At 34.3% G+C, this 72,089-nt stretch overlaps 1 protein-coding gene across 1 annotated transcript; it reads left to right on the top strand.

The window, feature by feature from the left end:
- Window positions 1-24,909: 24,909 nt before the first annotated feature.
- LOC150110244 (uncharacterized) lies at window positions 24,910-59,684 on the top strand. Its single transcript, XM_090392339.1, has 4 exons — window positions 24,910-26,111; window positions 48,847-48,935; window positions 52,835-53,027; window positions 57,544-59,684. Exons 1-4 carry the CDS (start codon window positions 25,103-25,105, stop codon window positions 57,819-57,821), a joined length of 1,569 nt encoding a protein of 522 aa, XP_090248465.1. The 5' UTR covers window positions 24,910-25,102; the 3' UTR covers window positions 57,822-59,684.
- The last annotated feature ends 12,405 nt before the right edge of the window (window positions 59,685-72,089 follow it).

Genomic DNA, 72,089 nt, shown 5'->3' with positions numbered 1-72,089 from the left:
AGTTGAATTATTAATCTGCGAAGTGTTTTTGAACGTGTGGTTGACAGAAGAGATTTCTCTTTAGATACATTTCCCTTCAACTGGCTTCGTTCAGATTATCTTGCTCTGTAACTGACCTTTTCGATTCGAAGTTAAAAACGTTATGTTTTATCTTTTCTCAATAACAGGAGCTAAAATTATGTTACAGGAAAAGAAATTGGAATGGGAATTGCTTGTGAGGAGTAATTAGGGCATTTCCATGTCATATTACTACCAATACTATTAATAATAATAATAAAGAAAATATTAAATATAATTGTACTCTAATAACCCCTTCGTTTATTGCAATTATATAGTTCTGAATATTTATAATATTTAATTTGAAGTCATTCAATTTTCTCATTGGAGTAGCAAAACGAAAACGATGATTTAATTTTTCTACGAGCAGATTGTTCCTTTACGTGTTATTCTTTATGCGATTTTTTATTGTTTACAATAGTAGATGAGAGACAGTTCATCGAAGAGTTACAACATTATTATTATTTTTTTTTTCTGGAAAGGGACACCATAGAAGCATATTCCTGCAATTATGCATGAATAAGTTTCTTTTCAAATAGTAAAAATTACTTCCTTAATTTAATACTTTTTTTAATGAAGAATTATTTTTATGTTCACTGCAATATTTTCAGATAAAACTATCCAATGCAGGCCAGTTAGCCAAACTGAAATTCAAAACGGCTTGTTTGCAATCATCAATTTTTTAAGTTTTCAAATAAGAAATATAAAATGGTGTGTTTTACTTTGAAATTGCTTTTCATTATTAAATTAAAAAAAGCCAAGAAAATGAAAATAAATATTTATTATAATATTTGTTTTAAAATAAACATTGGAAACTTCACTTTGAAATTTGTGGAACACAACTCAATGGAGTATTCCTTACGTTTCTAGTTGGGTAGTGTAGGAGAAACATTGCACACACACACACACACACACACACACACACACACACACACACACACACACACACACACACACACACACACACACACACACACACACACACACACACACACACATTCATCTTGATATAGAAGATTTATAAAAATTTAAAATTATAGAAATACAACACGTAAGATTAAAATTAAGATGAAAAATGTGTAAATGTTATTTGCATTTTAAAATCCATAAAACAATCAATTGGAAGAGAGAGAGAGAGAGAGATTGTATTCGAATATAAAACAGGCTGCTTTTAACAACTGAGACAAGGTTTTTGAAAACCATAATATATTGTTTAATGTATCCAGTTGCAAATACTATGATGGGAAATCAGTTGTACCATTTGAAGTTAAGGCTATACGTCTTTTGTATATAATGCATTGACAAACACGGAAGATAAACTTAAATCGAATGGACAATAATTATCAAACGAAATGAATCCATAAATATAAATCAAAAGGGGGGGAAAACAGAAGGAAGACTAAGCAATAGATGACGCAAGACAAGAGCAGGCCATCTGGCCTGAAGGTGGACTGGCAGGCTTTTAATGCTTTCTTGTTTTAAAATGTAACTAATCATTGCACAGACCTGTGTCTGTGCAATGATTAAGGGTAGTGATGGAGCTTGCTCCGAGTTGCCCTAGTGTTGCACCACCAAGGTGTTGACTTAAGCTTGGACTCGCCGATAGGTCTTCGGCATGAAACTCTTAGATTTCGATCTCCGAGTTTCGTATCCGGCTTTAAAATAATGAGGGCTTTATTATCCCCTTAACTTAATCATTGTACAGTTAATAAAAATGATGGCTATGATTAGATACTGATATGTGTGTATACGTATTTAACATCCATCCTTCTTAAATGAAAAAAAAATCAATCTATTAAACAGCTAACTGGGATGTCTTTAATAAAGTGAGACGATAATTTAAGAATATTTTGATGGGAATTGATGTAAATCTTCACCTGTAAAACTCACAGATGTCATTGGAGATTGGCTGTATATTTCAATGTTGAGGATTTAATCGGATTTCTGTAATAATTATTTACTACATAAGTATGGAATATCCGCTTCCTTTGGCAAGAAAAAGAAAGGCAGCCGACGATTTCGATGTATAAGCGTTCATTACCCTTGGTCTTTCTCTTGCTTGCATTTCTAAGTCATCAATTTAATAAATTCCATTTTAGTAAATGATTCCATATTTCTCCAGGAATATTTTTACGAAAACTTTGAATACTTTGATTCTAATAGTCAAATGTTGTGAGCTGCTGAAATTCCTATTAGCAAAGCCGATAAATAAAAGATAAAGTCATCGAGTCCATGATGAGTATTTGCGTACTTATGAACAATTCAACTAGATTTACCAAATACTACCAAGGGTTATAGGGATGGGGGTCTGTTGCAATATTTTGCCATTGTGGAACGCCCTTTACGATTATCGTTTAATGTTTTAAGAAGAGTTTGCAGCGATGGTGGTAATTGCCTACCAATATGGAGAACGTCATCGTGGGAAGGTGTGAGTCCCCGCGGGAAGTACTTTCAAGTTGATGCATCATTCTAACGGACATTCAATTAGCTGCGTGCTATTACCAAGACTGAGTGACACACGGTGTGCACAGCTCCTCCCATTCTTCGGCCTCCACCGTGGACATGGTGAGCTATCGATCGGTTGAGATGACCGTAACCAAGGTCACCTAGTGGAGTGCAGAAAGTCATTGGCTAGTCGGGTATACACAGTGGCCGTAAGGAAGGAAATAATCAACTTAACTATTCGGCTATCGAGGATGCATTTCACTGCTGTTTACAGCGAACTCAGCAGGGGTCATACATGAGACTCGATAGCCCTTGCGTCAGAAAGAGACAAAAATGAAACAAAAGTATTCATTGGCAGATGAAAGGGACGTTTGAAGGGCAAAATTCATTTCGAAGGTGTTGCTCATTATTGGGACGATTTCAAATAACTATTGACTACAGGAAGCAAGGGATGTGTTGCTAAGATTTGGTAATGCAGAGAAACAACAGGGAACTCCATTATCATTACTTTTGGAGATGATTATGTGATGTCTTCAAATGTGCTAGGAGATTTTATTCCAAGATGCCAATAAAAGATTTAATGCACTCGAGTCGTCTCATTTAATGCAGTCTCATCGAGGTCGAAATCCCAGTAATCAAAGATTCTTTGCTAAATGTAACTTTGTTTATTATTATTACTATTACTATTATTATTGTAAATTTACACATACGTAAAACAGAAGAAGGAAGCCGCCTTCCCTCTAGAAGAGTTGACTAGGAAATTTGAAAGTATCGATAAGAAAGATGTAACTTTAAGGATTTCACCATCATTGCCAAGTCTCCTCTGCTGGCATCGGGAAATTTGCAGGGAAGATTCAACTTGTACTACTTCTTTACTTTTAAAAATGTAAACCGAAAGATGCGCTGAAAAGCACTCATCGAAGGATAGTTTTTCATTCTTTCAATTAGTGCGATATCGAGGTACTTCATGGTAAAGGAAGAGCTAAGTCGGCGTTTTCAGAAACTTCACCAACTCTCTCATAAACTTTAGAGAAATTAATATTAATGTTTGAGGTAAGAAATTCAGTTTTCTAGCTCAAACATCAGTGTTCATTTCTTCTTTCCCCCCTAACAAATGGATTTCTTTTATTCCTCTTAATTAAACTCTTGTTAATCTACTAAAGATAATCTTTAGATAATTAAGTTAATTGAGGTAATAAAACTGATACGAGAACTTGCCGATTGAAGAGTTAAAAAATTAAAAATAATAAAAATATAAATAAAGAATTTTTTAAAAATTATTGACTTAAAGAACAAATTACGTCTTGGATATTACACTAAGTAAACAAATTACTTTGCCCGAAACTAACAAAATGAACCTCATTAACTAAGTGTCATCATCAGACCTAGTAAATTAGGTTTCCCATTTAGAGAACTAAAAAAAATTGTGAAGTCATCACAAAACACATGCTTACCAACATGATAAGCATCGAATTACTATTCTTGGAAATTTATCTCAACATACACTATCTGATCAAAAATATCCGAACACCCAACTTCAGAGTAGTGGATACATCACAAGCAAGGCTCGTACAAGTGTAAAAGTCCACAGTCTTGTCTTGCAATTACAGTCTTGCAATCTTCATAGACAAGCGGTAACAGTAAAATGTATCGTACTGAATTGCTCAGTGACTTTCAACGTGGTAATATCACAGAATTCCACCCTTGCAACAACTCAGTTTGGAAATTTTTTGTTCCTATGCAGCTTCCCGATGCACAATTGCAACCTGGCAAGCCACATAAAATCACAGAATGGGACCACGATGTGCTGAGGCGTGAAAAAACCCCTCGCTTGAAACATTCATTACCGAGTTCCGAAAAGACTCTGTAAGTAAAGCCATCACAATATTCAGGAGGTGAAGAACACCTCCTGATTAGTTGTGACCTTTTGAGCAGCAGCAGCACAGAAGCCTAACAGCTGCAAGGGCAATACGAAGAGTCGGATGAAGTGGCGTAAAGCTCATTGCCATTTAACTCCGGAACAATGGAAAAGCGATCTTTGGAGTGATGAATCATGCTTCACCTGGCAGTCCGTAGGACAAGTCTGGAAGTTGTCAGTCAATTTCTCCAATGAATATTGGAGAAATTGACTGACCTTCACAGATCCCTGATCTCAACCCATCAAACATGGGATTAAATTAGCACGCCGATTAAAAGGCTAAAAATAATTCATGGGTGGGATGAATTTCCCGACATCAGTGATCGACCTCACTAATACTCTTCTTGAAAAATGGAAGAGAATTACCACTGCAACATACCGAAATTTAGTGGAAAGCCTTCCCAGAAAACTGATGGCTGTTATAGCATCAAAGGGGAGGGGGGACGAAATTCATATTAATGCCTTTCAAAGGCGAGAGTGAGTTGGGGGTTAGCAGGTGTCCGGATATTTTTGATCAGATAGTGCATATCCACTTGGCACATTTTGTTATATAATTACGTCCTAGCCAAAAATGAATTAAAAACAAATGTAAATAATTATTAGATATTGCTTATTAACTAAACAACAATATATACTGTCCATCCAGAAGTCCTGCATTACCACTTCGATTAGAAAATAATACCTCACACGTATAATGCAGGTAAATTATGTATTTAACAAAACCATGAATTATAAATGAAGACATCGGCAAAATAACAGCAGCAGGATTGTATTTCAATATTTTTGTGATTATTTCTGACTGCAAGGTAACATATGTAAAGTATAGTGACTCGTGATAAGTGAAAAGTAAAATCCGGTTCAATGAGGTTCATTATTTTGCAACCCTCATTCTCCGTAAAAGTGAAAGAAAAGCATACTCGCTAAATGTAATACATAGAACTTTCACGTCGTTTTTACTAAAAGTTTCAATTTTATTACCTTATTTAATGTTATCGAACTGTATCGATAAAGGACCCTCCCTTTAACTAAACGTATTCCACAACAAACAGATGTTTGCTCTGTTAATAAGTGATATCGCTTATAGCAGTTTGAAATAAGATATTTGAATGTGAAAGCTGTAATTTTCTCATCCAGTGGAACAGCACCATCCAAAAGAAGTAATTGTAGACAAGATACAAGGCGGAAATAGACCTTAATAAGTCTGTCAAAATGAATCGTCAGTTATTCGAATAGGTAAGGAAGAGGATATCAAGTTTTCAAGGCAGAGAAAATTATGGATGCGATAGACTATCACTAAGATTTGGGTTGGATATGTCTGCTTTGAATTATGACCGAAATAACTAAGAGGCGTATTAAGTCTGTTAATTGCGTGTATTCTTATGACAGGTTTGCATGTTTTGCGACATGAAAAAAAAATTCGGAAAGTAAAATTGCCGTCAACCCCAATAACTCAACTTCATTTAAAAATTCTAATAAATTTAGGTTCTTCCTAGACGGAGCCTCCTTAGCTCCGTCTAGGAAGTCTTGACGATGCCCATCGGATGGAAAGACCAGGGTTCGAATCTCTTCTAGGACTCAAAGACCCTTTATTAGAGCTTTACAACTGAAGGTGAGTTAGCTGGTCTTATACGGAGATGTAATAAGGAATTATTCATCTCTCAAAATAGGTAAATAGTTCAGAGGAACATTCCTCCTTCACCTCTTACATTAGGCCTAGTGGCCTGTTACGTTCGCATTAGACATAGCCTATTACGATTTTGAACCTGCAAACGCTTCGAGGATAAGGTGGTTAACCCTATTCCTTAACGTGTTAACGTGTGTCCTATGTCTGTAGGTGTGTGTGTTGACGGGGCACATACGCAATTAATAAATATAATACGCAAGCCTCATAGTCTTAGTTGCTTTGGACGCAATCCCAAATAACACCATAACAACAATAACATCATCCTTGATTTAGGGCTTCATCGATACCAGCTGAGCTACGGAAGCTCTACTGTTATTAAGAAAAAATTATGCACAGAATCTGAAATTACAGAGAGAAATAATTAATATAAGGGGGGGGGGGGAACAAGATACATCTTTGGGAAAACTTCTGCATTATTAGGGAAGTCTGAAGAAAGGTAAACAATCCATTATGACGCGTGAATCACCAGAAGGAAATCGACCATCTATTTACATGCGATGGGAGACAGACCAAAGGTTGGTTTTATGTTGACTAGGCGTCTAAGGCAGATTTGACCGCCTTGGAAAGGTCAATGACTCTTGCACGAATTTCTTAGAGCGTTTACATTCCAGAGATGGTGAGATCACTCAGATGATTCAATGTAAAGCTTTGCCTCAACCTTGTTTATCTCTTTCTAGGGATTATTGCTTGGAGACTTTTAACCGTATCAGTTTTACCGTAACAGTTCTAAATCGGAATAAGCAGCAAAACACAAAATAAGGACGTCATCTGACTTTCATCTTTCTCTCCCCTAATCTCAAACACTGGTCTGTCCAAAGTTCTGACAAATTCTTTTCAATAACAGTCACATCGCATTTCATTGGTGCATCATACTCACGTTCATTCAATACTGCATTTCAGGGTAAACAAGGAGAGCCTACTTTGAAAAATAAATACATTTCCAAGGCAATTTTACATGCACTAAAAATATCCAAGGTTTTAAAAAACACTCAAGATAAATCTTTTGTTAATGAGATAATATTTATTTCAAGCTCTTATACGTTATATTTATAGAAGATTACAATGAACTACACCTCAGGCATTAGGATACGCTTGCCAATTGGCGATAACAGTATACGGTGACGTCACTCTATTACCACTTGCTAGAACCTTTTTTTGTTTGTTTTTATTTGTTGTAGTCTTCACTACATAAGAACAACTAACATTATGATTGGCATCTAATGACAAGTTGTGAATTCGAAATAAATTCTCTCTCACTATTTATCGAACAACTGCGTGTTTTATTGGCCTTCTTATTGTACATAGAAATAGCATTCTTTCCAAATAAGTACAATAAAACATATTGAAAATAGACGCTTATTTCAAATAATAACGTTTATTATTTGCAGTTTCAACAACAATGGTGCACGTGACAACAGATGCCAATAGCGATTGTTAGTCTGGTAGCATAGCCAACAGTCGTGACTACGAAATATGCCACAATTGTGGATTGCCGAAGCATGAACTATTTATTAAAGAGACTAAACCGCGCGTATAGTGAATTTCTGTCTGTCGTCTCCTAGCAACCAACGTCCAATGCATGTTAATGGCAAGTAGTTACTGTAGCGATGACTTTGGAACTTCAGATTCAAAATACTGAAAAATTAAATGGCGGGAAGTGTGCTCTGGCAACAGTTATGTTCGTTCAATTCTCTTTAATCCAATATATTTATTTGCAGTTTACCGCGTTTCCAGAGGTGCTGAGAAGTGATTCAAATGACAATTTTCATTAGTGGCATTTCACCATCAGTTTAAAGATGTGATTATCTCATTGAACATTCCTAACTGGTTCACTTGGTGATGCAATTTTTTTTTTGTTCTGTTAAATTCTTGGCTAAAATTAAGAATATTTTCATGGAATACTTTTGAGTCATGGAGATACAAACGAAGAAGAAACTAATGCAAAAGAATGAGACTTTATTAAAATTAAAAACGTAATAAGACTAACGGAAGTCTCATTGCTGAATAATAAAAATGTAATAAAGATAATAAAGGACCTTAAGTATTCTACCTGGAAAACACTTGATAACTTGAATAAAATTACGTGATAGATAATTAAAAAACAAATACACAAGAATTTATAGGGTTTTAAGAGAAATGAGTTTCCTTATTCTACAACATCCTCCAAAATTAAATACTTTACAGTTATAAGGGCTTAGTGAGAAACCTTATAAACGTCGACATGTAAATAATTACTAGTGAAGCCACACTTTCGATGAAAACAGAGACGTCTGCCTCTCTCAGAGACGAACGAACGAAGAATGAAGAAAATTATCTTACAGTCTCAGCATGTCGAATAGATCTTTAAATGCTATTCCCTTTTCCTGGAGAAAAGCTAAAGACGTTTGTTTAATAATACATTGAGATTCCTTACGTTAATCCACAGCTGAGAAAGATGCTTCCAAATGCTGGTAATGTCCGTCAGCGAGGAAATTATAATGGTTAGAACGAAAAAATCGCTAACACTCAAATGTTGTTTGGTTCCTATTATATACATATGATTGGGGGGAAATAAGTGATTTTTTTTATAAATATGGAAACCTTTTTTTATTTATATTTGAGACATAAATACGTTTCTCTTATAAGCACGTGTTCACATTATGTTTAAACAAAATTTATAATTTATTGATAAATTTGTAGAAAAAAAGGCACGTGGATTCGATTCTGCTCGCCAATTAGAAGAACGTTTTTTCTATCTTTATAATGTTGTTATTATTATTATTATTATTATTATTATTATTTCAGCTGATTCCAGAGTTCGTTGACTTTATGTGATACTCAACTTTAAACTCAGGAATGGATTGTCTTTGATTCGTTTTTATAATTTTCAAATTTTAAAATTAAACAAATATTAATGAAAAATTCTACCCTAAAGAAATATAACAGCGTGCTTTTTTTGTTTATTTGTGTGTGCGAGAGAGAGGGAGAGAAACCTTTATATTCTTTGCGTTCTAGACGAAATTCGAACTCAAGTGTTTTCAACCAAAGGGCATCGTCGACATCAACTGAGCCACCATGGGTCACTAACTTCTGACAGATATTCTCAAAATTTTGTGCCCCCTTTACATTGCAAGCCCTGTAGGGACTTTGGTTATGCCATGAAAGATGGATGCTAAACAGAGAAAGATAATGTCACGAAAACGAAAATACATTGATAAGATTGTGACAGTTTGAAAAACGCGTTCTTCAGCCTGCTATTAAACATTCAAAAAATCTCTAAAAACGTTCTACAAAATCTATAAATTAAGATTTAATATAAAAAAAAAACTTTACAAACATACAGTTAGTTCATGGACTGATCATTCTTACAATCTAAGACAGGCTTTACAAAATGCTGCCATTTCTTCTCAGAAATAAATAGCAAATATCAACCAGAATATTAACCAGCGGTACGAGAAGAGTGTGCTGTCACTGCCATGCAAAAATATTTTAAAGAGGTATTTTGCATACTTAGCTCCCAAAATATATAACAGCCTTGATTCTAAAATAAGAATGGAGCGTAAACCTCTCACTTGTTGAAGTACCGCTAAATGGTAACTAAATTTCACCAGGCTCCAACAACTATTTCTACAGCTGAGATAAAAGGCTTAACTTACATAGCAAATTTACATATCTGACGATCGTTATATTTATTCGTTATATTTTTATCAAATCCCATGTTTATGGCAGGATTTGTACTCACAGCCCGTTTTTTTTTTTTTTTTAACTGATTTCGTTCATCAGGTGAAATACGGTTTTTGTGTCAATAAGCTTCAAACAAAACAGTATCAGATCACATCTGGTAATGAAAATAATCTATCACCGAGGCAATATTTTATATATATATATATATATATATATATATATATATATATATATATGCTGTTTTAATTATATATTTTTCAATAGAACAGAATTATAGTATCACTTCGTTATTCTCCCATGGGAAACGTTGGATAAATAGTTAACTAACTAAAAAAAAAAATATATATATATATATATATATATATATATATATATATATATATATATATATATATATATATATATATATATATATATATATATATATATATATATATATATATATATATATAGGTGGAATTTTCATGAATGCTCGAACTGAGTACCGCAATGCAGTAATTTTTTTTTTAAATATGAAAGGGCAGGAAGAACATTTTATATAAGTTATCCGAGAACGAAAACAAGATTGTAGTAAAGAAAAAAAAAGCAGAAAAAATTTCAAGATTTTAGTAATTGGAACTACAGAGAGTTGAAGTACTCATATTGACTCGATATTGGCAGAATTACATCTTGTTATGTTATTAATGGAAAGATCGAGCAGTAGTTTCTTTGGAATTATGACAGCAACTACAACGAAAAAAGTTTTTATGTTGTTATTTCGAGTGGATAACTAACAAGCTAACAACACTTACGAAACTCAACTGACGAGCGTCTGCAAACTGTTGATAACAAAAAAGACTTTGTACTTAGGACAGTGGTTAACAAACACCACGAAGATAAGTCCTAAAAGAGCTCCAAATACCAGGAACTACTTATAGGGTCTTCAGCTAAGAAAGTTGGGCAATGACTTTCCATTTTTATTATTATTACTATCTTATTATATTTAATTTTTTTCACTCTAAAAAAAGAAAAATATAAAATAAAATCTTTATCCTACCCACTGCACTTATTATAGACTTACAACCTTTCGTGCATGAATTACTTAATAAAAAACCAATCCGGATCGTTTTTGCAGTTTTATATATATATATATATATATATATATATATATATATATATATATATATATATATATATATATATATATATATATATATATATATATATATATATATATATATATATATACTAAGTAAGCAGCTCTGTCAAACTGCATTCATTTTCGGGTAGTCTTTGCTCTCTTCACTACCATCTTAGAGAAGCCCTACAATAAAGCTAAATCATTACGTGGGCTCAAAAAAGAGACGTAGTCAGTCTTTTAGTGTTCCACATCTCACTTTGTTATTAAGAACTTAAAGACGAACAGAAAAATCCTCCCTCCCCCCGTCCCTTCAGAATCTCAAAGATCTGCTACGCAAGTCATTCTTGGTAGTAAATGATCCGCACTATCTTTCATTCGTAAACGACCAATTAAGCTTCTCCTCGTTACCACGACAACGGGATGATAGTAGCCAATATGGTGCCAGCATTTGGGAAACTTCTACCGGTGTCACATTTCTTTACAAAATGAAAATATGACCTTCAACCGAGTTATTTTGTAGGAATTATTGTAATTCCGTAAGATGGCGCTCGTGAAAGCTACGTTATTTAAATTGCAATACATTGTTATTCTTATTATTTTTAAACATGCATATTTCATAGTGTATATTACTGTAGCAGATGAGTTTGCTGAGAGTAATTATCATACCAATTACTACCTCTCTGATCAATTTGGAGATCATACAAGCGGGTGGTTTTACTTCCTGACACCGAACAAGCGGAAAGAGTTCTACTAATCACAAAGCAACGGCAGGAGAAGAGAAAAATTACAAAAGTGTGATATCGCTTCATTCTCTGATCAACGTAGTTATTATTTAATTACCAAGGCAACACGCGAAGTTTTCAAAATCGGAAGTAACTCTTGGTTGCTATGGTAACGATATTTGCTTAATGGCGATAGCTTGCGGTTTTTGTCTGTCATAAAGGAGTTCGATTTAACCAGTCGCACTATACGAACACTCTTTGAAGGTGGGGAAAATATGCCTCTCATGAGGAAGACTGAGTACAATTTATCTACCAAAGTTTCATAGCTTACCGAATGATTTTTGCTTGATATTAAACGGTTATAAATCTCAACTCCTCTACATAAATGGCTAACTTTGGGCTATTTATATCCGGGCGCTATTCCAATGTATCCCCCCCCTGTATAGATTGGCATGACTAAAAGATATTAGCAATGACTAATACCAGATATTAAAGAATAATAAGATCCGTAATGATAGCAGTTATTCATTCATTTTGACTGCTCGTAGAAACTCGAAACTAGGGCTTACTTGGGAAGTGTAAAACACATTTTAGTCTTTGTAATTACGAAAAAAATTCATGCTAGTATTCTTTGTAAACATCCCGAAACAAAAACATTTTAATGTTTCTTTGTAGTTATAAAGTTATTCGTAAATGTGTGTAATTTTGAAGATTGTTGTTCACATGTTCTTTGTAAATGCGAAGCCATTTTAGATGCCATTTGTGAGTTCCTCCGTTCTTTTTTTTAGTCGTAAAGATGACTTAGTTGTTATTTTTTTAATACTTAAAAGATTTCAGTTTGTTTTGTAACTTAAAGTGCTTCTGATTTTCTTCAGGTTTTTACGTGCTTTCTTAGTTTATTTCTATTTATGTATTTTTGTCAATAATGTGAATATTTAGTGGAGTAAGCATACTTTGAAGCCGTCAAGATCACTGGAAGATATTTGAGACATTAAATGAATATATTTGGCTGTTTCTACTTATTATTTTGCGGAAAATTACTGTACTACAGTAACAAAAATTCATTCTTTAAAAATGGTTGTGAGTGAGATGCAGTTGTATATATATTATAAATATTCATAAAAATGTTTTACGCAGGTAAACTGTAATGAAAAATAATGATATATTATTGGATTCCACATCAATGGAATCGAAGGCTTTTATTATTATTATTATTATTATTATTACTTATGTATACTTGTTACATTGTCATTCTTGACGTATAATTGTGTTCTGCTGTGCTGTTAAAATTGAAAATAAAATTTTGTATAGATCCGAAATTAGCGACCATTACTAAAATGAGAAACTTTTAGTTGATTCTCAATACTAGATTCTGTTAAAATATACGCATGCAGAGCGGAATTATTATGTGTAAAAACAAGAAAAGGAACCTAATAGATCCTACGAATTATCTGTGCAACGGATTTAATAAGACGCATTATGAAATCTACTCACTCATAAACTACACTGCTTGTAAAGAAATCAACGGATACCCGCCCACCCCATGGGCAAAGTGCATCGTACCGTGTAACGAGTCACGTGTTTGTAGCCGGTTTAAATTGGAGGAATATGGTGCTGCCAAGTTAGTGCAACTATGTTCGCGTGAAATGGCTGCGAGAATCAGGGTGCGTAACCTGGTCCTGTTTTTTCTTAGTTTGACCTTTGTTTGTGGTGCCACGAAAATTGAACTCCGAGAGGTATCTGAACATTCTGGACAATGCAATGCATCCTACTTTGTGCAGTTTCTATGGAACTGACCATCGTCTCTTTCGGCAAGACAACGCACCGTATCATAAGGCTACTGTTGTAGCTGTGTCGTTTGTGGACATGAACGTCACCATACTCGATTGGCTTCCACAAAGCCCTGATCTCAACCTAATTGAACATCTATGGGATGAAGTGGAACTTCGGGTGAGGTCAAGGAACGCCCACCCAACAACAATAACAACAGTCTAGGATCTCATTATGTTTTTGGAACGTATGCCCCATAGGAGTGCTGCAGTCAACGGAGCGAAAGGAGGTCCTACAGGTCCTACATCTTATTAAGATAGGCACGATGACTGTTTGTTCCTCACACTATGGTGTCTGTTGGCTTCTCTCCTATATATCATTTATATCTAATTTTAATAATAACTATTAGACTTCTACAGACAGATAAACATAATTATATAACGTAATTGTAATTATGGCCACTAAGCTCAACGGTAATCATATATATCGAAAATCGCATAGGTTTCAACTCAAATGTGTCAATAACATGCGCAGGGACAGTTGGTACCTCATTAATTAATTCGCACTATTGCAATCGCGATGTGATTGTAACAGATCGATGTTTTCATACGTGCAGAACGTAGTTTTAATTGTAAGCCCTTTTAATAGAGAACACTAACATACAGAACTAACGTACAGGCTCACTGGCAGAGTTCCTAATCGTAACGCAATACCAAGGCAACTCGCATGTCGAACGCAGACAGTAAAATCTCAGTCATTTTTGTAACATTATATAGTTTACAACTATAAAATAGTAATGATTATTTCTTATCATTTATTTTAATAGATTCTGTATTTAAGTAATTTATCCTTTTATTAAAAAAAAAACCAAAAAATACCTATGCCAAAAGAGAAGTATGAAAAAAAATAAATAAAAAAAAAGAGTCCGACAAGTAGCTCTAGTTGAAAGGGAGGATGAATTATATGTGTTTACATACATGAGTTACTGTGATGACAAGACATAATTAAAAGGAATGTCAAAGGTGTCTGAGAATCATGTGAGGAACGGGGATAGGTCATATAAAATTAAGGTCACTTTCTATTTATAGAGAAAGTCGAGGTTTGTTACGCACTGCTAAATTTCATCACCAGCTCATTATAAACTTCTTTGCATTTGGCAATGATATTTCTCTCTCTCTCTCTCTCTCTCTCTCTCTCTCTCTCTCTCTAGGTATGTTCGAAGGAAAATCCACTCAGTTGTGGGTGGGGAGTTTGGGTGGAGTCAAAGAGTTCGACGAACGAAAAAAAAAAAAAAAAGAGAAAAAAGGCCGAAAAGTGAGATGTGGATCTTGTCCTCATTCCTCACATTAATTCACGGAATGCATAAAGATATTTGTGGACGGAGTCTGGTCTGTTTGTAACCGGGTCGCCTGCATTAAATTTTTGGGGAAATGAGTACGATAGACTCCGTGATCCTTCCTAGAAGTGATGTTGACGTTATTTATTGACACAGAAACTGTTTCGGTAAATTTTAATAAAAGGAAAAAAAAAAAGAATTCTTTTTTTTTTTTGTAACCTGCACGCAGAGATTTGTTTTCGTGCGAAATTATACGAGTAGTTAATTTACTACACTTTCTAAAAAAAAGGAAGAAAATAAAAGAAAATATTATGAAAACAATTATACTAATTCAATGTATGTTCAAAGAATTACGAAGAAGTGACTTGCAGAAACAGTTCTCTCTAGTTTACACTAATTTGTACACGTGGCACAAATGCCCTATTGACCTTCACCCCTAAGGGATAACAAAATGACTCAGTGTCAGTCTATTTTTAATTTCCTGACATGCAAACCTTAGGAAGGAAAAAAAAAAATAGAAGCGCCGATCTGGAAGAAAACGAATGTAATATTTCAGCAACAGTTATCTTTGTCAACCCCATAACAGAATCTGCAGACCTTGACGGATAAGGAGGGGCCAGAGACGAGAATGACTGATCTACGCGGTGAGTTGTTAAATGGCTATTTTGGTACTGTGAAGCTGCAGAGGAAGATGGCAGTAAAATAGACAGGAATAAAGCAGATTTGGATAGCTGGCAAATGCATTGTTAAACCATCCTACAAATCGCTGTTTAGCATTGAAATTATCAGCGGCAAAACTATTTGTAATTATAAAGAACACTGGTATTGGTTGGCAACAGGAGTTAGGTTGGCACACTGACAATAGTGCGCTTGAGCCTAAATATTCCAAGAGCATTATTAACTATTTATATATTAGTTATTAATTATTTCGTATAAATAATGATTACAAGAACGTTTAAAGAAGAAGACAATGGGCATTTATACGATTTAACTAAAAATAGTAATATGATTTCGAAACTCACGGAACAGGTTCAGTCATTGAACTGAAGAAGGATTTTTGCAGTACAAGACCATATTTGAATAACACTAATACTAATAAGAAGAACCATGGCTATCAAAAATTAATACCTTTCATAAGAAAAAAAAACTGTCTTAACTACGTGTATTCAGCAATTTACCTACTTTGCAGAACGAGAAACACGAATTTCCTGGAGGGAAAAACCCTCAACATCGGTACCAGACCGGCTAACTCACCTTCAGATTTAAAAAAAAAAAAAAAAAAAAAAAAAAAAAAAAAAAAAAAAAACCATTCTGATGGTTCTTCGCTTCCTAAACAGAATTAAAGCCCAGTCTTTCAAATCCAAGGGCATCTTGGATTGAAAAAAAAAAAAGATTCTTTTTGGAATGAATTTTTCCCTCTTGAATCACTCAGTAATGATCCATTTGTAACGGAAACGTTTGTTGTTTAGAAACTTACGGTTGGTAGGGAATACTAGCTGGCCTAGTTGGTCGAGTGGTTAGTGTATCCATTCTGCAAACCACTGTAGGTATGGAAATTTATGAATGATTTTAGACGGGAGATGAATTTCATCGCAGTGTGTGACAACCGCCCATTTATTGGAGACTTGAAAAAAATTCCATGTTTGCTGTCTACAAGAGCAGAGTTGCTGCATTATTCAGTCCTTAATCCATATACCGTACTATTACTATAGTGCTATAGATTTTCAAGCTTACGTGGCTGGAATTTAACATAAAAAGAATTAAATATGTTATCAGACTTACACTTTTTTTTAAAAGAAAATTAAAGTTACACCAATTTCTTCAAAAATTATGTAACTGTATTCACTACCGAACGGCAAATACTAGGCATTGATTTAAAGAGTATGGTTTCAATAAGATTCTTGTGCAAGTCACCTCGCAGGCAACTGCATAAAGTTTTGAGTGGTTTCTAAATAAAGCGATCCCTTGAAGGGATATTTCATTTAATACCCAAACAGGAACCATAAAACGTACTGCAACAGATCTAATCACCTGGAAGAATCGAATACAAACATTTCATCTTGAGGAAATGTTTTTATGAAAATTTTGCAGTTTGATGTGGAAACGATTAACTAGGAGTTCAAAGAAAGTCCAGGTGCTTCAGTAAATAGTAGGAATAAGAACACTATGTAAGGAATACCACAATCGTCGCAGTTTATACTGAAAGAGGAAGCTGCATATAAGCCAAACATTGGAAATTCTCTGATATGAGCGAACCAGGATACACTATTTTTCGATCAAAAAGCGGAGTACAAGAGTGACAAATGTTTTTGTTTGCCTTAGTGTCTGATCTTTATCCCAATCTTAATCTTGCTGTCTAAATCTGACACTGTCAATTTACTATATAATACCCTCCTGATATTGGAAAGATTTTTGAATTTGTTATACAATCAGGATATTTCAGCTGGAAAAACAAGATCTATAGAGAAGTTGAAGGTACTGTCATGGGTAGCCCTCTGTCTCCATCTTTGACAAACTATTTTTTGAACCATCTAGAATATGTCTTATTCTCATCCATTCATCCCCAATCTTCTCATTGGTTTCGTTATGTTGATGATGTCTTTGCTATTTAACCTCATTCTGAAAAATGAATTACGACTTTCCTACAACAGATCAATAGCCTTCACACACGCATTCAGTTCCATGGATAAAGAAAAGGCTGGTAGTTTACCATTCTTGGACACCCGCCTAACAAGCACAGCCTCCGGTAAATTTATCAACTAGTGTTTATCGAAACCTACCTTCACTGACAGATACATCCATCAAAAGTCAGCTCATCACACCTCTCAAAAAATTGGTGTTATCAAGTCCTTAATTAATAGAGCACATAAGGTGTGCTGCTCTCCCTCAACCTTACAACAAGAACTTCACACATTAAAAAGTTAATGGAATTTAATGGTTACAATCCTAATCAAATCCAGCAGATAATTGACTCCTATGTTCCAACACCTGAGGATTCTTCAACAGACCTCAGGGTTCCAATCCCTTACATTTCAGACATCTCAGAACCTATATGCAGAATTTTGAAGAGGTATCATCTTATTCCCACATATTTTCCGATCAACAGAATTTCTCACCTGTTGCCATCTACAAAAGACAAACCAGCACTCTATCATTAACTGGCTTTTACCAGATACCGTGTGAATGTAATCTAACATACTTTGGACAAAGGCCGTTCTGTGGGAAAAAAGAATGAAGGGACACCAATATGATATCGAATACATGAAACCTCAAAAGGTTTCATGTATTACCATGGCACAGCATAGTATTGACACTGCACACAATATCCAGTGGGATAAAGCTCGTCTTCTCCATAGAAACAGGTTTAAATATGAATGCCTTTTCAAAGAAAGATGCGAAGCCCTTTTGCATCTGCCGAATCTGAATCGGAATGATTGTCTATCTCTCCCAAACGTTTTGGAGATTCTTATCTTAAGTAACCATCAAAAATAGTTCTTAAATAATATTTTAAATATTATTTGCTAATACTAATTTCTAGCACGCGGCAACAGTTTTTAATTGGTAAACCACCGACTGCTGCATGTACTTTGTAATCCGGTTCCTTTAAGTTACTTGTTTCTACACACATACACTGATGATGTACTGCTGTTTTCAGTACGAAATATCTGTACTTTCATTTCATGACAGTTAATTACTGTGGTTATCGTGTAACTTATTATTTATTTGCCTTGGTGTATCATCCCACCTGTGAAGTTCTGTGGAGAAGGGTAATACTGTTTCTTTTGGTGTGGAATCAGATCTTTGGTCGTAGATGCCTGTAAGCAGGATTGTCAACGGGTATTCAATGCTTCCGACATTGCGGCACTTTTAAGGAAAAGAGTCGTGTCTCTTTCCATAAAAATAGTGCATCGCAGTATCACCCAACTTGTGCCATTGCGATGTAATTTGAAAATTATGAAAAAAAGAACGAAAAAAAAATAAAGACTGGTTCATACCGAATCCCAAACCTCAACTTTTAGGAGAAACTGGAAACTCCGAAATGCTCGCTTAACTGGTAAAGACAATGCCTTAAAGGGTAAAGCGTGCGCGCGCGCGCGCGCGCGTGTGTGTGTGTGTGAGACGAAGGTTAAATGGCTGTCCGTGAACTGTTGAAGCGCGTGTAATTTGGTTTCACTGAAATACAGTGCTGTTCCAATACTTTTTTCAACAGGATATGTCTATAAACGATTTATTATAGTTTAAAATATTATAAAATTTTATTAAATTTGAGTCTAAAATATTTTTGTATTCTTAATATTATTTATTGTGCCTTAAATGTTTTAAATAATTTCAAATATATAAAAACATTTTTAATAACCACAAATTACCTTTATTAATTTATAATCAAAAATATATAAAAAGTTTAGCTATAACTGTAATTAAGCACAGCTGCAAAAATATTCTATAAAATATTGATAAATAGAATTAAAAATGAAGTAGAGAAGATATTGAGGCATGAACAAGTTGGTTTTAGAACAGGTGGAGGTACTGTGCGTAGAAGTTTTACTTGAAGGAACATAATTCAGCAAAGTATAGAATTTCGAAGCTCGTTACACCTAAATTTTTTAGATTTTGTCAAAGCATTTGACAATACTGACAGAGAAACATCATGTTTAATCACTGGAAGCTATGGAATTCCTGACAAATAAGTGAGAATCATCAAGAAATGTATATAATAAGTAAAAGTTGTGTTGTTGAACAGCAAACATCTGAATGGTTTGAAATAACAACTGGTGCGAGACACGATTGTTCAATGTCTGGTTTTCTGTTTAAGATAGTCATTGATTGGATTATGAAAAAATCCTAAGTCGCAATTAAAAGATCTAGATTATGCAGATGACATAGTCTTGATATCATCAAAATACACTGATATAAACAAGCAAAATTGGAAGACTTTTATAAAATAGCTGAAATGGTTGGTCTTAAAATAAACATGATTAAAACAAAAGTTTGTAAATTGAACACTAAATGCCATAAAGAAATTAAAATCAATCAGCATGCTGTAGAAGAAGTTAAGAATTTTACATACTTGGGAGAAAATGTAGATAGTGAAGATGAAACTGACACGCCTATAATGCAAAGATTGACAAAAGCTAATACTGCTTTCAGAAAATTAAATAATATATGGAACTCATTCAATTATCATAATTAAACTAGAATAAAAATCTTCAATAGCAATGTTAAGGCCGTATTTTTGTATGGATCAGAGACATGGAAATCTACACCAATAAATAGGAAGCAAAATTAAATATTTTTCAAACAAAATATCTGCGTAAAAAAATAAAAATATTCTGGCCTCGTCGTATAACAAACGATGACTTAACTGGCTGAATAAAAAAAAAGTATCATCGATGAAATTAAAAAAAAAACTAAGATGGAAATGGATTGGACACATACTGAGAATGGACAGCAGAGAGATTCCAAGACTAGCTTTGACATGGATCTCATAAGGAAAAAGGAAAAGGAGGAAGGCTTAAATTAACTCGACAGAGAATGAGAGAAAAGGAAAGAAGAATATCTGGCTGAGAGAAGCTTAGTTGATGGCTCAAGAAAGAAGTATCTGGAAGAAACGGATCTCGGCCATATGTGCCATGAGGGACGAAGAGGATAAGTAATACATTTCAGTAAATTCTATCAGAAAAAGCAATTCGAAATAAATAAATATTGCAACGGAATATCACATGTGAATTAGAAATGGAAGAAAATAATATACAAGGAAAGGTGTAAATAGGAATGACAAAATAAAATAAAAATACGGGTCATCGTGATGCGAAATATACATTCATGTTTTTCTCCATTTAAAGAAATCCGGAAAAAAAATATTACTCTGTACGCTGTTAACAACACACATGAAAGAAGAAGATTTACATTCTAGCTTAACATGTACATGGAAGGAGAAAAGCACCTACATTTTTACTTAAAAAGTTTACAAAATAAATGCGATGACATTAAAACGGAACAGGAAGAGATCCGTGGGTACAGTTCCTTGTAGTATATAGCGCAACAAGGAACTGTATACGGAGAAGGGATTTGATAGACCTATTTGGAACAAATACTAAGGGAAAAAAACTACTCAGACCATCATATGAAGATTAATAAGTTTAAATGATGGATAATCAGAAAGAAATCAGAGAGGAGGTAAACAAATAGGCCTCATGTTCGGATTGTCTACAAAAGGATGGAACAGAAATAGAACTTATCTTCATGTTTATAGATCATTTCAATCTAATATTTGCAATGAGGAAGATGACAAAGACCTAAACACAACAAACATCATAACTCTCGTGCTAAAAGATAAAACCTATGTTCTAGAAATAAAAATGGAGGAGAAACTCTATGGTAAGACCAAAGCAAGGATTTTGACCTGTGAACCAAGAACATTGATTCTATATCACCGAAAGACAATTACAGCAATCTAATGAAAATCTAATATAGATCATTACAGCCCGAATAAATTCCTGTGTAATGAAAGCAGTCAAAGAAGAAGGAAGAGGAATCCCAAACAACAACAACAACAACGTAGCAAACAAATCTAATCGAACAGAATAGAATAATCCAAAGAACTATAAGTAACAAGGAAGATTTTCCTCCTATGCATTAAAGCAGTTGATAATGCTTTATGAAAAATCCATTGCCACTATTCGATAAAAGGAGAGTTACAAATACTTACCTAAAACAACAAGAACTGTAATAAAAGAAAGCGTTGCTATAACATTTTATCTTTAAAGTAAGAACTGAAATGGAAAAAAAAAGCATCTTAGACGATGAGAGCACCTTTTGTCTCGACGTATAAACTTGAAAAAGCTATTTAAGTTTCTTGTCGCCTGAAAGATATAAAGAGATTTCATACAATTCCCGAATTCTCAGTCCTTTTCTTAAAGTATTAACTAACCGAAAGTCAACTGTTATACAACTTTAAAGAGGATTGGCTAAGATCGATGTTTGCTGATGCTTGGCAATCTCTTTATGGATTGAGGTAGAAAGTTGGCTAAATGCGTTCCAATAAGAAAAATATCAGTTAAATACAGAGGAAAAACCTAAAAAAAAAAACACTCAGATAGCTGGAGATAAATTAATGAATTTATTAATAGTTATTTTTTTTAAAGAATTGAAATTACATTTAGCACTGATAAAAAATTTTCCAATTTGGAAAATACCCCTTAGAGATGAAAGTGTGCATCCTGGCCTACTAGTAATACCCAACACGATAGGCATAGTGAAAACAAAGGCGAAATTCTGGATTCATGGATAAAGATATAACATATGACATACTTAAAACTCCCACAGACATTTCAGTAAATTAAAAACAATGATAAAAATAGAAAAAAAGTTTATAATATTCGATCCCCTCTCCCAAGAAAATAGGAAGCTAAAATCGCTTGTGGAAAAAAAAAAATAAAAAAATAAAACTGCAGTCTTTCACTTTCATCACAGTCGCTTTTCGTCACCCCATCCATCACCAATAATAAATATATTAATATTGCCAATGTCTGTTTGTTATAATCGACAGTCAAAAGATTTTTATCCAACGTAGATAAACATAGTTATATATCCCCTTGCATGTGATGTTGTTATAACGAATGCTTATGCACTGTAAAATAATGTTTTATGGTCACAGAAATTTCTATTATCATAGAAATAGAAATGCTCATAGAAAACGTAGAGAACGATTGGTGTCACAAAATGTGGCGCTATGGAGTAAGTGTGAGCAACGACTAAGAGAAATATCAAGTGAATGTTAAGAATTATGGCCGAAAACTAAAGCCGTGTTTTTTTGTGGGATAAAAATCGCCTTCTACTCCCGTAAAAGATTGCTTAACTCATCTACATTTTTTAAAAACTTCTTGTTCTCATCCTAGACGGAATTCAAGCCCAAGTCTTTCCAACTATGAACTGAAACGGACTGAGACGAATCGCAGCAGAATCGAGCGTCAACCTTCTCACTGCGAGGAATTGGTAAGCGGTAGCGAGCGAAGGAAGATTACCTCTCAATATCGAATAATGTTCTGTATTATACTTGAAACAATAGTGGTCGCTATCATTAAAACAAAAATTTTCATAACTGTTTATGAATATGTAAGAGGGCGCTACAGGGCATTGTATGAAATTGTGGATTTTATTGTTCTCAATTCTGTTGTCATAGCATCCTCATTTTGAAGATTGTTTCGTGCATTTATTTATTTATTCAAACTTGCGAATATCGTGTCATTTATGCGATAACCTAATCTAACCTTTTCAAAAATGTCAGCGTGAGAATATTCCATACTAAAAATTCTCTCTTTAGATGAAAGGAAAAACCACGCTGCCGAACAAACTTCCTTACGGAACAAAAGCAAATAAAGCGAGGAAAAACGGGTTCTTTGTTCATGGTTGATGAATATGTAGCTTCGTGTCTTGCAGTAACGTAACGGTGACAGTCGATCGATTTCAAGTGGAAGAAAATAGTGTGCACTTTTCCACACACGTGTTCTGTTGCTTTGAAACGAACAAAGAATGGAAACATATTGTGTAGGTGGAGACTGGCGCAATAGAAATCAAAGGAAAAAAGTTACGGGACAATGTCCATTTGCTCATTCAGAGTTTTGTTGGACTTTTCAATTGAAAAAAGTAGTTCAGTTCTTTGTTGAATGCAGCCAGAGTCCTTGCAAAGGAGGATGCAGACATAGAGATCACGAAGGCACGAACACGATCCTCTATGGAAAAGGACAAAATAGCATCAGAAAGTAATGCCGCGTTGTAAAGTCTGCATACGTAATGCTATGGAAAAATTTAGAATGCAGAAGCTTCTACATAAAGCGAAGAATATATTTCTACTCTTGATGTCAATGTTTCAGTGTGTTTGTGTTCTTTTTGATTGGATGGAATGGTATTCGCTCTTCAGGGAGTTTCATAACTTACTGGCAACCGTTACTGGTTGGATTTGTTATGGTCTTACAAGATAGCTGAATAGAGATTTAGACATTTAGATTTAGATAGAGATTTAGACAAGTGCACGAAAAAAAAGTCTTCCTTTCGGTGGCTGCAATTACAGAAAAAAAACGAAACTCCAAAGTCGATGAACTAATTGTTTAGGTCCTTCGATAACGTGCAATTACAATGAAAATGATTGTTTGCTTTGTAAAGCCGTCTTATGTGAATGGCATTATAAGCAGGAAGTGATGCGGGAACAAAGAAATGATAACTCAGAGCCAATGTTTCCTACTACCTTGGCATCCATGGTGAACTAATTACTTTCAGTCCAATGAACACTACGATAGCACCACCTTCCCTTATCGATTTTACATTACCGAATGTATGCCTTCCGTTTCTGCCACACCCCTGTCACCTAAGGCTTTTTCCATAGAAGCTTTTACGGTAATTCATTATCGTAAAAATGGAATTCTGGCATTATTTTTTAAAAGAGTGCTAACATTATCTTTATATGTGTAAAGTTATTTGACGTGTATTAAGCAAGGAATTATCCTGCTCGATCTGATTCATTGGTGGCTCCCTCTGGTGATTATCGCCTTCTTTCTCTACGTGACTTTTGACCTTATTCTTGAGCTTCCTCTAAACTCGTTCAGAGTTTTCAGGAAGCTCAAATTCCATTCCAAAGGTTTGCAAAGAAGAAATTAACAACGCTATAATGACTCACTTCAAGACAGCTGAAGGATGCTATTGTGGAGAAAATAAAGAAGAAGGAAACGAACACAGAGCATTATATTAGAAGTTTAGAACAAGCTTAATTGGAATTCGATTGCTGTCAAATTATTTGCATGCTCGGTATCAAAGGTCAAAGTGAACAAAGGCATATGCAATGCTATGAAGACCCACTTAACCCGTCCGAAACTTAAATGATTATTTGCTTGTAACAAAACGATGGATTGTGCAATTTCACTCCGTCTAAGAGCATCCAAGACAGGTGCAATAGTCAGCGTGCACCGGGCACGATTACGGCTCGTGACTCATTAGAAATCCCAGTACAGTTGGCTTCGGCCGCACACTAGCTTTTCCCGTAGCGGCAGCTTAAACGAGCAGAGAGAGAGAGAGAGAGAGAGAGACGTTCATGACGTCACTTTCAGGAGAAGATCACGTGGTGCGTTTCATCTGCTAGCATAAATCGAAGCTCGGGAAACGGAGCGTTCTTAGAACGGCACTTTTAGTTGAGCACGAAGAGGCGTTTACGGAGGGGATCACTTTTTGCTTGTCTCGTCCTTGGAAGGTGCACAAAAAGAATTCATTGTCTTAAAGAAGGGAAGGAAAAAAAGATAAAAAAAGAAAAGAAAAAGGAAAGAAGGTATTCTTCGTGCCGGAAGTCGGCAGGGTGACCCAAGCAATTTGTCATCTGCTGGCAAGAGTTCAAGGCACGATGACATTGGATGGTGTCACAGACAGCAGGGTCCGGGCCTCTCCGACACACGACTCGAGGCAAGGAACTCCCGCCTTTTCGCACAATGTCCCGGATGATAGGGTTTTCTTGGAAGGTACCACGACGTCACCCCGGGGAAGCGTTAGCTCAACTCCTGGCATCATTTTGACTGTAGAGGACGGTGGCCCCGTTGTCATAAACGCCATAGACTCCCCGATCGCAGGAAGCAGAGTTGCGGAGAGATCGTTTCAATACGCCCCCGTGCACTCCCAAATGTTGCAAAGGAGTCCGAGCCACGGTAGGATGCGAAGGAACACGAGCAGCAGTCGTCTGGGCAATCATATGTCCCCCACAGCATATCACGGCTCTCCCCTTGGGGGTCCGAATCAACTCGGAGGTAGTGGGGTCAGCAGATCCCAATCCATGCGAACGGCCAGACGACCCCAATCTCTGGACCCTACCCATCGCTTCCGTCAGAGAATCGCCAGTATCCCGAGTGACATGATCCTTCCTTGTGATCCTTCCGAATCGGAACGTGCCGCGTCGAACCACTCTTTGCCATTACCTGGAGACGAGACAGCAGAAGTGTTGCGGCTACGGAACTTTGCCGTGACCCCCAAAGGAGTCATCAATCGCGGAGACAGCTTCCGATCGAAGTCCCGCTCCGCTCATAGCGTTGCCTCCACCGGAAGCGGACAGCACTTGACTCCGTGTTTGACCCCGCCGGTAACGGAAGCAGAACTTGCAAAGTGTGAAGATGAAATCTCTGAGATTCCTGTGGCTGCAGCAGCATCAACGGCGACGGTCGAAGAGGCAGATAAAGGGGCTGCATCTAGCGAAGAGGTGACTTCCGAAAAGGCAGCGGTCGTAAATCCGTGTCCCGAGGCAGCTGTGTCATCACCGGAAAGGTATCGAGTGCTGGTGTTTGGTCCTCCTGATGTGGGAAAGACATCCTTGATCAGGCAATTCACCACCTCGGAGTATATTTGCGCTTACGACAGTTCCCAAGGTGAGTCCACTTGTGGTTTTCATCCCTCTAACTATCTTGAAATATTCTTTCACTTGCAGGAGAGCTCACAATGTTTATTTGCATTTCTGTAGTGATATCTACCTGGGCTGTGCCTTCCTGGGTAGGTATCATAAATCCAGGAATCCAAAATTCATTTTTTGGCGACTGAGCAACAGTGCACCCTGGAAAGGACACGGAAAACTTTACATTAGTGATGTTTTATTGCATAAATTTCATATGAAGAAATAATAATAATAATAATAATAATAATAATAATAATAATAATAATAATAATAATAATAATGTTTTGAACCATTAAGGGGAGTGCGTAGTATCTTCAAACACCCTTCTCGAATGCGCTCGTGCATAAAGACTGTACAAAGATAATAGGTGATACACACTCATAATTATATTCTCCCATCACGGAATATAATATTGCATAGAGTTCTGAAAGCACACAAAGTAATTCTGGAGGGAGCAGGAGTTACTATACTGTGTATTCATCAATGATGTTCACCCGCCTAACACAAGGCTTATGGGATAAAAATCATCGTATTTCTTTCATCCAACAAAAAATTCTTCAAAAATGATTAGGTTATCTTTCTTAAAACAACCTCTTAAGTCGACCCAATTGGATTATTTTCCGGGGTGGAAATCATTTGTTAAAAATAAATAAATAAAATTAATAATAATGTAATAAACGCAATGAAGATTGTACTTCATAACTAGGCACCTCCTGTAAGAAATATCTGCACCTAAAATAATAATTCTTGGAATATTTACAGAATTCACCGCTCACATGGTCTCGAAACTAAATCCGACCCAGTAATTAAAAATGTTATTTTCTAACTAAAGATGAATTTAATTAACTTTCATGTTAATATTTAAATAGCATTTATCTAGACTCCTTCACCACTGACCCTCCAAATAGCATTTATAGAAATAATGCAAATTCATATATTTTCATTATACAAATAATAAAATGATTTATTACCCTATTAAAAATATTAATACTCTGGTATAAGAATATTTACAAAACTCTCTTAATAAACAAAACACATCATATTTAACAATAAACTTTATTTTTATTTAATCCATTATTTAATTCTTTTGTAACCAAGTACACATCTTTCTAAAATATTAGAAAATATTTTGTTAATACTTGGATAGCGTAATGGATAAGCACTTATCAGCACAACATTGCACAGCTAAGACCTGTTAAGTATATTAAAGTGACTTCATCATCGTCCTTATTTGTGAAGTGCTGCACAGATGATGGGGAAAAAATGAAGGTATACTATTGTGTCCTTATTTAGTCATAAGTTTTTTCATTGAGATTATTCCAAAATGTCAATGTTGAATAAAAATAAACATTCAGTATTTATACTGAATATTCAATGAAAATGGATATTCAAATAAACAAGAAGCATAAATATGTTTGGAAACAGGTTGTAAAATTAAAAAAAAATGATGATATAGGATGGCTGGAGTTTAAGAAGTTGTTGGTTGGCAATGAATCGTTTCTATAAATAGAACCAATTTTTTTGTTTCTCTAAAGTTACTCGCCTTATGGTCAAGTATGTGCATACAAAAAGTGCTCTACTTTAATGTGTGTAGTTGGCAGGAATAACAGTTCAAAAAATGAGAACATTGAAAGTCTGGCTCCAGCTACTGTACTGCCCGACCTAGTACCCTATGTTTGTGGCTAAGAAGGTGTTCGTATGTGGGTTATTGTGGCATCTTTAAGGACGTGTTACCGAGATGTTAATATTCCTTTTGATAATTTGGTTATCAGCAACTGTTTCTTAATATCAATGATAAATATTGCATTTTAAAGCAATTTCTTCATTTATCCCGAGCAAGATGATTGCAAAGCAGCATTTGATAATGTGTACGCAGATTGGAATAAATTTGTGATTTTTGATGTCATGGAATTCTGAATAAGCAATGAGAGTTATTATGATACTACAAGTAATAAGTATGAGATTAATAAAAATATTAAAATATTATCCACTGTCGTTCAGGAATGGTACGTCACTAAGGTAGTGCTCATATATTGAGAAAGTGAGAGCAGGTTTGTTATCTAGTGATTAAAGTCTACTGTAACACTGATTTTTCAGTGAAGAAGCGAGTTAGTTTTGAATTTAGGTTTTATTCTTAGTTAAAGTTTTATTGGAATCGCGAGAGAGACAGAAGCCACACACTCTCATATCGGGAATTGCTTCCCTGCATGACACATGTGTTATACAGTGAAGCAACACTACTTAGAATTGCATCAGTTATAAATTGGACTAATTACGCCACAATCTATGTACTCTTCAAAAAATAAAAAAAAAATAAAATTCAATTGGAGTAGGTTGATAATTAACAAATACAATGATGAATTTAAATTTAGAATTAATTAATTGTAGCCTAAAGCGTACGATCGAAATGAAGTGTTTGTATAGCCTCATTTATCTGATGCAATTTTGGTTACAGATGAAAAAAAAAAATTGAAAGTTATTTTTGATCGAAGGCAACTTTATACACGGACGACGAGAGATGGCGATGAAACTCAACGTTAGGAAATCTGACAAGTTAACTGAGATTATTATCAGTTGGACTTCTTAGCAATTTATCAGAGACGACTTCTTTAATAATTGAAAGAATTTAAGGCTTGCGTACTGTATTAATTATGGCTGAAATAGAGAATAGAAAAATACAATAGAAAAAACTTTGCGATAAGCCTTAAAATAAAAATATAACGAATTTAAAGGAAAAAGTCGCTAATATGCTAAGATAGGAATTGAGTAATTATCTAAACTAAGTAAGAGTGTCGCAATTTGAAAAGTCAGAGGGTGTCGTTTCGTGAATTTAATGGAGATCTTTTTAAATACAAAATTTAGAACAAGGTTTCTAAATTAAGAAAAAAATTAAAATCGTTTGTAATTTAAAAATCAGTTTACGACTTTAATTTAAAGGACTGCTAGCTATTGTTTGCTTTAATAAGCTCTCACTTCCTTCCTCTTTATCTTCCTATGTGTTTGTGCGCGCGCGTGCGCGTGTGTGCACGCGTGCGTGCGTGTTTGTGTATCTGTAGCACAGATACTTTCTTTTAAGGTTGCACGGTGTAGCATAGAATATTTAGAATATGTAGAATATTTATCTATGTAGTATAGATATTTTGAAATACCTTTCACAAGAATATAAACGTCTTCACTTAGAGAGAGAGAGAGAGAGTAGTAACTGGTCTGCAAATCTGAAAGAATTCTTAAAATACTGAATATTCTTCCCTTCCGCGTATGTATTAGGCCCGGAAGCTTGTTATGGCTGCAGTTGGCTTCATATAACTTCATATAAACCTAATTAAGGCTGCGAGAGGACCGGCGTATGTTATTGCTGTCGGTGAATGTGTGGATCAAATAGTTTTCTTGTTTTTCGGGGAAAAATCTTTACAATTCTATATGAAACAGATTAACTCATCTTCAGCTGAGAAGCTTTTATAAATGTTACTCGAGTCCTACACAGAAATGAATCCACCATATGTTTCAACCAAAAGCACATACCGACTTTTGTGTAGGCACAGAATATCATTATCTATTCCATGGCGAGGTGTCACATAAAGAACCACTCACTCTTATAAAATAAAAGGGAAACTGTATCAGGTCAGTCATCTCACAAATATTAATATTTTCCATCGATCTTTGAGGTATTTTGTCATCATCCTATAAGAATTTCAGTTTCACGTTTATAAAATATGTGGGGCAAAATCTTTCAACTGATGCAAAACGTTCATAGTCTTGTGCATTACTTTAGGATTATAGAGTTCTGAATAAATGTCATATCTGATAGTCTAAGATATGGAGAATATGATGAATGTTTCCCAAATCAACTTGCGTCTTTACTATATATAAGCTAAGCTTTAGTCAGAACACCTGAAATTCTCGACCATCATGGGGAGACTTCCAGGAATTTACAATTTTCTTACCTTATAAGTATCTCGAATGTTTTGTGCTGTAGCTGCTGCGACCTTCTTTTCTTTTTTAAATTCATAAAATTTTATCCTGATATATTCTTCTGACACTTCCACGTTTTAGGAACATCTCGGGAAGAACGTTACACTGTTACTTTCAAGTAAATTGACGACTCAAGTTCACACGAGTTAGTCTAGCCGTATTCCATGCAATTTGCTCGGATACACACACATAAACAAGGTATGTGTGTGTGTAATTCCTTTTCATCATTGCCATCTGGCAATGATGAAAAGGAATTAATAGAAGGCCTACTTCTAATATTAATATAAATAATATTTGCCATCTAATCAAATGGCCGATTATTCATAGATTTGCAAAATTACAGAAGCACATTCCGCTCTAGAATGTAGCACATATTTCAATATAAGCATTGCGTACTTATTTACCGTTGACAACATACCGTTTGACAATATTTCTTTGAAATAAAAAAGACTATGCATTTCGATGATTTGTTTTATATGTTTACATCTTTCATATTATCTTCCGTTTTTAAGATAGCAGGGGATATTTTTATCAAGTAATGTAACTTTTTTGTTTACTTGTAACCCGGAAATTGGATGCATATTGTTTTGTCTTTGAAGGATTGCATATAATTTCAACATAAACAGGTAATTTCCAGAGAGAGAGAGAGAGAGAGAGAGAGAGAGAGCATGTGTGTGTGTGTGTGTGTGCGCGTGTGTGTGCGTGCGTACTGTGCCGCTACATATAATCAAGGCCTGAAATACTGGAACGAAGCGATGATGCACAAATAAATATTTATGAATATTTGATGAATATTTAATAGATTTTTTTATTATTAAGAAACCAATGATACGTTAATGAAATAAATAAGTGCCAGATTGCTGAAATAAAACAAATATAAAAGAATGTCTGTGCTCATTTACCAGATCTAAACGATCACCGGCAAGCCCACGCGGCTACAAACCAAAAATTTGCGAAGAATCCTTTGTTTTTCTAATTTGTACAACTAAATAAAGAAAATTGAAATACTTTCGCAAACTGATAGAATTCTTTTTAGTTACTTTAAAATCTAAATTGCTCCCTGCTTTGACACTAATTAGTACCCTATGAGGGTTATAAATTTTGCTAGCAATCTAGCTGCTAAACTTAATTTTTCCAGGCGTTAACAATTATCAAGAAATGCAGGAGCGACTAGAAATGTGATAATTAGCGCCAGTTAATTGGCATGGCCTTCAAATAATCATCTTCACACACACACACACACACACACACACACACACACACACACACACACACACACACACACACACACACACACACACACACACACACACACACACACACACACACACTTCCTCCGCGTACCAGCAATTGGCTGTCATAAAATTCAATTGTTTCAAGGTAGGGTTATTAGATAATCCCCAAATTCCAGAAGGAAACAATCTGACGCCTTGATGCAAGACCTTTAATCGAAAAATTCTTTTAACATCTTTTTAAGGGAAATAAGAATAAAAAGTAAAAATGGATTTATAACATCATCTTTTTCTGTTACTTTGCATCGCCGCCACGAAGCCTTTTAGGCTCTTCTTCAATAATCACATCTATCCCACAGAGAGTTCACTTATGAAAAATTCAACCCCTCTGACGTAGGATTGCTACGGTATTGAACAGCGGGTTTTTGCTCTATTAAAGTTTTTGTCTGGTCTCTGATCTCTAGTAGTTCAAAACAGTTTTTAAGCCAGTGGAGCCTAAAAACATTAATAAAACGCGAATATACGGGATCCCGGGCAGATCTCGTGTCTTTTAAGTAGTGCAAAACAAACAAACTCCGATGCCGAGGGTTGTATTCCCGTGAGCTCTCTGGTCCATTTTCGAAACGAATTTTCAAACCTTTGGCTATGAAATAAAGTAGGATTACGTTATATTATCGAAGTGAAGTCAATTACTTTCTCGCCCTTATTTGTAATAAGCATTATCGATATTTGACGAACGTTTTTTGTATAATATTAAATGTCTATCCTTTAGTAAAACGTCATAGCGTTTACGTTTACCAATGTATTTTATTTCTTTAAATTCAATAATAATAATAATAATAATAGTTATTATTGAATAATTATTACTGAAAATACTGTAGAAGTCAAAGAAAGAAAAAAAAATTCTTGTCAAAGTCACGAAAACAGGTGAATCTACGTTGATGGATTCAACACTACTAAATAGCACCTGGCGGCTATATAACGAAATGTTATTATTATTATTATGTATATAACCACTGTCGAATATTACTCAAAAATGTCTAGAAAAATAATGTGGACCCCTCAATCAACTAATCAAACGAAATCGACTGATATCAAGCTCAAAGTATAAGGGAGGAGCGGTCTGAAAAATTTCGATGAACACTTAGAACAAAAATTAATTAATTAATTTTATATCTTCTTATATATCCTAAAAGAAAAGTTGTTTTTATTTTTAAATTAAAAAAAAATATGAAAAAATTTATATGGAAAAAATTGTTTCAGGTGTTTATCAGAACTTTCCAGACCCTCCTTCCTCGTAGATGGCAGAATTATTAATTCTGCCATCTACGAGGAAGGGGTGGTCTGGAATATTTGTAATCTCTGTAACATTTTTTAGATATTTCATGTGTTTCTGTAGCACACTTACTAAGTTGGCAAAAAAATTTCGCTTTTTATTCGAAGTACCAACGCTGTTGAAAATTGTGGAAAACTAATTTTAATATACGCGTAGTATAGAGTCCGAGCAAAAGTCTACATGTGTTCTAAACCTTTTTATGCTCATTTCCTTACAGTAAGGATATTCACGTGTATTTTTATCATAACGGAAACTTCCAACAGTAATACATTTACAAGAATTGTCAAGGCCGGTTATTCGCAGACGAGATCTCGTATAGAAACCACAAACTGACTGCGATAACAAATAAGACTACGCTAGAGTGCGGTGTCCTGTATCGATATTCTTATCAGCTTTACCCTGTACAACCGAAATGAATCCAACAGTTTATAAATAGCAGACCAATTGTTAATATTGATCTAAGCCATAAACCGACGAGGCTTAATAAAATCGTGTTTTTAAATGCCCTTGTTATGCTGCGCTATATTTTGTTAATCAACAGTATTTGAACTTATTAAGAATTTGAATTTGTTCGTCACACGCATATTTTTGAACACAAAATATGTATAAATGTTAAAGCTTACTTCAACACTGAAATATTATTTAAAAAATACTTTTTATAATATACAATCTGTTCATCATGCGTTCTTCATTTAATTCGGCAGTATTAAATGAGTATTTTATGAGTTATTTCCGTGAGGGTTCCAGGAACCTGTAGCATAGGTGTTTTTAAGTTTCAAAAAACCCCTTCGTATTAACAAGAATTTACAATTCATTTTTGCAGAAGATTCTCAAAACTACCGTTCTTCTACTCAATACACACCGCAGTGCATCTGTGAACGATTCATAAAGCTTGCAGATTTTGAGACAAACAAAAAGTTGCTAACACGTTGTAAACGGTCATTGCAATTTATTGTTAAGTTTCATAACATGAATTTAATGTTTCGTATGATAAAGTCCGTATGTATTCTAATGCCAAATATTCCAATATGCTGTATGCTTGTGTTTTCGGTGATCGAAATAATATCGCTGTTGCTATCGTTTGAATACTAGAGACGTTTTCCAATGAACAGAATTCCAAGTCGAATTCGAGTTTTTCAGAAATAGGCAAAAGCAAATATTTCCAGACGCTCGTATTACATCGGGGGGATTGAAGAGAAAACGTTGTTTTGGTGAAGAAGTAAGGTTCTCTGTATGTGAAGGATTCCCATGTGGCTTGATGCTTCGAAAATTAACGGCGTAAGTCGAATATTACATTGAAAGGCTTTGGTCCATACCACGTACAAAGCGTTCATCACTTCGAAATTTGGGATCATGACTCAAGCTGAAATTTTGTAATTGCTAAAATTCCATCGATTACATCGATATATCTTGTTCCCTTACGAAGCCCCGTCAATAACGCTCACACTTTACATGTATGGTCAGAAACGAATCCTCATGAGTGGAAAGTAATTTTCGACATCGCTACAATGTCAGCATGTGATGGGGTGTCCTCTACGATCACTTCAGTGGTCCACTGATTTCAGAAGGACGTCTTATAGTGAGATTCACCTACGATTCTGCAAGATGAATTACAAGATGAATCTTTCTTCCACAGTTGGCGGTCATCTGGATCTGCAGACCTAAACTTTTTGAAACTTTTGTTTGTGCGGATGAATCAAATGATGCATCAAACTAAAAGTCGAAACAACACATGAATGCTTCGTTTGAAGTTTAGATGTTACAGTCTCTGTAGGACAACCCTAAAGAACTCATATAGGCTATATCCTCTATACAAAAATGAGTCATAATCGTAATTATTATTTGGAAGAAATTCTTCCAAATAATTATTTGTAAATCATAAATCATCATAATTATTTGGAAGAAATTCTAAGCAATTGATCGTTATTTATAAAATTCTTAACAAAACTTTCTTCACCTGTATATCGCATACGGAAATTCAGAAGCCTGAACTTCCACACAACAATCCTTCTAACCCACCGAGTATACATTAACCCCACGCACACGAGAGGGGATTCCAACATATTAGTACAACACATGGACAAGAAGATGAGAAGAGAGACACAAAGAGAAAGAACTTATTGATGTTTTTATTAAACAGCTGGAGGTTAAAGTTCTTGGAGACGTTAGCGAGCAACGCTGCTCTAGAGGTTAGTAATTTCGAAATGCCAAAACTATAATGACATTTCGCTTTCTAAAAAAAATACCATATATAAAAAACACAAGTACTTCAAAAATAAAATAATATTTTTTATAAAATATCCATTTTGAAAATTAAAAAAATAAGCAGAAATCTCTCTGAGTGAAAAATATTATTCGAGAAAGAGAACATTGGAACTACTTCAGAGACCAAGAAACTAAATGTCAGTCACGAAACATTCAAGCCTTGGGGTTGTCGATGGCTCAAGTAGGAGTGCACAATTGTCCGTTCTGTCTTCTCAAGGCTGATGAAGATGCTTCCTTCAATTAAGTATCTTTTTAAGTGTTTTCGCTGATTGATTCAGTAAATGGAATTAATGAAGAGCATGTTTTGAACCAATGTGAATTATCAGCTTCATAATCAGCTCAACCGAAACACCAGAAAAAAAGGAAGAAAATAAAAAATAAGTTTTACGGAAGCAGCAAAAACCCAAGTATTATTAATAAAGATTTCTTCAAGTTACTAAATACAAATAGTTTAACCTTTCGCTGATGTAGTGGCGTAATAGTCTACAGAAAAAAAATTATTAACTTAATAAATTTATAAATTAATAAAGTTAATTTATTAACTTAATAAATTAATTTATTAAGTTAATAAATGAATAAACTGTGATAGTTTAATTTTTACAATTGTTATCCCAAAATTTGCTATAATTTTTATGACAATTATAAATTTATTAGTTAGTAAATTATAACCCTGTAAGGTTTGATTCTTGAAAATATCTTTAGATAGTCCTTTCTTTCCTAATTAGTCAAGGAATTAAAACGAATAATGCGAATAATGCAATATTGTCTGCCAAGAGAGGAGTGCCAGTAATATTTAAGAGATTACGTTTCACGGAAAGACTTTTGTTCAAATCCCATCTAGGATGAGAGAGTGACCTTTATTCTCGAAAGCATCAACGCACGGAAATTCCATTTTTTTCCATCATACAATAGGGTAAACTGGCTAGAAGAACACACACAATAGACATAATAGAAATACGTTAACCTATAACTTTAGTTGGCAATTCCAAAACAGCCAGTCAACTAACGCCTTGACGCTAAGCGACAACTTGAACTTATATTAATATACTTTTATTGAGTAACTAGCACAGAAATTTATACCAGAAAAATCGAAATGCTATGTTGATTTGTAAAATTCCTATGAAAATTATAAAATATTCTAATGCTGTTTAATGCCCAAGGGAATAAGTAGAATCTCTTTTATCCCTACATTTTGGAAATTAGTAAGCAGCAGATCTTTATCTTTAATAGACATTGATAGCCGTGTTCATGGTACACCAATGATTTCGAAGAACTCAGGACAAGAGTAATGCGCAACTGCCGCCATCTTATGTTTGTAAAGTCTAATTGGTATTATTGAGATTTGCTATCGATTTTTCTAAGTAGATTAAAAACTGCAGTTTTTAATCTACTTAGAAATCCTAAGAATCCTACTGGCTTAGTAGGATTTTTGCAAAAGTGAACCTATAATGGTCTTCAGCCTAACATTATGAAATCACATATGTTGAAATAGGCTAACTAAGCGCGTAAAATTCCTATCACCGAAAATATTTCGAACAATTGGGCTATCATTGAATTACTTTTGATTATTCGTAGCCTTACACGTAATAAAATCTATGATTTTGGAGGAATTTGTACCCCTAATTATCTAGATGGGTTTTTGTCATCAGCATGATAATTTTCTTCAAATCCTCTCGATGCCAATTCCGCGTTCTTATCATTAACTGTTACAAGATAAAGTAGTCACTCCTAGATATACAGAAGGGATTAATAAATCGTTCCAGTCTGAATTCAAATCCTTTACTTGAACTGAGGTCGCTATGCCAAGTGCATGATATGATATGAAAAAGCTCAAAAGATATCTTGCAGCTCCTTCAAGTATTCTCCAAGTCTTTACAAACGACGTCATAAGACGGATTTCGATATTACGTTATTAAGTTCAGAATGTGTGTGTGTGTGTGTGTGTGTGTGTGTGTGTGTGTGTGTGTGTGTGTGTGTGTGTGTGTGTGTGTGTGTGTGTGTGTGTGTGTGTGTGTGTGTGTGTGTGTGTGTGTGTGTGTGTAAACTTGTATTCTACTCCCATAATCCTTTCAAAACTTCCATTTATTCGTAATCTCACAATCCCAGTAAATAAACAACTGACGGGTGATAGCCGAAAGTCAAGTAAGTGAAAATCCACACAAAAGAAGTTCACTTGAAAACACCAAATAAAAATAAAATAAAAATGATGTTTGCATACTTCTACGAGATGGCAATTCATTGTCTGTTATCGCAACCAACAGATGACACCAAAACACGCGTGCGAGCTTTATTACATTGTTAGGCGTATTTTTTATGCCAACAATTCCCAGATGTGATATTTTTCTGATTTGTCTGTTGAAATGATTATAATAACTAGAGGGCGCTAGTAGTGAAACAGTCTGACTTGACACATTAATATAACAGAGTTTAAATATGTAATACTAGAAGAAAATGGCAATGAGATTAAGCTAGATCCTCCCAAAGACATAGACATGGTGTCATAACCTTTGAAACATTCAGCTGTCTGCAACAAAAAATTCATTAAAAACAACTATTTATAGAACTCAGTAAATTATATTATAATCAGAACGATGTTCCCAAGTATAATCTATCTTTTAAAGTGATTAAAGTCATTTTTATTGTTCGTTACTTTGAAGTATTCAAATGTCTTTCAGAACGATAATGGGTTTGTGTTTACACATTCGTGCTTGGAGAAGCTTGGGGTAATTTAATTCGCTTCCTGCTGTGTTTTGAAATGGAAAATCTGAAAATCTCCTGTATTTGAAAGAATATTTAATATTATTATTGTCAAAGTAAAAAATGACATTTCTTTATTTAAAGATTCATCAGAAATGACATTTTCCAAAACAAATGTTCAATGCGGGACGTATAATCCTATTATGTTCCAATGCAATTATGTGATTTACGTTTCGACTATTTCTTTATGTCTCTTTTATGATTTTTTTTCTGTCATGTATTCCTTTCAGACTGGACTTGACTATAAGGCTTTACGTGGAATAAAAGATAAGACAATAAAATCATGGAAACAAAAAGTACTTTTAGAAAAAGTACATTAAAATTTCATGGATATGAAGTGCTCGCTGGAGAAAACATTTGAGAAATAACTTAGGATTAATTTATGTAGAAAACTGTCAGACATTTCTTGTTATGATGAACAGGATAACTCAAAATGTTCGGAAGTCTTTTGATGATTATGATGCGATTTGTGATGGATGTCACAGATAGAAAGACTGAATTCAAATGATATCGTCACAAGTAATTTACGTGATCTTGTTATTCTTCTTCATTCCTTTTCCAAAGTCTCTTTTCTTATTCTTCATTTTCTCCTCTTCATTTTCTCTTAATTTTCCCTCTTACAATGTCCTTCCTTTTTTTATCTTCTTCCTTAACACTTTCTTTCCTCTTCATTCTATTTTCATCCTCTTCATTTCCTTTCTACTTCTTCATTTAACTTACTCATCTTCCCTTTCACTTTCTCGTCTTCTTTATAAACCCCCCCTTCTTCCTCATCACTTCCTCATCTTTCTTTTTTTCGTCACGACTTCCATTTCAATCCTTCATCTTTCTTTTTATTCCTTATCACTTCCTCGTCTTTTCCAAGTCCTATTTCATGCTGCTTACTTCGTTATCTTCCTTTTTCTACCCCGTTTCTTCTTTCTGACCATCTCTCCCATTTAACCCCTTTCTCTTTACCGACTTTTCTTTCTTTTTTTTCTTCCTCTTAAACTAACTCAGTCTAAAGGAATTAGCAATTTTCCTATATTTTTTCCTCTTGTGAAGAAAGAAGCGGAATAAGAACAATGAATGAATAAACAAAACAAAGTAACCATCATAATCTCATATTTCTGGATTATAATTTATGAAGCCGATATTTAAAGTTTAGAAAATGTTTAGTAGCAATGCAATACTGTCACCCTTTTTAAAATCATGTATTTCATTCATGATTAAAACAGCGGGTACTAATAAAGGCATGCTCATCGCTGTTGATTCTCAGTCATTGCTAAAATTGACTTTGTTAAACAGTGGGCAATTCGAGAATATACGAAATTTCGATATATGGGTTGTAAACGGGCAAGCGAAACTTGTTGAAAGAGAAGAACTGATGCCGATGAGAAAGAACCACACACACACACACACACACACACACACACGCACACACACACACACTATACACAAAAAACCAGTTCTAGCAAGTTTTGGAGTAAACTAACATATGTAGACAAATTTATAAAAATCTCGTGTAAATAAAAATAAAGTACTTCAAAGGCTATGGTGGGCAGTTTTATTATGTTAGCTAATTGAGTGCGTTCTACTGGATGGTTTGGCTGTTTTGTGGGATGAAAAACTGGAGTTACTGTCAGAGACATCTTGCCATCCCGTTTGGCATCAGATAATCCTTTCATTTTAAAAACTCTTATACTAATGCATGACTTTTTTACAAATTTTTATTGCTTCACAATCATTATTATTGGATACAAATTCGCCTAATTGCATACATTCCTGCATAAGTTTTGCGTCATCTACTTAATAGGCACATGAGCACATGAGTGAATTTTTGGTATTAATTTTAATATCAAAAATTCACGATTTTTCTTAATATATTCGACTATTTTGACAACGGATAATAAAGCAGCAAACCAAATCTTAATGAGAGCTATACACAGCCTTTTAGTAAAGTATTTGGAATGAAAGCAGCTAATCGAAAAAAAAAAAAAAGTCGTCGGCGAGTCTTATTCCCGTAGGCACTTTGTTTCTATTTACATTTAGTCAACTCCGTACGAACGGGGTTATTTTAAAAGGCTTGTAACTCAACCTGCCATGTCTACTTTCTATTTTTTAGTTCGATTGTTCTATTTTTAGGAATCAGCATTAGTCCAAATTGGTAGAATCGTGTTTGTGGTTTAAACTTAGGACAACATTCTGGGAATGAACCAATAAAACAGAGGACTTTGTTCTTTTAAATACGGTTGGGTTAGTGGACGGCTTCAAACAATAGTTTTCTTCATGAAATGCTAGCGTCTTGTGTTTACTACCAGATATAGAAGAAATCCTGGATTCTCTAAGAGACAATAATAGTACGTAGGTATATTTACGTGTTGTCTTAGCAAACAAGAAAAAAAAAAGATTTTTGGTTAACCAGTGGAGTTTTTACCAAGGTTATATTGGATTTCAAATTTCTTTGTAGATGTGTAGTACTTGACTAAGATTCTATTTATAGATGAATGGGAATCCTTTACGGCTAATTTTCAACTTAAGTGCATTATTTTAATTTAAAAATTAATTTAAATTATTTAAAAATTTATTTTAAATTAGATTAGCGTAATTTATAAGAAATTTTATGCATGATGAGTCTAATGATTCCCTTGAAGACTAGGAATAATAATAATAATAATAATAATAATAATAATAATTTGAAATTTAATACACTAACAATAAATCATTTAAACACGATTTACCTCCAAACTCTTAATATCGCACGATATCTAAGAAATTTTTTACACATTTCTAATGATAGCCTACTGTTATTATTGTAACTTATAACAAGTTGCCTTGGTGATGAATAACTGCTTACTTAACCTATCAACGGAATCAATTATTACGTTACCGAAGCATCCAGAAATCTATTCATTAATTTTTGTGTGTTCTTTATGTGTGCAATGCTAAACAACACTAGATAATGGTGGAGCATGCTTTTACGCTATCATATCGCTATTGAGCTCAAAACGTGTTTGTCTGCTTGCTTTCAAAATATGGATATTGTTATAGTATTTTTATTTTTCATTCAATAATTGCAGCACTCAACCTAATATATTTTCTGAAAATTTGCATCAGTGATACTTTCTTTGTAAGATTTTTTTCATACACTTGGGGATCCTCTCCAAAACATTCTCTTTACACTGAATGAATCTTCCGATAGTTCGCATATTTCACAATATTTTAAGAGAGAGAGAGAGAGAGAGAGAGAGAGAGAGAGAGAGAGAGAGAGAGAGAATATTAATACCCATATATCTATATTTGTGTCATACTTATTGTGCCAGTATTCCAACCGCATGAGCAGAAACATGCACGTGGCTCTTTACTGAGAGAAAAAAAGAGAAAAACAGGGCCTTTCTCCAATATCGAACTGTGTCGCTTGCAGCTGGCGTTGCTAGCTAGCGTGTATATCGATGCTAGAAAGGTCGACAGCCCTGGCGACAGGATAACACATTTCCTATTCTCTCTCTCTCTCTCTCTCTCTCTCTCTCACACACACACACACACACACACACACACACACACAAAATCTGTTTCCAGCATATATATATATATATATATATATATATATATATATATATATATATATATATATATATATATATATATATATATATATATATATATATATATATATATATATATATATATAGCAGTTTACTTTGCTTCATGGTATGAAATGAAATATCGGTAATTCAAAGGATTGCCATTAACCATCCCGTACACCACGACAAGTTCCGTTGTCATTGCACACAGTTATCTTCTTAGTTGGAAAATACCATTAGAAGACATTAAAACAGCCACCACTATCCCCCACCCCCTCCCCGTCGTGTAGTAAAGCCATAATAGCACTCTAGCAGCCGCACCCATCATAAATTCAACAAAGCTCTGGCGGTTGTATTATTCAATAAGCTATTAGATGTGATGTATCAGTTGAGTGTGTCTACTTTTCTAAGATTTGATAGCCTCTCCCACCCCAGTTTTCAGAGTTTTGCTCAGATTAAAGAGTAGACTGTTGCATAATCTGCAAGTATTCGCAGGTGTGGTGCAGCCATTATGGCAGTCCTATGACTTTAGACTAGCACGTGATCAGATTATGACCGACTGGCGCAGGTTTATACTCGAATCATGCATATTTGATTATACAGTTTAAGACTTGGTGGAGAGTAAATATTATTTGCAAACAAGATATTTTGGAAACATGTATCTGCTTGTATATATATATATATTTATTATAGAAATGTCTGTTGTGCTCTGTAGAAAAAACTGTTTTCATTATTTTAATATGATTATATTAAAAGGAAAAATCTATCCAAATAGACTGTTTTCATTTTTATTCGTAAATTTCACATCCTATGGGGCTTATATCATAACCGATTTACTAACGACTCTTTTAACCGGCTACAAAATGAGGTATAAAAGAATGAATCTAATGCTTTATAGTAGCAATGCGAAGTCGAAAAACAAAAGCATAAATAACATTAGATTTCAATTTTATACAACAATATAATCAGAGCATGCCTTTACACTCCAGAAATGACGTCACAATATTTGCATTTCCACTGTTTTTTTTTTTTGTATTTTTATTTTTCTATTTGTTTATTTCTATGTATATTTCTTTGATTTTTATTCAATACATCTTTGTGCTATATTATTGTTTCCTGTTTTAATGGTGTGATTTTTTACAAGAGCACACATCGTATTACATCATAAGCATAATTGAAAGTAAAAGTGAAATGAGTGACACTAATTGACTTCATTTCAAAGTTGGACTCACTCCTTGACACATGAAATGCACTTCATTTTTGACGGTCCTTTTCATTAAAAACTCTACGTGAATTCCTGTAATATTCTTGCACAATGTGTGTTCCATTTTTCACTTCTCATACAAACTTCCCCCCATCCCCAGTAAATCACTTAACGTTGGCACATTCCATTTACTCACAAATAAAGTCTTCTCCCGAAATACAACTCAACTTATATCCTCCAGTATACGGTCCCTTTACATGGGAGGTAGAGGTGCGGCATGTTTCACTCACCACCAACGCTTTTTCAACTCATATATTACCCCCACGTGCCTCTTCCGCTCCCCTGAGAAGAAATTCTGGCGAGATGTAATAGACGTCTTCCCCCGCTTCTCCACAAGATCTCTTAGGCTCCATACTGACTGATACCCACGCCTGTATCGGCACAAGTCTATTTTCGTCCGCCTCTGCGTCAAATATTTCTTCTGATGACCAGGTTGCCCTTCCCAAAGAAAGATGCCGTTTCTGTAGACAGACAGGCGAGTTTCTTATTTCTGCTATTTCGCAGCTAAAGGAAGGGCTCAGAAGTGTCTCCATTTTGCAGACGAAAGTGCTCCATCTGGTCATTCATTCTGGATTCGGTACCTCAACGACATTCAGTAATCTCGAGGGGGGAGTCTCCGCTTGAAGACGAAATATCACCGTTTATTCTCCTTTGATGACTTCTCCAGTCCAAAAAAAGTCTAAGGTTTCTACATTTAGGTTGTTCAGCTACCTCTCATTCTTAAATAGTTTCAATATTACTTCTTTAATCCTCATTGATGCTATCGCTTCGCATATTTCTCTCTCTCTCTCTCTCTCTCTCTTTCTCCAATTTCCCCTTTTATTTCTTTTCTTTCTTTCTTTATATTTTTCCCCCATTCCCCTCATTTGAGTTTCAAGTTCTTTGAGTTCTCAAAGTACTTGAACTTATTCGATTAGTCCGTCCGTCCGTAAGAATATAATATCTTTTGACTATGATTGGACAGATTTTACTGAAATTTAGTATTTGAGATCAGAACTAAAATTTGTTATTTCAATTTTGGTTTTAATTGGATAATTCCGGTGAGAAAAATAGGCAGAATAAAACTATCTGTAAAATGATATTCGAAAATGATGCTGATACTTTTATGTTGATAGAAAACGATGTTACTACAGGAGAGGAGACTGTTATAAGGTAAAGTACCTTTAGCAGTTTTTTTAAATAAAGATGAGTTAACCAGTCTTAATACGGTGGCGTTGGGTTTTAATCTAAAACTTGGATTTTCATTCCTCAAAACAGAATAGTGAGCCAGATTTCGAAATATTCAGTCTACTAATGGCCATACGTCATTAGTAGACATAACACACGGATCACAGTCGTAACTCCACTAGCGGCTGGTATTAAACTTTTTAAATACGAATGTTTCTTAATTTTAATGACGACATGAAATTTGCTTTGGTCTTAACTGAATTAATGGTTTTCACTAAAAAATAAACACAAATAAACACAAATAAGAATGAGTTAGTTTTAAGACTAACTCAATCTTGAAGAATGAAATAATTTTTTGCTCATTTTTTCAGTATTTAAACCGAACTAGGAAAAAAAGTATAGATTAAATGGTACTTAGGAATGTTGTGGAGGATTGTGGTCTCTAATGAGGAAAATTGCTTAGGATTCTTAATTCAAGTTTTTTTTTAATCGAATATCATACAGTTTCTCGGATCCGACAGTTCTTAAATAATTATTTTCTTACTCATTTCTCAAATTCCAGTCGACGTATCTAAACTAAACTTTTTTCCATATGCAAAAATATCTAAAACAGCCGCCTATTTTCGAATTTAAACTTTTTTTTTACACATTTTCAAAATTTTCAAGTTTCTAAAATGGCTACATTTTTTAAATAATTTCTTTTTCCTTTTTCTTTTTTTTTGTGTGATTGTATTGTTAAGTTGATGGACATTGTTGACAGCCTACAATCTTCTGACTATATAGTAATGCAGTGGTCGCCAAAGTGGTCAATATAACATTGTTAGGGGCCGATTCGGGCTCAGGGGCCGATTGGGGGTCGATAGAAAAATATAAGACATCATTGTTCGGGTAATATTTAATTCGGTTAACTTGAATTCTCTCCATCCTAAATGACAACGCAATTAAGAGTGAATCGTGGGAACAGTGACATGAATAGGACCTGTAAGATGGAGCAAGGTCATGAAAATAGTTACGGAGGCCAATCAAGTAGGCCAAAATGACGTATTTACCAACAAGCGTCTTTTTTGCTTATCCTATTATAATTTACGTAATAGTAAAATAGAGGGGGTCGATAAAAAGTCAAGAAACTCTTGAAGGGGTCAAAGGTCAAAGAAGTTTACCCCTGTAGTTAATGCGTAAGTAATACGAAACATGTTTATTCTGCCATCTTGTGTCAAAAGACTAAACTTTTAACAGTTATAGTGTAAGGTATGTTACTGAAATGTTCACAGTGATACGCTACTGTATTCCATCTTCTAATATCAAATTAAGGGGGGTACACACACACACACACACACACACACACACACACACACACACACACACACACACACACACACACACACACACACACACACACACACACACACACACACACACACACACATATATATTAAATTTTATAGGCATATTTATAACATATTTGCAGATACACCTCGCTATTTTCCTCTATGTTTTTAAATGCTTCTTCTCTCCCGCTTCTTCTTCTCTCTCGTTCTTTTTCTAATTTCATTTCTTTATTCTATTTTAAGCCATAAGAAGTTAAGTAATCGCTTAAGGGGAAAATTTCCCACCCTAAAAATACGTTACTGTTAGCAACGATAATCTGACTAGGTGCAAATCTCACCATTATGATAACAGTTGCAGACATGTCAGATATAAATTTGTTATAAAAGCCAAAGGCTATCGAACGAACAAAGTTTCTTGTTCTGACATCCAAAAATAGCAAACTCAATAAAGCCGAAAGCAAATCGAAGCGAGGGTTTCAATTTTATACGCACGTGATTTTTATAGCTTTCAGATAAATGCTGTTATTTCAGTTCTTTTCGAGACTCTAAATTTCTAATAATAAAATGAACTATTGATTTCAAGTTTAAAATTAGTAAAGGAAGGAAACACGGGGAAAAACTCTACGATAATGACTATATTTTTACGGAAATAATTGTTTTCTTGAAGTTCGTTTCTCACCAGATGTCACTGCGATCATTGATCTAGTGTGAGCACATTTTGACAGCCAGCCAGCATTAATAATGGATATTTGTCGTTCATCGTACACATTAAAACCATAACTTTTAGTTTGTTCTTCCTAAATATGTTCATGTTATTTCATGAATTAAACGTGTTCAATACAAACCGATTCCGTAGATGAGAACCTGGAAGCTGCAATACTTAAACTAATATTAGATTGATGAGTTAAGTGTTATTTCCTGTTTATTAAAAGACATTCTAGAAAGGCTTAACACTTATGATAAATGATTCCACTCTTGCCATAATGTTCGATGACATACATATGAAATACGGTCTCCTTTCTGAGTGGCTTCTCCTGTCGGATGTAACCGGACAAGAGAAGGTCAAAACGGCAATTGGCTCTCAGCCAAAGGGCTCATGAAAACGTAAGAAAATGTGAAGAAAGTAACCCATTGGAAGGTCAGGATTGAAAGACCTTGATAACAGAAAAAATACGTCAGCAATGGTAGCTTTGGATAAGAATGGAACATTTAGATTGCACAGCAGAAGATGAACAAGTGGAATAGAAACTTGATCCACTTAATAGCCAATGTTTTGCAAACTTTCGATAGGACGACTCGAAATGTGACATATGTGTGTCATTGGAAATAACAAAACTTTATCCCCAAGGAAACCACCACCTCTCTCTCTCTCTCTCTCTCTCTCTCTCTCTCTCTCTCTCTCTCTCTCACTCTCATAGTCAATATTGTTCGATTTATTAAAAATAAGTAGGTCAGCTTTTTTCGGCCGGGAGAGCTGGAGTTGTGAATTAAACAAGTGGCTTCAACGTTGGCATTAGAGAACAAGTTTTTATCGAACAGTTGTAAAAATATCTCACGTTCATTCTTTTTTCTTAAGATGTGGGTGAAGGTCACCTGTACACTAGTGTGGCTTCACAAACTGCAGCTAAGTCTACCGACTGCACACGAATAGGAAAAGTCTATGCGACAACATAATTATATTCCAGTTGCAAATACTTCCATTCGTGATTAATGTGTAATTTACATACGTTAGGTCTTTAATTATTAGGTTGTTTTCCCACAAACTTTCTTTATAGAGAACAGTTATTAAGTTCTTCCGTTTGGTTTCTTTTTTTTCTTTTTTTTTTTCTGTGTGATATTACGTGGTATGGATCCTGATGACTGTTAACGAACAGTCTACCAGATATGTCAGCACGCTATCAAAACTAGCATATTTATCATTTCACAATGGTAGTCTGTATAAAAACAAAATCTTTGTTGAGGTTTGCTAACAATAAAGGTTAACATTTCTCATTTGTTATTTTAGCACAAATTAACAAGTGGTTTGCAATTTACATTGTTTGCTAATAATTGGTAGTTTAAATGCAGTTTGTCTTATGGAGCGTTCTTTCAACATCGCATAATACTCGCTTTATTTGCCTATCTGTGCACGTAATAGTAGTCTCCCAGCTGGACACCGTTTCATGGCCAACATAAACACTGAGAGTTTTTTTTTTGCTAAAATGTATCCCTACATTTCAGTTTTGGTTTAAATTAGAAAACGACAAGTAGCTCAATTATATAAAAAATGCGCTGTAATTATGTTATTGTTAACGTTTTGCATTCTTTGTTGCCATGGGTGTAGATCTCGTGAAATACTTTCTATGGAAATTTACAAAGGATTATATTATTGTTGAATATTATTATTATAAGCAACAATATGCTAGGCTAACATATATAATTCTTCTGAAGGCATAATATATGAGGGACACGTATAGCTCTTTATTAAAAGGGCCACACTTATCCATTAATTATGCGTCTTACGTGAAGACAAATCAGAGTTCTGAGAGCAGTGAACTAGTCAATCCCCTCTTGTTAGTATCAAAAAATAATAATTAGAAGGAGAATGCAAGTTTTCCGGAATTTAGCTGCACTTCGCCGCTGTCAAAAACTTTCTTACGTTATATAGACGATCGCTCAAATTATGTAACATTATGTAACAATAGGACAATCTCCACTAATATATTTTGCAAAAACGAATATTTGAATAGCTCGGTTTATAGAATTAATAATAATAACATATTTTATGTTAATATCTTCATTTTATTACACCTTATTGATCTGTCATTAGAACACTTGCCTTCAGTGAATAAAATATAGTAGAAGGGTAATATCAGCTACACCATATATTACATCAGAAGGCAGAAGTTCCATTCTACTATAGGAGAAACCATTTTAAATCTCCATTTACTTCGTGACCAGTAATTACTATAACATTTTAACTCGTTCTTGTAGTATTATATATGAGCTTTATCATGGGAATTTCTTTTAGTGATTAAGTGGAAATAAAAGTACTTAAAATTTATGCCCTATATCATTTTTTTTTGTGTTTATTTTTGAGGTCGATTTATTTAGAATTACAGCCAAAGGGGTGTGAAACTTGTATTTTATTGTATGTTCTCACACCGATTTATACATATCATGCAGGATTCCTGCCAATTCTACTGGAAGTGAGTTGAAAAACTCTTATAAAGATTCCTCTCATCTTATACGGATTTGAATCCCCCAGGTCTTTCCAAACCAAAAAACAGTCATGTTTCGAAAGAAACCTGTTACGTAATATTTTCTTAGATCTCCTCCCTGCTATCATAAACCGACAATCCCTCCTTTTCTAAGAGTATTACACAATTTATGGAAGAGCTTCAAGTTTTGGGCAAAAGTTAAAATGCGTTGGAGAACTGTTTTGGTATATATATAAAAAAAAAGGTCAGTGATCCAGACTACATTATATATTGCTCTTTACCACGAAGCAACAGCTAATTCATCATCACAACAATATAACCGTTGTGTTTTCACTTTCGTTGCCTTAGTTACAAGCTCAGCACGTGCTAACTTTATAATTATGACGTAACATGTGTATATGAAATGCAGCCAAGATTGCCGGATTTGTGCCAGTTTAAGCGCAGCTCATCAATTTCAATAATTAGAGCTAATTTAACAATGTCACATGAGTACGGATTCACGTAGTGTGTAGAAGTTTTAAATGTAAGCTTGTAATCCCAACTTAATAGAAATATTATAAGACATAAAAATGAATCCACTGAAAGTTAACTTTTTTTTTAAATCTTTATTTCGTATGCTTTTTTACAGATGAAGAAAATGAGAAATCCGTGACTGTTGTGCTAAATGGTGAAGAGTCGGAGCTCGTGTTTATGGAACAAACTTACCATGGAGACACGGTAAGCAGCTATTTGAGTTATATCACGACACGTCTCATGTTTCAGAGTCTAACTAACGGAAGTAATAATCTCTTTAATTAAGAAACAACATCCTTTGTCCCATATTTTATTTGTCACGCAGAAGTTGACTGTCGTCTGTTGTACTGCATGCGGTGAAGGTCTAAATTTAGTAACGGACTGCAAAAATATTCTACTTAACTCCCCCCCCCCCCCATCCCTCTTTCCATTAAGGACTAGTTAGTAGGTCTGTATTGACTGGCTAATTGGGACAAGAGATATATGACTTCTGTGTTACTAGTTTGCAAATATGCATCATTAATGTATGCTAAGGGAGCGTATAAAAATAATTACTCCGAATGAACCATTATCATACTTATTCTATTTTCCTCTCGTGTGTGTACAAGGTTGGGGGGGGAAGAAACAGTGTGGTGGCGGTATGACATGGTGGATTGTTCTCATGGATATTACTGAGTCTTCTTACGCTCCACTGAACACACCTTAACTGCTAATTCTTACCTGGGGGTTGTTTTTTCCTAGGTTGCTCTACATGTTGACAATGTGGGCCGATGGATCTGGACTCTTCCAACGCCCTTTGTCACAAGGCTCTCATTGTGCAAGCATCGTCTGAAGAGCATATCCAGGCATTCCGTGGACACCTTTGGTCGCTTAATTCTCCTGATTTGAATCCCATCGGACATTTGTGGAATTGTGTGGAACGCAGAATCTGCCGTTTGACGCCAGTGTCTCGTTCGGTTTCTGACTTCCGTTATTCTGTCTAGTTGATCTGGAATATCTCATCACATCTTCCGTGGAATCATTACCAAGAAGAGTTCAAGTGGTTATCATGGTCAAAGGAGGCCTAACATTACTAGATAGGTAGTCATAATGTTTGGGCACAAGGGAGGTCACAGGGCCTATAATACAACGTCATGCGCGAACAAGTGATTTTTGCACAGCATAGAGTTAGTTGATCATCTTATGGATATTTACGAGTTAATGTTTAGATATTATTTCTGGATTTCAAGAAATGATTGACCGGTAGAAATAACACATTTAGCACAAAACTCACAAACTCCAATTTAAATAATGAATTAAAACAAACAAACAAAAATTCATATTAACCGACTGTTGTTTTTCCGGGCTTTACAAACGGTAGTTATCTATCTATACGAAGGGTAGTCCAAAATGACGAAAACAACACTGTCACTATTGTTGCTGTTAACAACAGTGGAAACAGACGTTTTATGGTGACAACAACAACATCATGACTTACTATCAGTGGTTTGCTGGACTGCAAACATGAGGCAGTGCGCGTGAAGTATATGCTACTAATAATACTAGTGTAGTTTGTAGTGGTCAAATGACACAGTCCCATTGAATGTATAATATGACATCTTGCATAATTTAATATCTACGTTTATTTCGAGAGCTATAATGAATCTGGAGCTAGTTGGATGGGCAATCAAGTCTCAAAGAAATACGCCGTAAGAAAGAACTGCTATAGGAAAAGTACAGATCTCTAGAGTCACCTATTAAGTATTTAAGTATTTTAGAAGTGTATATCAGTTAGCGGAGGGCATACAGGATGTTTTAAAATGAACTGAACGCTTTCAGATATTTATTACTCAGTAACTAGGTACCACATGGGTATGTCGTAGATTAAGCATTTCTAAGATTATAATAATAACTGTGAAAATTCCTTTACAAATTAGAATATTCGTATGAAATCTATTTACTAAGCAACAAATATTTAAATGTGTTCAGTTCATTTTGAAACAACCAATACTGCTTACCAATACCCAATTAGATAAAGATTGCTCGAGAAGCAATCTTTATCTAATTGGGTAAGATATAAAGAAGAAATCCTTGATATTTTGGATCATTTGACAGTTGACACACCATTAGAGACAAATCCCTACGGATGCATGTCTGAGTAAATCGATCCTCTCGTCACCATTTTCAGTGAGTTAAGATTGCAAATTGTCTTTCCGATAGGAAGTGTACAATAGTTAATTCAATTAACAAAGATGATGCATGAAAAAAAAACGGATAGTTACAGTCCAATTAGTTATTAATTTTATAGATAACGTGTGATAGCATTATTAATCATGAATATCCAAATATCAGTGATAAGAATCACGTGCCTTCTCGACACGTGAATTTTTCTAACAGAAGAGAAAGACCAGATTTAATTGATGTTTTTACTTGAATAAGCACATGTTGGGTTGAGTTAATTGCATTATAGCCAAAGCAACTAATACGATGAGTTCAGCCTGTTGTGGTTTTAAATGAATGTGTTCTCCGGTTGCTTTTGCCTGTTGTAGGATAATAAATTCGAGTGTCCCGAAACAAACACCCAGCCCTCTTTATTAGAGATTAAGATAGTGAGTCTTATAAAGTTTTTTGGTATGTTATAAAGTCCCTTGTAAAGATTCTTTGCGTCCAACATTGAATTTGAAGCAATAGCAAGTTAGAAGAAATACTTATACCGGCCAGTGAATTAGGAACTTTTATTACAAGAAGTGGTCTCTGTATTGACATGCGACTGCCAATACCTAATCTTTTCAATTCCCTGTGCATCGTTTGGTGAGATATGGATCAGGAACAGCCTTCATTGAATGTTACGTTCAATTGCTGCACACAGGAAGTTGTTTGTTCCGTACAAGTCTCCTCAGACGATGGCGATCTCGTTCTTGATAGACTGTCTTAGGATCACAGTTACGCCTCTTAGAGAAGCATGTGGGTTATTTTTCCACTGATTAAACACCTAGGATATCTTATCTTTTGAAAAGCCAGTCAGCTCTACTGCTTTCAAAATCGTGGCTCCAGCCAGACGGGACCCAAATTAATACGCCCTTTATCGAACTCCGAAAGATCCTTTGTTTTTTGCCATTATAATCAACACTATTGACGAATACTGACCAGCAGCATTCGTAAATAGTTGCCTATAGAACGGAGTGACGTAGGTGATCAAGTATTTTGAATATATGCTATGTAAGTGACATTTACCTATATCTGCATAAGATTTCTAATTCAATGATCGCTATATCTGTAATAGATTCATAAAATAAAGTAAATAAAATAAATTAAAAAATCAGCTAACGCCTATTTGTTCCCGTATAGGAAATAAATAAAAATAAATAATGATTAATGCAATTATATGTATAAATTATATGCAATAATTATATGCATTGTTGAGTGTATTGGTGTTGTTATGTCTACATAAATATGCGAATATAATTCTTAAATCAATACAATTTTCAAATAAATAAATAAACCAAAAGAAGTGAGAAAATACACGTGAGGATGAATAAGAATAACCTGCGAGCTTTTTTTCCCTTCTTTCAGCAATGAGTTGATCTCTGAGTTAATTCAGTTCCGGTTTTTCTCTCACAACACCGACCTGGAACACATTTGATAGCAGTGCTACACATAAAATAAACAGAAACACCGATAACTGGGTAATTATTGGAGTCACATCGTTACCATACTAAATGTTAACAACAACAATAATCATAAAAGTATGGTAAAATATAAAGCATCAATAATACTGTTGGTCACTAATAATGTAACCCATCTAAACTAATTCGAATGAGAAAATCTAATATTTTGCATAATTTTAGTGTCCTCTTTATTATTCCGTACTTCTCCATTGTATTAACTATATTTACTTGGATTTTATATTTTTTGAAATTGGATCTTATATTTCAAATATTTTTATTTTTTATATGTTTATAATTAAGGTGTATTATACGAATCAGATATTATCAAAAACACTTCACTTTATTCTACTCACAATTGTGTTTTTTTTTCTTTCGTTTATTGTACTTTCACACACAGTAAATTACTGATTCTCTATTAACCTAAACGTACGTGTGAATTCTTTTTTCTTTTTATAGCATACCAATCTTGCCACTTTATTAAAACCCGATGCCTACGTCATTATCTATTCCGTTACTAGCAAAAAGAATTATCAACAAGCCAAGGAAATACTCAGGTTGTTACAAAAGTGGGACGATATTGACTCTAAAGCAGTGATTTTGGTTGGCAACAAGACAGACCTTGTCCGATTGAGGATCATAAGCACAGACGGTAAGTGAAACAATGTAATATGAACTTTCTTAAACTTAAAGAAGTTCGAATAAACTTAGTTTTATAGAATTCAAAGAAACAAGGGATGTGAACGATTTGGTTCATCGCAACTTCTTTACGGATAACATAAGTTAAACTCGGACTGGATTAGAAGTAGCTGTACGATGTAATCCTTAGACTATATCGGTAACGTTACATTGCTTACGGTATGAATCATACTAGTTCCTGCCCAATCAAGGACACATACACAAAACACCGATCAACCTGTCTGTGTTGTCCTTGTCTTCTGAACAGCCGTAAACATAGCTCAATGTTTTGTATTTAGAGCTATTTTAGGTGACTTGTGTAACCTCGCGTGCATTTTAACTACACAGATAGGGTGCACCAAAATAAACATACACAGCTGAGATGTGCAGTTCTTTTGGTTTCTTTTTTCTTTCTTTTTTTTTTTTTTTTTTTTTGTTACAGTCGAAGAGTTAACTTCGGAGCGATATTTAAAGATTGACTACAGGCCTATGCACGGTGTCAATTAACCTTTAGGTATCTATTCTTGTGTGTGTGTGTGTGCGTGTGCGTGCGTGCGAATATACTTTTTTTTAGGTGTTTGGAATACCCGGACTGCATTTACGTCAAACCAGTTGCTACGCATAGTTTCCCCATTCTAAATCATTAATTAACTTTACTGTTTTTATGAAGAAGCAACGATATTGTTAGTTATCTCATTAATCTTTCGAATTCTTCCATTTATGAGTGATTGACGAAGAATGGATTACTTGGACACTCAGTTAATCCTAACATTTTTCAGAAAGTGCATCAACTTATTTTTATAACAAAGAGCAGAATAAAAGAAATCCCATTTTGTTTTATTTCTTTCCTAACTAGTGAATTTTAATGTCACAATGTTCAGTTGAAAGAATCCAAACAGCGATTTCGTTCTTCATATGCGCTACGTAATGCATACATGAGATACCTGCATCAAGGCTTTCATTACGGATTCATATTGTTGTGCATTTTTAAAAAGGATTGTAATGGAATAAGCTTCTGTGGCTGGAATTGTTCATAGTATTATTTCTGGCCTGAACCATAAGGAGAAAACTCTAACTAAAAATTGTTTATTCAACAAGTTTCCTATATTCCATCTTGAATTCCATCTTCATCAGAAATAAAATATTTTAATTTGAAAAAAAAATTAACATATTGATTCCTATAACATAAACTGCCATATATAGAATTCATCGTTAAATAGATGGTACACATCGTGCTGAAATGAACAAATCAGCACGAGCAAATCAACAATGAACCACGTGTTCATTGTTGATTTACTTTTCGGGTCCATCCTATTAACATGTTGATTCCATTCTAATCTTCTATTTTTTATCGATGCATTTATGAAGAATGTCGGTGACATTCTTCATATCTCAAATTTTGTTTTGTTCATCATTTTTCTTAATGTTTTCATTTCACATGTACTTATCTATTGCATTTTCGATTTTCTATTTTTGTATATACGTAATTCAATATCGGTCGGACTCGATTTGTATATTCTTACTTTTGTTTCGTTTGCTACGTCTTTATTTTTCCATATCATTGAATTTAGACATCCTGATATTTTATTAGCTTTCAGAGATTGCTCTTTTACTTCATCCTGTTTTAACTATAAAATAGCACGTATGTCACAGCAGAGTAACTTTCTTAATATGTAAATTTTTCATCTTTACCTATCATAAGACATTGTCAATACAATTATCAAACAACAATAGGAACTAAATAATAAAAAAAAACAATAGGTCATGCTTAAATTGGAATTCCTCTACGTATACAGTCGCGTATTTATGGATTAAATCTAATTGAACTATAAAAAAAATTAAATTAAAACAGAACAGATAAATTTAATTTATGCACTTGAGGATAACAATTTCCCAGACCTTTGGAACAGTGAGACAATCGTTCCAATTAAGATTAGGTCTACGACCTAAGGCTTCAGCACTTTCTTTATATAAACGTTTATGTTTATATACGGATCTATGTCATAGTTTAGTGTTTTTCCATTGTTTTTTTTTGCCATTAATTTTTTACAGCCCAATTAGGTTTAATCCATAAATACGCGACTGTATACGTAGAGGGATTCCAATTTAAGCATGCACACTAATGTTTATTTTTTTTATTACTTTAGTAACTCTTATTGGTTGTACTAACGAGGTCTTATGATATATAAGACGAACTATCTCTCTATATTAAAAAGCTATCTACTGTGGCATGCACGTTATTTGATAGTTATGAATAATCCACAGGTTTCACAATACAAGAAAGTCTTCATTTTTCACAGTTATACGTAGAATTTAAATTTCATTACTTGTTCCAGTATTTTTATATTTAGTTATAATTTGTTTCTTTTGGTTCTTTCGCAATTACCATTGTTTTGATTTATCTGTTGACGTTTATATATTAATGGAAGTTATTTTATTTATTTTTTTTTAAAATAAAATATTTTATCCCTGATTAAGTAAGACTTAGAAGCGCAGGAAACTTATTGAATAAACAATTTTACTTAGTGATTAGCGCATCCGCTCTCAAATCAATACGCTGAAAATTCGAATCCTGCCGTTGGCATGGATATTTGTAATTGTCTTTAGATGGTAGGTGAATATCATCATCATTCGTTGCGACACCACTGTTCCCTCTTATTGGGGGAGGACTGAAGTGGCTTGAAAAGTTTGGTTTGGTCTCTAGATCAGGGTTTCCAGACTATGTACAAATAATAAATAAATAAAAATACAAAAAAGTATGTACTAAAATGGAAAACAAATCCTTAGCCTATCTACGGTACTGATGTACAATAGGTTTACCAAAACTTTCTTGCGTTGGAGGCTTTGTCGTAAACAATAAAAAAAAATTCAAAAAATAATCCAGCAGTGTGTTTACTCCTTCCTTATATTAACTTTTTCGCTATTTTACTTCTGTGTTATGTTCCTATAAGGGAGGCGTAAACATACTGCCTGATTAACAGTTTTTTTTTAATAGCCAATATATGAAAACACTGTAAGATGAGAACGGTTTTATAAAATGTTGGACAGGGCGAACAGCTTTTATCGCTTTAGCTGTTCATTTGCTTCGTTCGTTAATATAATAGTTTTATTTTTCTACTTCTACAAGGAATATCACGGCTTGAATATCAATCTGAATAACCCACTTAGCAGAAGCGAATTATGGCTATTTATTCTCCCGCTATTTGGCTTATAGGTGGGAAGGATAAAGGTCATTTATTTCAAAATAACCTTTTCAAAACTGTGATGGTGTTGATAGCATCGTAAATTAATATCTCAGATAGCTCTCAAACTGCTGCGCTAATTACATTTTGATGTCTAATTAAGTATTAAGAGAACGAGAGAGAGAGAGAGAGAGAGAGAGAGAGAGAGAGAGAGAGAGAGAGAGAGAATGCAGTGGAGCTGTCTAGCGAATCCTTTTAAAGGTCAACATACTAACTCGCTTCCTTTTTAATTCATTTTAAGTGTAATTCAATATGTTTTGAGAAAATAAATTGGTTTCATCATCATAGTTGAATCATCTGTATACTTGCTAAACATGTTTTCAAGGAGTCAGATTATGTATATTGCTTCCGAAATTATTGAATTAGCCTACTCAAGCAAATGAAGGTAAGTATCCGGTAATGTCATTAAAGGAGTTCTGCAGTATATATTATCGAGAATCTATATCGTGCATTAGTATATATATATATATGTAAAATATTAAAATAAAATCAACATATCTTCGTATGACAGCATCCAAATGAACGTTCAGATGCCACTTTTTAAAGATCATATACTCTCTTCATCTCCGTCCTTAAGATCAAATATGGTACTTTTCCAAACTACTTCAGCAAGCTGGAAAAATTACCATATTTGGTCTCCAGAAACCAGGCGCTAACCATCTTGTACAGATTAACAATAATCATACAGCCTAAGGCAGGAGAAGTGAGAATGATATTCACTGGCCCACCAACTGAAGGCCAGACAACACAAAGCGGAGAAAAAAAAAACGATAATTTGCTTGATGATATAAAAAGTATTCACCAACAGTTGAACCATTTGTCAACTTCGTTGAAGCAAGTTAATAGCTGGTTCAACTGTCTGCTCTTTGATTAGCAGTTGAACCAAATGATAGATCAATAGAATCAGTTTAGTTAACCAAAACTCTTTTGATTTTAAACGGCTCTGGATTATATAATGAATGAAATAATTAACCAATAAATAACGCCTGCTAAGCAGTATGCATTTAATAATCATTTAAAGTATACAATAATTTTAAGGATATTTAAATAAGTTTTCTCCAAAGAAATTAGCGTCATTCTTAACTATTAACCTGACTTTTGGGGGGGGGGAAGGGAGGGAGAAATAATTGACTTTACGGTCTCTACTAATAAAATAATCCATATTAAATCAAATTATTAAGTTATTATTTATTATGAATGAATTGAATTTATAACTAATATGTTTTATATTGTTATTTTTAATTGCAGAAGGCAGATCTCTAGCAACAGAAGAAGGATCAAAATTCATTGAAACATCAGCTGGCATTAACCATCACGTCGATGAACTCCTAGCTGGCATTTTAAGTCAAATCAGATTGAAAATGAAATTAATGGAAAAACAAAAACGAAAAAGGGATTCCATTACTGTGGGTAGATATCGACGTTGTGCAGGATGTCCCGGATGTAAAGCCAAAGGCATCATAAAACGCATTTTAAAGAAGGCTTGTTCCAGATCAAAGTCATGTGACAACTTACATGTATTGTAATATGACAGAGGATGAGGAGGAGGTGGGAAGTGTCTCCGTTAACACGGACAGTTACCAGAAGAACCAAGTGAATCGGGTATGGGACTAATGAACAAATCCTCAATTCAAGGAAATAAGGCATTTAGGAAGGTGAATACGACCACTCAGAAATCGAGTGCCTTGCAAATACGCTTGTAGTTAAGCGAATAGGAGATCAACTCAAAACTCCAGCCGATAGTGCTTAAATGCTATAAAAACTAACAGGATTAATTATCAGTCCAATGAATATTGAAGTTCGTTGGTATTTGTTTGGCTTTTATCACTAAAACTTGAATATTTTTCGGCATTGTGTTCCTGATCAATAAAAACAGTTAAAATTACTTCTGATTATTTACCGGTTTAATTAAAATTCTGAAAAGTGCCAAAAATGCTTCCTTTTGAGGCAGATGCTTAACTGATGGAAAGAAGAAGAAAATGTTGGCCAACTATAATACGTATTTTTTTTTTTCTGAACAGACTTTTTTTTTATTGCCTCTCCATTTCCTTCCTGCAGGGCAAAGGAAGTTCTCGAAGTTCAATATCCAAAACGTCTAGATAAAGAAAAGACAATAAAGCAAGATAGCAGCAGATGACAAGATTTTTACGACGCTCTCCAAGTGATGTATTCAGGATATTGTTGATATATCAGCAGCTTTAGGGAGGAAATGTTGAAAGTGTGAAAATATTTCTTTACTATGAAACATAAAGAAAAACTTCCAACTGCGTCAAGCAAAAAAAAAAAAAAAAAAAAAAAAAAAAAAACGCGGGTATCTTTTTTAAATGCCTTTTTTCAAGGCATGGAGAGTTTCGGGAGTAAATATTCAACTAAAACAGTCTCCATATGAACATCTGTATGGCATATCTTTAAACCTACTGGCCTTACAATATGTGGTATGCTTATTAGTGACACCTTTTCTCGATGCTATTAGGAAGATGAAAAAGAAAAGAAGGCGATAAATCATCAAGAATTGAAAAATGTGATTATATAATGGTTGTTGTTTGATGAGGGAGGTTTGTAAACTCCGTTATCAGTACAGATTTAAAAGAAAATTGTAAAAGAAAAAGAAAGTTGCCTGAAGGCAAGTCAAGATTATGACACAGTTCTTATGATAACATGCTATTGATGGCACAAGCACGTAGTGAATGATGGGAATTATATTTTATCTTTTACGTGGAAAGAAACATGATAATCTGCATAAGCCTTAGAAACGGAAAGCAAATATAGGAGAGTATTATCAGATAGAGTTCGTGGTGTTATTTCCAACTGATCAAAGTACGCCGTAGATGTTAGTACTTCTATTAGAAGGAAAGTTGGACAGAGATATATATTTTCTACACGTAATATCTGAGAAAACAAACCTTTAAGCACAGATTGTTTATAACTTTCAATGCATAGCCTGTGTAATGCCAAATCGAAGACATTGGAAAAAACGTGCCTGTAATCACTACTATGTTACTAAATAATAGGTAGTCATTGCACGCCTGCTTTAAAAGTCATATTCATCGTAGGGGGGGGAGAGGTGATGAACTATGGAGATTACGATAATATGTTGGTGATCTCTGCTAATGTATTTATTCGAAAGATGTTCACTTGACTCTAGATGGTTGTTCAGACGTGAAAGGAAGTACTTTTGTATCTTTTAATGCAATGTGTATTGTATATACTTTGTATATGGGTTCTTCACCAGGTTTTGTACTGCTTCGTGAGTATTTGTTTATTTGTAATATTCCTTATCATTGCGTATTGATATTTTATGACTGATCTCCTCCTTATTTATCCATGTGTATACACGTGTATGTTTGTATGAGTGAGATTGTGAGTCAATAAATGTTTTACAAGTATTGTTTCTCTAGAAGTACCTCATTTTTTTATTAGAAACATGGCTCTAAAACGCAATTGCAGTTCGTCAGGAGATTTGTTAAACACATAACAGCAACAATACGTTCAGTACTGATTGTTGTTATCACAATATAAACATTTCCATTCATCTTATTAATACATCAAATCACAGTGATGCCTTCCATAATGATCCTGTCATCTAAGCATTATTTTTAATTCCTATCACAAAGGCTATCTTCGAATAACCTTCTTCTGCATTGCGTATTGGAGGAAGAAGATTATCGAAGATATGCAGACCAATAAATTGCAGACCGTCATATTTATTTTATGCTTCAATTCCAGAGAGAGAGAGAGAGAGAGAGAGAGAGAGAGAGAGAGAGTAGAAACCCTTCTATTAGAATCCGTGCTAATTCATTTGTGGAGAGCAATAGAGAATATTATTGAGAGATGCATTTCTCAAGGAAGATTATTTTCTGTTTTTTTTTTCTCTTTTTTGTTTAGTTAATTTTTCAAACAGTCTGAAAGCACATCAATTTTATGCTTATTTAATTAAACATAATAATCGAAGCAGCTACGATTTCGGAGATTCTATTTCTGAAGATGGATGATTTGAAAAGGCGTGGTAACCATCACCATCTAATAATGTAAAGAAGCTAACATTAGTTTTCTTATTAACTACAAAGTGTAAAAGAAATTATTTATTTCCCAAAGGCGAAGTTTCAATTTTATAACTTGGTAAGTACACCCCATTTAATAGTATGGTTTTCCTAACCGTTATAATTGTAGCAAAATTGACTTGATTTTGGATATAAACACAAATACAGAAGATAATTTCAGCAAAATTCGGTACTTCCTGTTAACTATAGTCTTCATAGTACGAGAAGTACTAGTGGCTATGCGCTTCGCAACTATATGTCTGGGGAAGGAGTGTCCTAGGTTCGATTCCCGTCGACGAGGCGAGGAGCTTAAGGATCTTCTTCAGTCATAGCCAAGTTAGCCGGGCGTGGGCAGCAGAGTTTTTTCCACCTGTTTATCTGGGTTTTTTTTTATCCCGCAAGCAGGCAAACCGGTCCAGTGAACACACACAGATTACAGTCAGGAATACTGACCAAGCCATAGGTCTGATTCGTCAGCTATGCCGGTTCCAGAGCCCGGAACCGGCATAGCTGACGGGGGACCTCCCCGTAAAGGGGACTCACGGCCGTGTATCATCATACGATTATTATTATTATTATTATTACGAGAAGGTGAAGGAACTTGTAAAAGATAATTAAGTGAAACACAATTACTTTTTGAACATTTCTGTAGACTTCATTCTATTCTAAATCATCATTCTAGTTTTCCAGTATTTCTTCACTCAACTGAAATTTTAGAATTGTTTCCCTCATTTCATTTCATATAGCTTTCTTCGTGCACATGGAGTCTCCGTAGCTAAGTCAAGAAGCCCTTTGGTCGGAAAGACCTGAGTTCGATTCCTGTCCAAGACGTGAGGAACTTTTATCTTGTCTCTTTCGGCTAAAGGTGAGTTAGCCGGTCTCATACAGAGTTAGGGGATTTTTTTATCCGGAAACTCTGGTTTTTAGTCCCCCAGAACAGACAAACCGGCCCCGTGAACATACATAGATTACAGTGATGAATACACCCCAGCCATTGTAAAAATCTCACCAGGAATACTTTTTGGGCAAAGCCTACAAAGTCACCTACTGTCGGAAACGACTGAAGGGACAAATCATCAACATCTTCGTGCACCTGGGAACTACAGGAGGATATAATTACTTTATGTCGTGGGCCACTTTGTTCGCTATTCTACCAGTCGAACAATTCAGTACACAAAAGTAGTATGCATATGGGAGGATATGGAAATTATGTTTCATAAACAGGTGGACATATTTGCTGGGATAAGAGGGGCTGCGCGTAGGCCTATAATTCAACATCATGGATTCTCACTGGCATCAGCAAAAAATAAACAACCACAGAAATAAAAGACACTTCGAAAATCAGGTTTCTCATCCAGAAGAGAGTGTTGGCATCTGTCTTTCCATCTCTCCATGGGTGTTTTAATTTCAAAAGCGCTTTCGAGTTTTTAGTCAAAGAAGAGGAATAGGAGAAATGCAAAATGAATAAGTTGGTTATTGCAACTTTTCAAAAAAATATTTGATATTGAAATGCTTTCAGAACTTATAATATTTATGCTGTTATATACGACAAATTAACTTCATTACCATTCAATGCTTTTATTGTGAGTCGAGTCCTCGGCTTGATCAACAATAATTACTTGCGAACAACGTAATGAAATGTTACCTACATCGATAGAAGGATTAATGACTCTCGTTCCATGAATTGGGTTAGTTCTTCACTATCGAACCTTTGTAGCAAATTTTAAACTCACTAATGTATATGATTTGTTTATTATCACAGTCATTAGGGAGGAAATTAAACAAATGGAATACGCTTAATCATTCAGAGATAATGCAATGGTCCTATTCAAGATAGTGTTGGGTGGGTGTGGGTGCGCACATTCATAGTTCCCGGTCGGAAGTTAAATTTTTCTGGCGACTAGAACTAGACAATCTGACATATTTTAATAACCAAAAATGACGAGTTTCGGGTTAACTGCCTGAGGATGATAAATTCTTCTCAAATGACAATGATATCCATCTACAATACACCACACAAAAACATACAAAATACACGACCTTATCTCTTTGGAAGCTGTAAATTCGTTACAGATTAATTCACTACGTTATCTCCTTCAACAGATATGAGCAAAGATTGATATGTTTTTCTTTTTTAAGTTGGGCCCATATACGAGAGGTTGGAGAGCAGTATTCGATAGCTGAGCGGATTTGTGATTTGTATAATATTAACAGCTGTTTATAGGTGAAGTAACGTCTTGAGGGAAAGCGAAATCCTAATTTTTTTGAAGTGAGAATGCAATGGGGGACAATGGTTCTTTTTTTTTTATGAGAGGCTTAGAATATGTTCCTCTAGTTGGCAACTAGATTTGAACCCAAGTCTTTCTTCATGCGGTCAAGAGTCGTAGAGTGCAAACGCCACTTATACTGAACTACACAAGCTCTCTTTCTTTGGCTCTTTCTTTCTTTCTTTTTTTTTAAAGAAAAATGTGATATTTTATGTTGTTGTTTTCTCCATTTAAACTCATAAAACTTAAAAAGTAAAAGCACTGCCTCATCAGTGATGGAAGTAGGCAGTAAAGCTGATGATGAGGATGTCAAATGGAGAGAATTATAATTGTATAAAATGCTGATGGAGGAAAGCTGTTCCATTGCACATGTGCTTGATACTGTCACTTTGATTTTTTTATATTTATTTGATTATTCGATTTTTTCCCTATTTAACAAAGTATAATCTTCTTGAAAGTGTACTGCGATTCTTACTGTGTTTAAATTTGCAGGATGGCGCAGAAATAATATGGCAATTGCTGGAACAATAGTCACTCGAATTGCATTGCTATTTCATAATTTATTATTATTATTATTATTATTATTATTATTATTATTATTATTATTATTATTATTATTATTAAATACCTTTGATGATATAATGGATATTATTAAACACTCTATTCCATACTTACGTATATTATATTATGCTGATACATTTTTTCTGCTTAAACGTGAATTTTTGTTCTCTCACTCTTTACTCTGTTATTTCTGCTCCAGCATGCATATCTGGTATGGAATATCAGATATACCTGCTCTCGCAGAAATAACAGTCTATGTAAGACGAGGGCTTTACTAATCAAATTTAGTGACTAAGGTGGAAGAGAACCAGTATTTGACTGCTAAGAATTCCTGTATCCCCCTCTGGCTGCGTAATAACTCGTATTTATGATACAGAAATCAGGCTTTGGGTGTCTAAAAACGCTTGTAATATTTGCTTCATTTGTATTGATCTCATCAAGTTTATAAGAGAACCTAGATGCGCAGACTTTACTCCTTCCACACATTCCCTTTGGCTATGAAACCAAAAGGAACATGTGTTTGCACTTAACACTGAATCATGCTGTCATCTTGTTTTTCGGTAGGTAAGAGACGTTACCAAATATTTCACTCTCCCTTTGATACTGTTACTTTCCCAATAAAAAGATCTATGAATATATTTTTGATTGTGTTTATTATAAATGGCATTCGTAACATCATTGTAAATCTTAACGATTTTCATTTTCTTTGTTATGTAAAGTATATTTGGTATTTCTAAATCTGAAACTCTGTTTTGTTGACATTAAAATTATGGAATTTGCATAAAACTCCTTAATGTACGTCACGAAGTTGAATGTGAACTTCACTAATAGCATAAAGTAAAAGAGGAAATTTTAGTGCTGAATGAGAGATAACTTTCACGAGTAAACATTAAACCATTAAACATCTCTCTTTATCTCTCTCTGTAATGATTTTTTTTTTCCATTCGTGGCATTTCTAAGTTATCTTTTGATGCCTTGATCAAAAACGAATACGCCGAGTGTGTCTGCATCACTGGCGTTTCCTGATGGTACATCTCTGTATTACTGCCAACGTTGACTGTTTGTTTTTAATAGGATATGACGGGTGGTCTGCAAGCGTCGTATATTCTACATCAATTACCGGAAGCCATTTCAAGCATCAAAGTGACGGAGTCATGCGTAAATCTTCTGTCGTCGGCATCTTTGTGCTTGTTTTTAGCGCTGATGGCAAAATAAAGTCGTTCCGGGTATTTCGCAACAGGTAAAAGCCACACAAGAGACAGACAGAGAGAGAGAGAGAGAGAGAGAGAGAGAGAGAGAGAGAGAGAGAGAGAGAGAGAGAGAGAGAGAGACCAGATTATCTCCTAAGTGTTCATTCCATTAAGAGGTTATCAAAGTGAGATTCATCCTCTTCGGATGACTTCTATAAGTAGAAATTATGTTTGCAGAACGTTGTAAAGGTATCCTTCCCACACATGTAAGTGGATTCGCGTGGTCGTGATAGGAGAATCATTTTCACACTGACTGAAATAAATTCTATCTCAAAAATAGAGACATAGCAGTAAATTCACCTTTTTTTGTAGCGTGAAGACAGTAAGGCAAACGCAAGAAAAGCATTTTGAGCATCAAAGTAGTTCGTTAAAAAGATCTAGATTTATAGCTTTATGAACTCAAACTTAACCGGTCTCAGATGGAGTAGGCACTTTTTTGAACTAGGATTTTGCCTTCGCAACAAGGAAAGAACACACACACACACACACACACACACACACACACACACACACACACACACACACACACACACACACACACACACACACACACACACACACACACACACACACACACACACACACACACACACACACACACACACACACACACACACACACACACACACATTAGAAATATGATATAGTTACTTCGTTGCGTTTTTTGGAACAAATGAACAAATGCTTTAGCGAACTACAGGAGCGATGTTTTGTCATCTTAGGATAGAATTTTACATTCTTCAGATTTTTTAACTTTATTTATCTGAATATATTTACTATCTTAAGCACATGAAGTGTCTTCACATTAGACTAGGTCGGACGTGAAGAATAATTTTACAATCTCAAGTAAACAAGTGAATGAATTTTACATCATTAAATATGATTAGTGATTGGTTAGTGATTACCGGCTGCTACTTTTATTCAATAAAGGTGTCTAATCGAATGCATTCTTCTAAGTTAGAAGAATGAATCGATTGGATAACAAATCCAATTTTTTTAAAAAAATAAATAAAAAAAGTCCCCAAAATGTCGTTTTAATCTTTGTTCTTCTTCTTCTCCTCTTTTACTCTTCAAAATGGACATTCAGCCGATTTCGACTAAAGTTGAAATCTAATTATCTTTACTTTGTTTTTGATAGTAAAGAACAAACGAACAAAGTTTAAACACATGAAGGAAAATGATCCCTCTATAAAAACCGTGAGCGTAGGTATCATGGTGTAGTTGGAGACAGCTAACTCTACGTAACAGTAGATAACGGAGGTCAGAATAATTTTGCAAATCCTATAATGGATTTGCTTGCATGGAAGCATAGAACATTTATTTACAAGGGTTAAAATTTTTAAAATACTACAGATTTTTCTAACTTTTATCAGAACTAAGCTTATGGAATTCATATCCTTATTAATTAAATGATAATATTTCAGTTAACCTCAAGTCAGCCCTTTCAGAAACCTTTTTTTGAACATCACAAAAACAGGCAAATCGTCAAGAAAAACACACAAAATTTATAGCCATAATACACTGGTCTCATCTCAATTGTTTCGGATGTAATTGGAAAACAATAACAAAGATAATAACCTTGCGTTTTTAAGGCTTCGCTGGGAATTATCGCCCAATCGGATTAAATGAAGTTTCTACCATATTTGGAATATTGCTGTTTCTGACATTACTTAATATCCTCTAAATGAAGAGGATCGGATCGGTTACTCTCCAAACACTTGTACAGTTTTCTTTCGCCTAGTAGAGGTTTTTGTTTAAAATTAGGAATATTTCTCAGGTTGTTTTAAGTTTACTGAAGATTTTCAATCAATATGTACAAGACAATGATGCAAAGGAGGAAGAGAATATAAAAATAAGGTAGACATAGTTATAGATCATTATCATTTAACTGATTTCTATCAGTTGTTTTAATTACTTCATCCATAATTAAAAATAATTTATATCTCATAAAACATCTCATATGTAAAATGGTGAGTCAAGTGCGGAGAAATCAGGAGATCGTCTGCAATTTATAACTCAACTAATAGGATAACAATTGTTTTAATTGTTGGGAATGTACATTCTTCTCTGAAATTTAAGCAATATCATAATAACAACGAAATAAAATCAATATTAAAATTATGTTGGTAAAGTAGACCCTTTTAAATCGTAGCCAAATTTTTACTGTTTCAGCACTTGATTCACTCTTTTTAATATGAGAATTTTTTTATGAGATTTAGTAATACGATTCGCAATGGTTACTATTAGTATTCCTGATTTCTTCATCATCATCGTTATCAAATTCCTTCCATGTACCCTCAAGGGTACATGGAAGGAATTTGATACATGTACAGGATATGATAGTATTACATGAAAAATTTACATCATTCCTTTTACATCATTCCTGATTTCTTCTTCTTAATATAGACAAGCATAACTTCAAAACAATAATTTTAACTATTAAAATTCCATCAAAATCGATTCAAGAAGGCATCGTGGTTTAATGGACTGACATCAATGCTGCTCATTAACTTTCCTTTTGGAACACTTGACTTACGAAGATGGCAGATATTTAAAGGAAGTTTCAATTCTAAATTAGCCCCATTTACTGGAACGATTCCAATAAAATCAACTATTTATAAAATATCTGATAACGTATGTTTTTTTTTTAAAGATTTGTTTCGCGTTCTGCTAATATTACTCTGACTTGCAGTAACTTCGGTTTATAAGTCTGATTCATCTAAGTATTCTTTGGTAATCTGATTTGGTATTTTGTTTGTTGTAATAAGTATGTCCTGTTTGGAATCTTGGTTTTCTCAATACTTTCAAAAAAAAATGCTATTTTTTTGTATACCTTGAAATAATCAAAACCTAAATGTTAAATTTAATATTGATTAAAAACAAACAAGCAGTTCACTGGTTCTTTGTAGTAGGCTTTGGTCTTAGTTGATAGAGCTATTTCTTAGCAATCCATATGAGGCTTGCTATATATCGTTGCTTGAAGAGTGATTGAGTCATCGAACTCATATGACTAGTTTACTATGTGGCATTCATAATAAATGAACAAAAACATAAAATAAAATAAAATTTACGCGTAAAGAAAAATGTATTCAAATTTTCATAAAATAGCACTAGTAAAAGCGTCAGAAGACGAAGTACCAAATAAAGAAAAGGAGGAATGTAAATATGCTCAAAGCGAGAACTTATGTAATGTTTCAAATTGCCAGCATCTGATCTGATTTTACCTTTCAGTCGTTTCCGACCGTAGGTGACGTTGTAGGCATTGCCCACAAAGTATTCCTGGTGAGATTTTTTAGAGGGTAGTTCACCGTTGCTTTCCCCATCCCCCCAATTTTATCCGGGCTCAGGACCGGCATATGGCTGGGATGTATTCATGACTGTAATACATGTGTATTCAGGGGGCCGGTTTGCCTGTTCTGGGGGGGGGGAGATTTTTTTCACTAGATAAAGGTTTCTCACGTCACTGATGGGAATCGAACCCAGGTCTTTCCCAAGGGTTTCGTCTATACTTACTGAGCTACGGAGGCTCATTTGCCAGCAAGTTAGAATCAAAGAATGCAAATGCAAAAGGATAAGAGAAGGAGAGACCATCTTCTAGGATATACTGAAGGTAAGTCTACTTTTCTAAAAGATTTTCAATGAGGATGAAGAGAGAGAGAAAGAGAAGGAATTCATTTCTTCTCTACCTCTTTTAATTTTAAAGTTAGTTCTTCCCTCAAAAAACTGAGACCCTCTGTAACTCAGTATGCATCTACGAAACCTTTTTATTTGGAAAGACCGGGTTCGAATCCCGTTTAGGAAATGAAGAATTTTTATAAATGGTTTTCAGCTGAATGTGAATTATCCACTCTTAGCAGGACTTTTCCTTCCTGCAGTTAGAGTTTTTTCATTCCTCAAAACAGCCAGTCTAGCTATAATAGATGAACACACGCAATTAACAGACATAATACAGGGTGGCCCATAAGTCAGGAAGGGGTTTAAACATTTAATAACTTTTTTTAGTTTTTAATTATTTATTTTTATTTTTTGTTATAATGAAATATAGAATCTGGACATTTTTCATTTGTTATAAAAAAACAGTTATTTTAAACCTCCTTCGTCACTTATGGGCCACCCTGTACAAAGGCCTCATAGCCTTAGTTGCTGAGGTTGAAATTCGAAACAACAACAAAAACAAACCCCCGAAAATAGAAATAAATTTATTTTCATCAAGTTATTTTGATTAAAAAGGTCTGTGTATAGTAATGGCTTAAGAGTCAGCCATGATTGACAAAACTTTTAATCACTGGAATCTCTCATCCACACTACCACACTTTAATCTACACTGTTAATGCTCGATTTATTAGGAGCTACGTTTTTCATTGGATAGTTCTGTTATATCTTATTAGGGGTACGAGGGCAGTCTGAAAAGTTCTCGGCCTAACAATGAAAAAACGCATTTATAATTTCAAAATTATTTTTATTTTTCAAACTAATCTCCTTTAAGACTAATACATTTATTCCAGCGATGCTCCAGCGCAATTATCTCGTCTCTGCAGTGGTTCTCAGTAAGATCCGCAAATTACCCCTCTACATCTGCAATCACCTCTTGATTCGAAGAAAAACGCTGACAAGCGAGGACGAGTTTTAGTTTTGATAGATAGAAGGAAGAGACAGAAGTCAGAGGGAGCCAAATCTGGGGAGTAGAGTAGATGTTCCAACAATTCACAGTGCAGATCCCTTTTTCCCATTGCCAAAACACCTTTGTGGGAAGGTGCATTGTCTTGATGAAAGATGTTTTTTCTTCTGCAAACCAGGTCTTTTCTCATGAATTTTTTCATCTAGTCTGGTTAATCGAAATAATATTCCCGGGTTATTGTTTTACCCTTTTCAAAATAATTCATAAACAAAATGCCTTTAGCATTCCAAAACACCGATGCCCTGACCTTTCCTGCTGACCGACTTTGTCTTTATGGCGCTGAACAACCTGCTTCTGTCCACTGTTTTGACTGCTGTTTGGATTCTGGTGTGTAACGGTGAATCAAAGTCTCATCCATAGTAATAAATCGACGCACAAAATCAATTTTATTCTTGTTAAAACGCTCTAAGCACTGTTCAGAGATTTTCATGCGAGTGATCATTTGATCTGCCGTGAGCAAGCGCAGCACCCATCTTGCGCAAAGCTTTTTCATTTGCAATTCTCCATGCAAAATACATCCTACACGTTTTTTTTTAAATGCTCATACTCTCAGCAATTTCACGTACTTTGACTTGCCGGTCATCCAATACCATATCGTTCACTTGATCAATGATTTCTGGTGTTTTTACACTTTTTGGACGTCCTTCACGTGGATCATCTTCAAGGCTGGTACGGCCAAATTTAAACTCGGCAGTCCATTTCTTAATTGTCGAAAACGAAGGAGAAGACTGCCCATAAACTTTTATGAACTTCGAATGAATTTCTTTTGGCGTTAGACCTTCGTTTACAAAGAATTTTATAACCGCACGATACTCAATTTTATCCATTTCAAGGGATACAAACAATATTTTGGCTTCCAGTAGCTGTAGCTGTATAAAAAACTACTTGATAGAATGACTTGCAATTTCACATGGATGCTTAACAGATGTACTGTTGGATCCTACTTCTTCTCAATCTATACTTTGGATCCGACATGATTACTATTACGATATTCTTAACTAGTTGATAGGTTGCAAGTTGATTTCTAATTCAAATATAGAGAAAATTTATATTTAAAGACTGCGCCACTCTATATCTGAATTAGTTCAAGAACTGAAGAAAAACCAACTCACAACTATCTCTCCTTTTAGGTATTAATATTGTATATACTGGCCGAGTATATTTAACTTATTTATCTCTCCCGCTTTGGTTCGAATATTTTATGAATGGTGCAGTAAAAGAGATTCAGGCAAAACACAACTTTAGATTAACAAAAACGAACATTTAATTTTAGAATCACAAATTTTACACTTAAATTCAAATCAGTAATTAAGATATCACAAACATTTTAACTCCTCAGATAAATTCAATCATACAACTCATACAATGGTAAATCTGTTATCTCTAGTACAGTCTTCTCACAGTTCCTTTTAACTATTTAATAAAGTTCCTTAATGATCATTCACATTTCTTCTTTCTTCTTTCTTCATAAACTTACCCACAAACATTTTTTTATAACTGTAAACACTTTGAGCAGTATACGGCACTCATTAAATAAATTCTTCTAAGCAATAACTGAATAATCATCGGTCACAATACACATAAACAAATGTTGTTGCATAAAGTACTGCTGATCACTCATGAAATAAGGCAACACACAATAACTCTTAACTTGAGGTTTTTTATGCACAGTTGTTCATTCCGCCTGCATTCAAATAATTCTTTAGGCACTATAATTCTAAACACAGCTAACAATAAACTTCAACTTTACAGTCTCTACTACTCTAGTAACTCCATGCTTTATTTCAAGATTCTGTGTGTCCTTGACAGGTCGGCCCTGAAAGTAAATCTCAACTCAAGTATTGCTAGTCTATTTAGTAGTCACTCAGCTGTCCTCCGTAGCTATAATTGTTATAATTGTTATTCTACAATTTATTAGCTAACCGCCTCTCGACTAGTAGACTTTATTTAGCTGCTTGAGTGACTTGCCGACTCGCTATTATCGCACTGTGATTCCCGAATGCCGAATTCTCTGATTCCAACCTAATGCCAAGCCTCTCCTTTCTCTCTCTCTTAATTCTCTAATTCCCCTAATAATTTCAGCGTTCATTGCTTATATATCCGTTTTTCCCGCCTAAATTATTCTCGTGATTTCTTTCTAAAACTCTTTTCAATAAACCTTCTCCTCACGTGGTGTTCCAAAACGTGCTCGCTCATTTACATATGTCTCCATGACAACCAAACAAAATATAATAAAACTGAGGTATTGCATAACGCTAAACTTCTACAAATAGGAATAAATAAAGAATATTTACATTTCAATTAATACGCAGTTAAATGTTCAATACAAACTCCTATAATATTAACATAGCAATAAAAAAATAGCTTAATAATATTTAATACAGTCATTTCATTATTAATACATATATCTTTGATTAATTAATTAAATATTAGATAAGATTAAAGGTAGTTATACGAATATTATTTTATAAACAAGTGATTTACATTAAATAATATTTACAAGTCTAGCCTATGTGATGGAAGATCATGTTGGATTCTGAAGCAAATAATAATTACTCCAATCTTTATATAATCAGAATCCAACAGTACCAACTTTGAAAAAAAATCTTGCCGATAGTGTTGTCATCTATGATCGAGGCCGAGAACCTTTCCTTGTATAAACTACTGTAGATCACAATCATTTCTTCAAAAATGCATTTGATAGCCTTATGAATATTAAGTACACATGGCAATTTAATTATTCTGAGACAGTTTTGGTAGAAAAACATATATTCACTCTGCGATAATCGGATTTAGTTGCAAAATTCATTAAAGGATTTAATGTTAAAGGATAATGGAATCTTAAGACTATTTTAAAAATATTCATTTCGTTCATTATTGAAATTGTAGAATCGGTTATATACCTAAATGCAGCAATAAGCCGATTTAAGATAAAAGACGTCTTAATATTTAGGTGTTGAGAATGAAGGCAGACAGTTTTAATAATCAGTCGGTCTAT

This window comes from Typopeltis vanoorti, chromosome 1 (assembly GCF_054136105.1).
Source record: "Typopeltis vanoorti isolate ZY-2024b chromosome 1, IOZ_Tvanoo_1.0, whole genome shotgun sequence".
Lineage (NCBI taxonomy): Eukaryota > Metazoa > Arthropoda > Arachnida > Uropygi > Thelyphonidae > Typopeltis > Typopeltis vanoorti.
Note: the sequence above shows the minus strand (reverse complement) of the source record. Positions and strands in the feature narration are given on the sequence as shown.

What these genes read in the sequence shown, in the direction of transcription:
- LOC150110244 (XM_090392339.1), top strand. Translation starts at nt 25,103, where the DNA reads ATGACATTGGATGGTGTCACAGACAGCAGGGTCCGGGCCTCTCCGACA. An exon ending in CGCTTACGACAGTTCCCAAG is followed by an intron (nt 26,112 to 48,846) that starts GTGAGTCCACTT and finishes GCTTTTTTACAG; the next exon opens with ATGAAGAAAATGAGAAATCC. An exon ending in GAGGATCATAAGCACAGACG is followed by an intron (nt 53,028 to 57,543) that starts GTAAGTGAAACA and finishes TTTTAATTGCAG; the next exon opens with AAGGCAGATCTCTAGCAACA.